This window comes from Melitaea cinxia, chromosome 18, assembly GCF_905220565.1.
Source record: "Melitaea cinxia chromosome 18, ilMelCinx1.1, whole genome shotgun sequence".
Classification (NCBI taxonomy): Eukaryota; Metazoa; Arthropoda; class Insecta; order Lepidoptera; family Nymphalidae; genus Melitaea; species Melitaea cinxia.
The window spans coordinates 6310241-6382329 of record NC_059411.1 but is presented as its reverse complement, the minus strand read 5'-3'; the positions used below and the strand labels follow the sequence as shown (position 1 = coordinate 6382329).

The 72089-nt window shown below is 34.4% G+C and overlaps 4 protein-coding genes and 1 long non-coding RNA gene across 5 annotated transcripts; 1 reads left to right on the top strand and 4 right to left on the bottom strand.

Annotated features, from left to right (window-relative positions):
- Positions 1-4976: 4976 nt before the first annotated feature.
- On the bottom strand, positions 4977-13004 carry LOC123662164. Its single transcript, XR_006744444.1, has 3 exons — positions 12869-13004; positions 6148-6153; positions 4977-4987 (listed from the first exon to the last, which is right to left on the bottom strand). It is a non-coding gene; the product is annotated as an uncharacterized LOC123662164 (long non-coding RNA).
- LOC123662162 (lipopolysaccharide-induced tumor necrosis factor-alpha factor homolog) lies at positions 7873-9697 on the top strand. The gene is made up of 2 exons (XM_045597046.1): positions 7873-8439; positions 8514-9697. The coding sequence occupies exons 1-2, from the start codon at positions 8030-8032 to the stop codon at positions 8626-8628; spliced, it is 525 nt and encodes a 174-aa protein (XP_045453002.1). The 5' UTR covers positions 7873-8029; the 3' UTR covers positions 8629-9697.
- Positions 12224-12861, bottom strand: LOC123662163 (NTF2-related export protein). The gene has a single exon (XM_045597047.1). It carries the CDS (start codon positions 12690-12692, stop codon positions 12276-12278), a length of 417 nt encoding a protein of 138 aa, XP_045453003.1. The 5' UTR covers positions 12693-12861; the 3' UTR covers positions 12224-12275.
- Positions 13005-20242: 7238 nt separating the features above from the next.
- On the bottom strand, positions 20243-22192 carry LOC123662480. Its single transcript, XM_045597321.1, has 2 exons — positions 21860-22192; positions 20243-20585 (listed from the first exon to the last, which is right to left on the bottom strand). Exons 1-2 carry the CDS (start codon positions 22190-22192, stop codon positions 20361-20363), a joined length of 558 nt encoding a protein of 185 aa, XP_045453277.1. The 3' UTR covers positions 20243-20360.
- Positions 22193-41141: 18949 nt separating this feature from the next.
- On the bottom strand, positions 41142-70915 carry LOC123662478 (ribosome-binding protein 1). Its single transcript, XM_045597320.1, has 21 exons — positions 70843-70915; positions 69292-69510; positions 68830-69003; positions 68109-68282; positions 66604-66754; positions 66080-66328; positions 61128-61381; positions 59475-59587; positions 57304-57532; positions 56335-56415; positions 54842-55027; positions 54016-54121; positions 53370-53476; positions 52807-52938; positions 48680-48820; positions 46534-46629; positions 45620-46120; positions 45282-45398; positions 41766-41861; positions 41504-41566; positions 41142-41188 (listed from the first exon to the last, which is right to left on the bottom strand). The coding sequence occupies exons 1-21, from the start codon at positions 70846-70848 to the stop codon at positions 41168-41170; spliced, it is 3216 nt and encodes a 1071-aa protein (XP_045453276.1). The 5' UTR covers positions 70849-70915; the 3' UTR covers positions 41142-41167.
- Between the last annotated feature and the right edge of the window lie 1174 nt (positions 70916-72089).

Genomic DNA, 72089 nt, shown 5'->3' with positions numbered 1-72089 from the left:
ACTCTCAAAAATTCTCAATAGCTTTTTACTGGGTATACCGATTTTGATAATTTTTAATTTAATCGAAAGCTGACGTTTATCATGTGGTCACATATAAATTTTATCGAGATCTGATAACTACTTTTTGAGTAATCTTTCATAACGCGTAGTTACTTGACTATTTTTTTCGTCGATCTACGTTGTATTACTCGTCGATGTAATTGAAGTCGGTTTTTTTTTCGTTTGCAAGCAAACACAATTATTATGTTATAAAATAAATATAAATAATATATACTTATACATATTTCATAAATTTTAATACATTAAATTTTTTCGTTATATTTTGTTTCGTCAATCGTCATTCATTACCTTATGTTTAGTCAATAATATTTGGCTTATAACTTTCTGACCTAGTGTGGTGTTAATAATTTTTAGCAATGGTGTTAAAATTTTGGTTATATTTAAATTAAATACGATTATTTGAATACTTAAAAACTCATGTTGTATTATAAATTCACTAAGGAAACTTAAAGAATTTAGGTTGGTTACCAATTTCATTACATAATTTTATTAGTAGATACCTAAATAATAAACAGTCTCCCACGTCGTTTTATGTCTGCTGGATATAACACCAATCCACTTATGAATATGCGTTGTTTATGTAAATTTCTTTATAACAAATCAAAAGTAAGTCCTAGTTAAAAAATTTCAGTATATATTTTGTTAAAACATTCGATTTTATTTTGTGCAATATACGCGCGCGTCTTGCATCAAACTTTGTACTGGCCCAAGCGACGATCGCAGTCAAGACAGTTACTTAATCACCACCCACCACTGGACCGCGGTATTATTCAACAAATATAGTAAGTAAGCTTTAAAAATGTAAACATACATTACGTGCATTAAATGAATAACTGCACTCTACTGTTGCAAGCAGCAAATATTATACTTTTCAAACACTTATAGTACTTTTATTGTACTATTTTATTTGCAATAGATAAGTACAATTGTTTTAATAGCAAACAGCATCACATGACACATAACACGCTTCCTTAGGTTAATTTTTTTAAGTGAAACTTCTTTATCGGCGTTGGAAAAAAAATTACCGTCACATTTTTCGGTTAAGCGTCACATTTTTCTGTTACGCGCCATCTTTTTTGGAACGAATTTCCTTACGGCAAGCTAGACATTAGGCTGGTTGACCGTACTGAAAAAAATGTGATACTAAAACCGTAAGAAACATATATAACGGAAGTGACGTAATATCAGTCACACGACTGTATAATATGACGTTTGTAAAACTAAAATATTACTGTAAACTTTTTTTAAATTATTTATTTATTTTATAAATAAATTATAATACTGTTACGGTTACTTGTTATATACTATATAAAAAATTTATATACTGTCGACAAAAATAAATAAAGACATATCTTTTTTTATTTCACTTAATAGTTTGAATTATTATTATTATTATTTTCTTTGATTTATTTTATTTTACGGTATTTGTTATTTTCTAAAATACTAAATATCCTAAATACTTTTATGTACTTAATAAAAGCCAATCAACAAAAAAAAAAAAAAAAAAATCAAGAACTAGAAAATATTTATAAAATTCAACATTTTTTTTTTCAAAATGTGTTCTATACTATCTGAAGGAACTTCGTTCCTACCTGGTGTCCCATGACACCACATAATCTTATCCCTACCACGGTTGATTCGAATGGAGTTTTTACTTGGTTACTAAATCTTGTGGAATGTAAACAATATATTTCATATTTCAGTTACCATAAGGGGGCGTCATTACGTGAGATGTTTTTTTAAATTTTCTGTCCCTCCCCTCTGGTGAGATGTCGTGAGATTTTAATCAAACCCCCTCCCCCATCCCCCAATCTCACGTGAGATTTTTCAAAATGTGGGTTTCTTACGTAAACGCGTTGAATTGTTATTGTAAAAAAAAAACATAAAAACATCCAACCATTGGAACCGCCCTACGTCTTTGATCCGGACACATCCCTTTAAACGGATTTTTGTATCTAATTGGTAAAATAAATTCGCCAAATTGCACCGAATGTAATTTAAAAGAAGACGTATATCACGTTATGGTAGAATGTGTTCGGAACGAAGTTGAGAGATAAGTTTTGCAAGTGGATTTGTATGAGGTTGGCAAGTGTAACTTTATTCTGGCTTACCTGCTATCTGAGGAAGCCAGAATGCTATATAAAATTGTGAAAGTAGCTCTTAAGCGTAGATAGTATTAAATATTTTTGTAAGACCTATGAGGGTAGCATCGTCAGACTGACGAAACCCTCCATAAATAATAAAGATTAAAAAAAAAACAATTTTTCTATAATATTACAAACTATCTGCCCGGACAGGCTTCGTTCTGTCAAAAGTTAATAGTAAAAACATTTTTTTTAGTATTAAAACCTTCCGTGGTCCTTTAGGAACATACAAAAATATAAATTATCCGAATTGGTCGAGCCATTCTGGAGTTATGCGCTTAGCAACATTCATTTTTATTTATATAATAGGTAGATAATAGAAGAAGATTTATATCGTCTATCAAAAGTATCGACGAAAATTAAAATTTAAAATGGTATTTAATCAATGTCAGAATATACTTACGAGTACATTCTTTAAAATAAGTTCGTGTGCATTACTATGTAAATTACTTGAGAGAACGTGATAAAAAGGTCATTCTTTTTGATAGACATGGTCAATAAAAAAATATTTTTAGCTTGATAGCTGCTATTTGTGCTAAGGTACCAAAATATTTCAGCTAGTACTTATATACAATTGTCTTTCTAGTGAAGATATTTGGGACTTCCAGTCGTCACTGAGAGTGCACGTCAATTCGGCCTGCTGGAATACTCATTAAGCGCAACGACACATCATCCGACATTGCATTAGTCCTAAGCGCTTATCTAATACTATTAAACGAGCATTTCTTGTATGTATACAACGCCTTAGCCTGTAATATCCCACTACTGGGCATAGGCCTCTTTCCCCATGTAGGAGAAGGATCAGAGCTTAATCCACCACGCTGCTCCAATGCGGGTTGGCGGATATATTCCCTACTATGAGTAACGATCTGTTATATCCCATTTTATAACGTAGTAAAAGCTTCATAAGCATTTATATTATACACAGTATTTTTCCTTTACTTTAATCATTACTCAGCAATTGTATTATTTTAAAACAGTCAGTTAGACTCAGAGCCCCGAGTAGATCGGACATCAATTAAAGTTCGGAAGTCAATTATCCAACATTGTGTCCAATCTTTTTTAAATAAAGCAGAAGAACGTTTTTTATTTCTTGGCTCAAATTCTGACCTAAACCTTCGATCACGTAAAGACAATCGGCTGAAGATGTTTGTTTCGCAATCGCAAGTGTACAGAAACTCTTTTACGATTAAAGCTGCGAAACTATGGAATAGCCTACCTGGAAATGTTCGTCATTCTGATTCGTTATCAATTTTTAAGAATCGCTTATACAAACATTACCTATCGCTTTAAATGTTTTTATTTTTTATTTTTATATTATTTTGTGATATGCATTTGTGTACTTATGTTGTATGTGTATGTATTTATGTATGTTTATGTATGTATGTATGTATTTTGTGTATGTTGTAAGTATTTAATATGTGTACCTATATTCTTACGTATGGTTTACGTAAATTTATTTATTCTCATGACTTTGTGTGTTTATCTTATTCTTCTGTAAGTGTATGTATGTATTTTTTTTAATGTATTTTTAATTCTATTTATATTTATCTACTTTTGCACAATCCCGCACTTTGTTATTAATAATCTCCTTTTACCTGGGGTTGTCTGGAAGAGATTGCTTAAAGCAATAAGACCGCCTTTGCATGCTGTCATTGTAACTACTTTTTGTTTAATTTTATTTCTGTTCTGTTGTTTTTTTTTCTTCTTTTTTTACTATGTAAAAGTGTTTGATTATATGTATGCAAGAAGTAATAAATAAAAATAATAATAATAAAATAAAGCGTGCTATCAGGTGTACATGATAACAACCGGGACCGACGGCTTAACGTGCTCTCCGAGGCACGGTGGGGAGACCCACAAGGACTATACAAACACCCAGACCACGGCAAACACCCACCTACTATTAAACGAGCAATTCTTGTATGTATATAATATATAATCTGAATCTAGAAAACGGCTTCAACGATTTTCATGAAATTTAGTATGCCGGGGATTTCGGGGGCGATAAATCGATGTAGCTAGGATTCATTTTTAGGAAATGTCGTTTTATACCTACCTGTTTTTAGGCAATGAAAAAATGGCTAAAATATCGTTAGAATACGAAGATAAATTTCGCAAACGTCAATGAAGTTGCAATAGCTCACGTGGGCAATCTATTGGTCGGGATCGACCGAGAAGCCCACAGGTTCAAATTCTCATGTCTCCAGATCGATTATTTTGTTCCTTTTTTTTTCTCATTGCACTCATGATTTTTTATTTAAATAACAAGTTCATATTTTTTATTATTATGACGGTAAATTCATATTTTATCAATATGTAATTCCTATTTAAATATGATTTCCAAAAAACACGATTTACTAAAAATACCGAGCTAAGTTCGGTCACCCAGGTACCGAAATTGTAAACAGAAAGCTATTTAATGACATATTTAACTAACTTTTAAATAAATGAAGTCGAAAATAATGTGTCAATAAATAATGTAAAAATTCAAAAAGGTACACGTATTAAGCAAGTGCTCTTTATTGCTAGTCTATTCAAAGGCGTCACTTGTTATATCTTTTAAAATAAAATTTTATTTTTTTATTCAGTCCACTTGGTTTATCTTTTCTTGTACTTCTGTCTTTAGCACGATAGTTTACGTTCGACGTAAATCAACATTTTGATATTCGCCAAAATTAAGTGTCCTTACTATAAATGCGCCTGCGTAGTGCTAATAGCCACTAATGCTTATTACACACAACCAATAAAATTGGTTATTTCATATAATAAATATATGACATCTTAAATAAAGACTCGATTGAGAAGGGATGCTGCTACTATTTTTCAGTATGCTTCAGCCTGTAATATCCCACTGCTGGGCATAGGCCTCAGTTGAAAACGTTGAAAAGTGTTCAAAAAAAGAAAAAATGAGTGGTATGAGGTACCTCAATCTGAACATCTGTATTTGTAATACAGATGTTTGCCTTGGTCTGGGTGCTTATACTCGTAAAAAGAAAATGGAAGGTGTTGTGCTGCGGAAAGTGCTACGAGAAAAGTTAAATCTAAAAAATCTCAAAATATTTCTGAATTACATTAACTCGCGCTTACTATTAATAAAAAGATATAAATAATAATCTACTATTTTCCTCATCGTCGTCGGTAAATTGTATGCAAAAGTGTTGATTGAGAGGGTTGTGAATGAAACAGACGATAAAGTATAGGATACACAAGCAGGATTTAGAAAGGGAATGGGATGTACGGATCAGGTCTTTTCTTTGCGGTGCATAGCCGAAAAGTGTTTGGAAAAAACAAAAAAGTCTATTGCGCGTTCGTGGATTTGCAAAAGGCCTATGATAGAGTGATGAGGAATGAATTGTGGTCAGCATTGTCTGTGAACGGTATGGTAACTGATATGAGTGGAGCCTTTGTAAGAAAGGGAATGAAGATGTATGTAAAGAAGACGAAAGTGATGGTGTTTGAAAGAGATGAGGCAGTGACAGACTGCAATATCGTGATTGGAGATGAACAAATTGAGCAGGTGAATGAGTTTGTGTATCGGGGTTCAAGTTTACAAGAGATAGAAAGTGTGAGAGTGATATTGAAAGAAGAGTGAATGCAGGAAACAGGGTGAATGGAGCTTTGCACTCCTTTATGAGCAGTCGGGAGGTGTCTAACAAGGCTCGTTTGGCTGTGCATGAGGGGGTGTTGGTTCCGACACTCATGTACGGAAGTGAAAATTGGGTATGGCAGAAGAAACATGAAAGCAGAATAAATGTGCTTGAGATGAGATCGTTAAGAAGTATGATAGGAGGATAAGGAAACGTTGTGGTCTGAAAGAAGATGTAGTGACAAAAATTGAGAAAGGTGTGCTCAAATGGCTTGGTCATGTCGAGATGAGTGAAGAACGATTGACGAAAAAAGTGTATAAGGCGAGTGTGGATGGAAGGGTTGGAAGGGGTACGCGGGCCTAGGCGGACGTTTCGAAACCAAATAAGGGACGTTTTGAAAAAAGGCCAGGTCAAGAGTACCCTAAACCGAAGAGCATGTATGATGGGAATAATGAAAGTGGACGAAGCAAAAGAAGTATGTAAGGATCGCAGCAAGTGGAAAGAAGTGGTCTCTGCCTACCCCTACGGGAAAGAGGCGTTATTATATATATGTATGTATGTATGTACTATTTTAGAACACAAAGAAACATTCTAAACATACGTTTAACTTAAATAATTTAATTTTTCAATATTCAACATGTTTTCTTTGTAATTTATACCATTTTAATAAATAATATCTTTCATAATAATTTGTTAATTATTTTTTTCATCAAGTATATTTATCGTGAGACTAAAATTAATAGGCAGCAATAGCAATTTTTTGACACATTTTAACTAGTACAATTTTAAGGCAATTTGTTGTTACTTACTTTGTTTATTTAAAAACTTTTTTCCAGCATATATCTTTTTTTTCACCGAATAAAATGGTACGGTCTCTTATAATTTTGATATTTCATGAATACCACATGTTTTTAGCTTTGCAGATTATCTCTTGACCTTTTCTATATTGTTGGGTTTACAGCACTTGAAAAAGTTCTATGAATTTCCTAAAACTTTTATTAAATTCCACGTTTCTCAGAAGATTTTTTTCCAGAACTGTCAATAACACGAAAACTTCCCGCGTAAGGATTTAAGCAAGTACTTCTTATAAATGGTGAGCCCACCGGCAAAAATTCTGTCAGCTTTTTTATATATATATAACTAGTTCGGCAAACAAGCGAACGGCTCACCTGATGGTAAGCGACTACCATAGCTTATAGACGCCTGCAACACCAGAAGCAAGCGCGTTGCCGACCCTATCCCCAATCCCCCTCAGGAGCTCTGGTTACCTTACTCACCAACAGGAACACTTGCTTGAAAATAGTATTATTTAGCTGTGATCTTCTGTTAGGTCTAGGTAGTACCACAGTCGGGCTGCTTCATATTTTGAGCAAGAAATTGCCTGCTGTGCCCCACTTCAGTTAAAAATCCCCTAAATTGAGACCATTCGTTCAACATTACATTCGGACTCCTTGTATACTTTGTGATTATTATGAAACTTAACGTTAAAAAATGTTTGCGTTACCTAATTACCGTTAAAAATTTTAACAATATAAACTATCGAAAGTAATAATGTTTGCTCGCAAACGAAAAAAAAACCGACTGCATTTGCATAGACAAGGAATACAACGCAAGTTTACGAAAAAAATTAACAAACGCACTAGTCGTCACTACGATATTCAAGGCTTCATCTCGATTTCTCTGGGATTCCATCATTAGATCCTGGTTTCCTTATCATGGTACCACTCTTGGGATATCGCCTTTTCAACAAAAAAAGAATTATCAAAATCGGTTCATAAACGACGAAGTTATCCCTGAACGTACATAATATTTCCTCCTTCTTTTTTGAAGTCGGCTAAAAATTAACGCTGTTTACCGGTATTTTAAAATGGTAATTGGTAACGTTACCAAGCCCTTGCAGAGACCTTCTGTGTTAGTAAATAGATAGCAATCTCTAATAGGCAAATACCTTAAATATTTTTTTAATAAATCGAGTAACTTTGTATTTGACAAATGAACTCGATTTATAATTTTTTTTTTCGTAGTCCTGAATGAATGAGTACTGAATTCTCTAATAAAAGACTGGGTACATCACTACATTTGACATTTAATTGTGTTTAGTTGTCCCATGATCCAAACGTAATTTACATCGTAATTTATAATTTTATATTATTCGTCGAACACACATTGAACCTTATACCTCAACGAAAGTGTTGTTTTATGGTTATTTTTGTGTAAAGCGATAATAAGTAAATTATGGCTACCAATTTTCCTCCAAATACTTCAAACGTGCAATCTAGTGCTCCAAACGATCTTCCACCGCCTTATTCTGCTGTCGTAGGTAATCCTCAATATGGATTTGTTGCGCCTTCGAATGAACCTTTTCCTGCTGCTGGTGGAGCTTATCCTCAACCAAAACAATTTACTCCAGTAGGAGTTTATCCCCATCCAACGGTTATTACCTCTGCTCAGCCTCAAACAGGAAATGTTCCTCCTCCGCCTCCTGGTTTGTCTGTCCCGATCGGTGTAGTGATGCCTCCGGCAGTCGGTAGTGAACCAATGACTGTAACATGCTATAACTGTGGGAAAGTTGTAACTACAAGGGTGACTTACACAACCGCTTGGCACACTCACCTTGTTGCTGGATCAATTTGTGTAACTACAATGTAAGTATATATGATGTCTTTTTATGTTTTAATATGTATCTTTGCAAAAGTGGAATAACATTGTGTTTTTGCAGGGTTTGTTCATTGTGCTGCCTTGGTCTCATACCTTACTGCTTTGATTCATTCAAGGATGCAGAACACTACTGTCCTAACTGCAATACTTTTATTGGCAAAAGTAACAAATGTTAGTGAGTCTAAATATGTAGAACATATGATATGGGTATATTCCTCAGTGTTCGAGATTGCAACTGTAATAACATTATATGCATTTGCACAGTATTTGTTTACTTTATAATATTTAATATGTATTTTTAAATACAAAATGAAATTTAAAAAACACTGAGGGATTCAAATTTTCCAGTTACCTTTTTGAACTACTGAACACTTGCTGTAAATATAAAAAGGAAAATATTTATTGTACAAAGGGTTTTAGAAACATTAAATGTCATACATTTTAAATAATATATTTGGCACATGTCAATTACTGCCATGCTGTTATTGGTGCCATTTTTCATAATGCTGCAATTAATAGTAGTACAATCATCAAGTTTTGTGCCTAAAAAAAATTATAATGATGTATATTTATTTATGTTATAAAAATATTTCAAGTAGTAGCGGTTGTAGATATTTGGTTTCTAATGTGCTTTTATATTTAATTTAAAGTTAAGATAGTTGAATAAGATGCTATTTTTGTACTGTGCAAAAATGTAGTTTTTGTACTAGCAGATATGTAATTTAAAATGAATTTATCTTATTTGTCTTCCTTTTTAGTTTTGAAAATACCAAAACTTAAAAACTGTAACAATATCCTAATTTCTTTTAAAACAAAAACTGCATGTAATGATTTTTTTATTTCTTATAAAATAAACTGTGATATTGTTCCATAAACTTTGTACAATACTAACAAAATATTTTTACTAAATTTTACATATGGTTATATTTATTTGTTCTTCAAAACCACTTTTTTATTACATTTCGGTGATGATGTTTAGTTTTAGCTAGTGACTGTGTAGAAAAAATTAAATCCGTTACATACTAATAAACCGTATGTGGTTGAATTTTCTTTAATCTGCATTTCTACTACAAAAAAATAATTGACCAAACTTAAGACAAGTCACTATGTAATGATTCAAAACAATAGGTATAATTGACCTATTGCTTTATTTTCATTTTGTCATATTTACTGTGTCATGATCCATATATGTTAATTTTTTGATAAATTTGTATCTTATAGGAAAAATATAAATGTTGCAATAAATTTTTAAATATTTTATTATTAGTCATTGTATAAATTGTAGTTGTTCTTTTTTTGTTTGTATACCTTAAAAATATGCTTTGTAATTGTATAAAATATTACAATAAACATAAGTAAATAATCACATTATTATTATTATAATACTAGCTGAGCCCATAAATGTTGTTTTGCCATATATGTTTTTAACCTCCTTAACCCCATCCCCCCCTTATAACTTAGAGGTATGAAAAATAGACGTTGGCCGATTCTCAGACCTACCCGATATGCACACAAAATTTTATAAAAAATCGGTCCGTCCGTTTTGGAAGAGTATTTTAACTAACATTGTGAAGCGAGAATTTTATATATAAGATATACCTTATTATAAATATTATTATATAATTTTATTTCAAACCACCGGACAGACTTCGTTCTTTCAAAAGTTAATAGTAATTTTATTTTTTATTTTTTTGGTATTTAAATCTTCCGTCGGCCTTAAGGAACATACAAAAAATAAATTAGCTGAATCAGTCGAGCCATTCTCGAGTTATGCGCTTAGCAATAGTCATTTTTATTTATATAGATACAATTTATTGATAATGATTAGAATACAAAACTTTTCCACAAATCTCTAAACCCTTTCTGTACCTTATAAATTTATAATGTTTCATTATTTATCAATCTCTGTACTAAATAGTGAAATGGCCAAACGAATACGTTAAAAAAAAGTTTCTACATAATATTTATTAGTCAGTATTGATAAGATAATGTAAATCGGTCTCTGATAAGCATTGTTGTTTGAAGTACTGATCTATATGTCGGTTTTGTGAAAAAGAGTAATTTATTGTAAAGAAAAAGAAACAGTATTTGTGACGTAAATAGTATTTATCTCTAAGTGTACATATGTCAGCATCACGAACTGCACCTCAGGAATTTGAAATGGAACCAGTGAGTCATTCTCACATTCCTCCACCACCACCCTACACGGTGACAGATCCAACGCAATCTGCAGTAACTACTGAGCCCGTTCCTGTTGTACACCGAACAATTATAGTACAGCAGATATTTAGAGACAAGCCAGTAATAGTCACTTGTCCAAGTTGCCACAAAAGAAATCCAACTACAATTAAATACATTAACTCTCAAAAGACACATTTAATAGCAGGATTCATTTTTGGTCTAACAATGTAAGTATTCAAGATAATAATTTGTTTATTACATATTTTTATAAAAAGTAATCTTTAATCTGGGGTGGCAAACAAGCTCACAGTTGGGACTAGTGGTAAGCGTATACTGCAGCTTATGAATGCCTGCAACACCAGGAACACTGCAAATGCGTTGCTGACTACCACCCCTTCCCCAGGAGCTCTGGCTACCTCGCTCACCACAGGAATATAACACTTCTTGATAGCAGTAATATGTGGCTGTGGTCTTCTGTAAGTTTGAGGTACTTCCCCAATCAGGCTGGTCTAAATTTTGAGTAAAATATTTTCTGCTGTATACTACCTCGATAAAAATTATTTTTTGTAAGACCTGTTATGCATTATAGATATTTTGTTTCAGGTGGTGTTTACTCTGCTGTCTTGGTGCAATTCCTTACATGATGAACTCGCTAAAAACAGCTGACCACTACTGTTCTAATTGTAATTATTATTTAGGTAGTTATTCAAAACTTTAATGAAGATTACTAATAATTTAAACAGTTTTTAATCGACTTCAAAAAAAGGAGGAGGTTACTCAATTCGACCATATGTATATATATATATATATATGTGTATTTGGGGATAACTCCGTCGTTTATGAACCGATTTTGATAATTCTTTTTTTGTTGGGAAGAAGACATCCCTAGTTTGGTACCATGATAAGGAAACCAGGATTTGATGATGGGATCCCAGAGAAACCGAGGGAAACTTTCGAAAATCCGCATATCTTTTTACTGGGTGTACCGATTTTAATAATGTTTAATTTAATCGAAAGCCGATGTTTATCATGTGGTCACATTTAAATTTCATCGAGATCTGATTACAACTTTTGGAGTAATCTTTGATAATGCGTATTTACTTCACTATTTTTTCGTCTACCTACTTTGTATTACTTCTCGATATAATTGAAGTCGGTTTTTCTTCATTTGCCTGCAAACACAATTATAATAATTCAACTTTACATATAATATATATATATATATATATATTATATGTAAAGTTGATACATATAATATATGTTGTTACATATAATATATATATATATATATATATATTTAGTTTTATAATAAATAAATCTTATTATTATTATGAATATTACTAGTTGCATCCAATGGTAGTCTGGAAAAAGATTGCTATAAAACAATAGGACCACCAATTGTAATATGTTTACATATCTTTATATTTGTGTTTTTTTTTTCCTAAAAAGTGGTGTACAATTGAGTGTTAAACAATAAGAAGTATATCCTATATGTATATGCATGACAAATATTACAAGTACTTAAATGTGTCATTGGTTTAATAAACAATCATGTAGATATAAATAAATGATGTCAAATAAACAAAATAAAAAAATATATAATATCTTTATTTCTTCAAAGTTGAAAATAATGCTTATAGGTCTAGTTACTATGAGGGACTTGTAATCTAAAACAGTCCGATGCTATTTTCCATTTGCCCTCAACGGCAACAATTAGGAATGTTTGTTGAAATGGTTTCTTAACATCATCATTCTGGTACGTAACGTCTCCACAAGCTTGTATCAGATATGTTAATTTGTTTGAGACTAAATTCTCGGATATCGGCTGTGCATCTAATGTTTTTAATACGTGATTGCTGCCTGGCAAATCCATTAGAAACTTCTGAATTTTATCATTTCCATTTATACCGTTTCCATTCCATACCAACAGTCCTGTGTCCAAGTATAATTTTGAGGTTAAATGTCTACTGTTGTCTACTTGTTTGTAGAAAACTCTTGTAAATTCTTCTGCAGTTTCGCACGCATTGTCAACATTCTTTAAAGTAACCTCACTTGCCATTTTTAAATAGTTATTCTTGAGCTAATCTGGCTAACTGCAATAAACACTTTATTTTTGTCACTGCTTGTAAAAGCTTGCTGTGTTGCTGCTGAAAAAACATTCAAATAATTTACAATACTCTATTTTTTGTCATATCCCCACCATGAAGAAAGTAAATAAATACCAGATGTCCAGACAGTGTTGCCGTTTTAGCCATTTTATGGCTAGATCTAGCGGATTTTCAACGGTTTTAGCCAAAAAACAATCCATTTTAGCCACCAAAATAAATCTAGCTACTTCTGGCTGCTTTTTAGATTGTTACTACATACATATTTTTATTACTATAAAGTCTACCGACTAATACATACCACCATACGGTACCAATACTACCAAACTAAAATACATAGCTAATTTTAGGCAACACCAATAATGTCAAAATGTCAAACGGAGCGCAATAATGTTAATGTTTACGCATACGCAATACGCATTTTTTTAAATTAAAGCGTGTGAAACCGCGGGGCACAGCTAGTATATTATAGTTAGTAATTCAAAGTAAAGTAAAGTCGTCGTAGTTTTTTTAGGTGTATTTCAAAACTAATTCGTTCCAATTAAGCATGAGCACAATTTAGTATTGTGCTCCACTGAGTCACATTATGCTCTGTAATTGGAAAACGCACACTTTAGCCACTTCTAGCGGAATTTCGAAAGTGATTTATTTACAAAACTGGCAACTTTTTTCTTTGATGTAGCCACAAACTAGATTGTCCTAACGGCAACACTGTGTCCAGATCAATTGATTGATTGGTCTTTCAGTTCTTTGCGTGGCTTTTAGTTGTGTCAGTTTGACATATCATTTCGCCAATGTCACGTGGGATGGAGAACACACGAAGCCTGAAGGAGATTGTTCGGTGGATTTGAGAATACAAGTTTAAATATTTATATATAATTCTTTGACGATTAGCAGGAAAGTGGACATAGGGTGCCAATCAAACCACCAATTGCAAATTCATGCGACGTTTCGATCCTTTATTGGACCATCATCAGGCATCTACAAAATACAAAACATTGAAGAAAGCTGTACCCAATTAATCCACAACAACAACAAAACAAAAGAACCACATCATCAGTACCTTCACATACAGTAGTCAATAGACATCTCCCTGTCAAAGCTCCTTCACTATGTAAGATTCTAAACCCAAATACATTATATATTATTTTTAAGTTATGTTTTAAACTGTAATCTATAAATTTTGAAAATTTAAACTAAAACATTTGAATTTAATAGGTAACAATATGCACAATTTTAAGTTATTAAGTTTTTGATTTTTTAAACCATATATAATATATATATATATATATATATATATATATATATATATATATATTCCGTTCTTTTGGAAGAGTCTTATTTGGTAAACAAACCGCTGTCAATCGTAGTTCACGTTTTTTACGCATTTATCACTCACTTTTACAACACATTCGCTTAAGGACATTTGTAAAACTCCATTTACTATTTATTTCACTTAAAAACAAATATCAATTTATCATTTTAAACCATTTTTAAACACATAAAAACTACTAAAATACGAATTCCGAGAGTACAGATAACTAATATTTTCGAATATGACATTTCAATATCTTTCTTTAATAGGCAAATAGGGATGTGGTCAGAATATTTTTAGAGGTAAATGAGTATAAGTGAACAAAGAACAACACGGAGGGGAGTAGCCATTTACAGGCGTTCCCCTCTGTCTAGGTATAAGGCCAAATGGCCATATGCGTACAATAAAAGTAGTTGCAGCCGCACTGATCACTAGACTAAATCTAGTTGCGCGATTAAATCAACGTCCTCCAAAAAATGCCAAATTGTTCTGTTTTTTGCTGCAAAAAGAGATCTGCCACGTCAAATTTACTAAAACATGGCGTTACCTTTCATACGTAAGTATTTTTTTAATCACATTATTACTTGTATACTTCTTTTAAACCTTTTTTAAACTTAAAAATTACAAATATTATCGGTCGTGTTGACTCGATTTGTTTACCAACACAGGCCGCTCGCCCTCATACAATATGCGGATCGGTCGAGCGACTGATCGGAGTCTATTTCCGAGAAGTCGTTACTGGTTTGTTTGTAGATAGTTATCGATAAAAACGGCAAAGGCAAAAGAGGAGACAGACATTTTTGAGATTTTAATTTATTTAAAATATTATGTTGCTAGCTTTTTTTAATAAACATAGTTATATAATAAAATTGCATTAAATTAAATATAAAACACGAGTTGAAAGCTCAATTGAAGTTGAGTCAAAAAACGAGAGTTATGAGTCTTAACACATTTTACTGGAATTACTTAATGTGAACCTCGACCATAATGTTTTATATAAAAATTTGGCAGGTTTTCTAAAAATCCAAAATTAAGGGATACATAGAAAAAAATTGTGATAAGACTAACCTGGACGCCCACAAAAAATAGTGTAATTTGTTCAGATCATATCAATACCACTAGCTTTCAAGTGTTGGTGAACAATAGAAGGATTAGTCGAGGGCACCAAACCAACACTAACGCCACACTGTTTTTGTCCCGTAAGTTTTTTTTGTCTCATGTAGAAGGTAATCACGATATGGTTCACCTTAGTCATAGTAGTGAAATGAAGCTTAGATTTATCAACTTTGAAAATTAACAATGTTAAATCCACCCTTTCAGAGTCATCAACAAATCATTCAATCTAGCAGATGACAGGCTATCATCTTATGATGCCATTAGTACTACGCTCCCTATTCCTGATTCGTTGACATCACCGTGTACATCATCAACTCCTCAAAATGTGGGTTAACTTTAAATCGTTTATTGTACACTGGCATTGTTTGGCACAACAACGTTGCACCAAACGTATTGTAGCATAATTATAATAGTTAGACATATGCTGTCGCCTGTAGCGACACTTATTAACCGACTTCCAAAAAGGGAGGAGGTTCTCAATTCGACTGTATTTTTTTATGTATGTTACTTCAGAACTTTTGACTGGGTGGACCGATTCTGATGATTTTTAATTTAACAGAAAGCTGATGTTTATCATGTGGTCGCGTTCAAATTTCATCGAGATATAATAACAACTTTTTGAGTAACCTTTGATAACGCGTATATATTACGTATCAATGTATTACTTGTCGATGTAATTAAAGTCAGTTTTTTTTTCATTTGCGAGCAAATACAATTATTGTAGATAATGATGTGTTCTACAAAGTCTTACTACATTACATATTTCTATTATCATTAGTTTTTGCAGCGCACGCAATGTATGGAATTTTTTAGGTTATTTTTTTATCCCTTGGGTTACATTATTGGAGTTTTAGTAAGGATCCCTAATATTTTTGAAAACATAGTATAACCTATGTCGCTCAGGGATAGTGTAGCTTTTCAACGGTGAAATAATTATTTGAATCGGTCCAGTAGTTTCGGAGCCAATTCAATACTAACAAACAAACAATCAAATCTTTACTCTTTAAAATCGTTTATTTTACATGTCGTTTGATTTCTAGTATAATAAATATTAACTCTATTTTTATAATAACATCTTACCTTTGTATCACTTTAAAAACCTTATTTCCCTAACGGAGTACTCGAATTTATCGATAATGCATATCGACAGTTGTTACAACCACGGCTGTAAGCAACTTGTCAGTGTAGTTGCGGCGTGTCATTATACTGTAATGACACAGAATGTATCTATGTGTGTGTGAAAAATGTAAGTGTGTTTTTAATTTAGTATGTGTGAGTTTCGTAGTGACAGACAATTATTTTTGTGTGGGAATTAAATAAAGTAAGCATGTGTGTAATTTCTCCCCGCAAAAAATGACAGACAGTGTTGTATCGGTAACAAACGCAATGGCTACTCCCCTCCGTGTTGCTCTATGTTCAGCAGGGATACCTGCTAAAAAGTACTTATCGAGTAAAAGTATCGAACGCAAAGTATCGAATGCAAAGTATCGAGCACAAAAGTATGGGTATCGAATGGAAATGTACTCGATACCACAAAGTATCGATACTTTTTTCGTGTTCCTAATATTCTAATTGTATATATATATATATTTAATATATAAAATTTTTGTGTCATGGTGTTAAACATTGAACTCCTCCGAAACGGCTCGACAGATTTCAAAACCTAATAATATATTGAATATTTTTGCTAAGAATTAGTAGAGGTTACAGAATTACGAAAAAAAAAAAAAAAAAAAAAAAAATATATATATATATATATATATATATATATATATATATAAATCGAGCATCGAGCATAAAAGGCAACAAATTTATATTTCGTTTATGTGAAATGGTCGGTAAAAAAGACGCCTGTTGGGGCCAGTGCCCTGTGCCGTAATGGTTAGGGAAAACTGGTGCCCGATGCTGGTTAATGAAGTGGACTGTATTTTTTTTTGTATCGTATATTGTTGCTTAAAATATAAAAATATATAAAACTATGGACGGCTTGGCGTCGCGGATAAAGAAAATATTAATGTTGACGGCTCGGCGTCGCGGATGACAATTTAATTCGTCGGCGCTGCGCTCGCATCGTCGCCGGCACTCCCCGCCCCTTGCGTCGCGCGCGCCCCACGCGATCATCAGGCGCGCGCGTACTCAAACATACTCCCCGCGTTGAAGAGTCGTCTTCAATATTTACAGTCGGCGGGGGGGGGGGGCATATATCATGTTGAAGACTCGTCTGATTGCGACCTTCCTGGTGCGAATGTCTGCCACCCTTGCAACTCCATCTTCACCCGGAAGCACTTGAAGAATTCGCCCCAGCAACCACAAACTTCTTCTATACTATTCAGTCAAATTCTTCCTATTTTTATACACTTATTAAATGCACATTAAGAATATGGCTTTCATAATTTTACAAGGATTATACATACAGTTATAAAATCGGACAGAATTATATTCCGTTAATAATTTTCTTATATGCATAAATCAAACGTGAACTTCTGTACGACGATAAAAATCTAAAAATATTAGAAAAGTTTTTATAAAAATAAAACAATTTATCAAAACCAGTCTTTCTATCCAAATTTAGTAATCTTTTCTAAAAATCCAAATTTAAGGGATACATGGAAAAAATGTAATAACAGATTAACCTGGATGCCCACAAAAAATAGTGTAATTTGTTCAGATCATATCAATACCATTAGCTTTCAAGTGTTGGTGAACAATAGAAGGATTAGTCGAGGGCACCAAACCAACACTAACGCCACACTGTTTTTGTCCCGTAAGTTTTTTTTGTCTCATGTAGAAGGTCATCACGATATGGTTCACCTTAGTCATAGTAGTGAAATGAAGCTTAGATTTATCAACTTTGAAAATTAACAATGTTAAATCCACCCTTTCAGAGTCATCAACAAATCATTCAATCTAGCAGATGACAGGCTATCATCTTATGATGCCATTAGTACTACGCTCCCTATTCCTGATTCGTTGACATCACCGTGTACATCATCAACTCCTCAAAATGTGGGTTAACTTTAAATCGTTTATTGTACACTGGCATTGTTTGGCACAACAACGTTGCACCAAACGTATTGTAGCATAATTATAATAGTTAGACATATGCTGTCGCCTGTCGCGACACTTATTAACCGACTTCCAAAAAGGGAGGAGGTTCTCAATTCGACTGTATTTTTTTATGTATGTTACTTCAGAACTTTTGACTGGGTGGACCGATTCTGATGATTTTTAATTTAACAGAAAGCTGATGTTTATCATGTGGTCGCGTTCAAATTTCATCGAGATATAATAACAACTTTTTGAGTAACCTTTGATAACGCGTATATATTACGTATCAATGTATTACTTGTCGATGTAATTAAAGTCAGTTTTTTTTTTTCGTTTGCGAGCAAATACAATTATTGTAGATAATGATGTGTTCTACAAAGTCTTACTACATTACATATTTCTATTATCATTAGTTTTTGCAGCGCACGCAATGTATGGAATTTTTTAGGTTATTTTTTTATCCCTTGGGTTACATTATTGGAGTTTTAGTAAGGAACCCTAATATTTTTGAAAATATAGTATAACCTATGACGCTCAAAGATAGTGCAGCTTCTCAACGGTGAAATAATTTTTTGAATCGGTCCAGTAGTTTCGGAGCCTATTCAATGCTAACAAACAAACAATCAAATCTTTACTCTTTAAAATCGTTTATTTTACATGTCGTTTGATTTCTAGTATAATAAATATTAAGTCTATTTTTATAATAACATCTTACCTTTGTATCACTTTAATCTTTAAAAACCTTATTTCCCTAACCGAGTACTCGAATTTATCGATAATGCATATCGACAGTTGTTACAACCACGGCTGTAAGCAACTTGTCAGTGTAGTTGCGGCGTGTCATTATACTGTAATGACACAGAATGTATCTATGTGTGTGTGAAAAATGTAAGTGTGTTTTTAATTTAGTATGTGTGAGTTTCGTAGTGACAGACGATTATTTTTGTGTGGGAATTAAATAAAGTAAGCATGTGTGTAATTTCTCCCCGCAAAAAATGACAGACAGTGTTGTATCGGTAACAAACGCAATGGCTACTCCCCTCCGTGTTGCTCTATGTTCAGCAGGGATACCTGCTAAAAAGTACTTATCGAGTAAAAGTATCGAACGCAAAGTATCGAATGCAAAGTATCGAGTACAAAAGTATGGGTATCGAATGGAAATGTACTCGATACCACAAAGTATCGATACTTTTTTCGTGTTCCTAATATTCTAATTGTATATATATATATTTAATATATAAAATTTTTGTGTCATGGTGTTAAACATTGAACTCCTCCGAAACGGCTCGACCGATTTTAATAAAATTTTGTGGGCATATCGGGTAGGCCTGAGAATCGGCTAACATCTATTTTTCATACCGCTAAGTTATAAGGAGGGGGGGTTTAAGTGGGTTAATAAGATATATGGCAAAGCAACGTTTGCGGGGTCAGCTAGTAAAATATGTAAATATTACAATGTATATTCTATTTTTTTGGAATAGTCCTAAATAGTAAACAAATATGGCGTACTTCCGACCACAGACAATAGAGTAATATTGTAAGTATAGTAAAGTGACACAAAGAGCAAATGATTGAACAATATTAATAAGCCATAGACGAATATAAAATTCATTTTATGATCAAATATTAACGCTAACATATCGCTAAAATGATTTCAAAACCTAATAATATATTGAATATTTTTGCTAAGAATTAGTAGAGGTTACAGAATTACGAAAATATATATATATATATATATATATATATATATATAAATCGAGCATCGAGCATAAAAGGCAACAAATTTATATTTCGTTTATGTGAAATGGTCGGTAAAAAAGACGCCTGTTGGGGCCAGTGCCCTGTGCCGTAATGGTTAGGGAAAACTGGTGCCCGATGCTGGTTAATGAAGTGGACTGTATTTTTTTTTTTGTATCGTATATTGTTGCTTAAAATATAAAAATATATAAAATTATGGACGGCTTGGCGTCGCGGATAAAGAAAATATTAATGTTGACGGCTCGGCGTCGCGGATGACAATTTAATTCGTCAGCGCTGCGCTCGCATCGTCGCCGGCACTCCCCGCCCCTTGCGTCGCGCGCGCCCCACGCGATCATCAGGCGCGCGCGTACTCAAACATACTCCCCGCGTTGAAGAGTCGTCTTCAATATTTACAGTCGGCGGGGGGGGCATATATCATGTTGAAGACTCGTCTGATTGCGACCTTCCCGGTGCGAATGTCTGCCACCCTTGCAACTCCATCTTCACCCGGAAGCACTTGAAGAATTCGCCCCAGCAACCACATGATTGGTTTCCTGGACTTGTCCTTTATCACAGCCAAGGCACCCTCCTTCAACGTCTCCTGCGATTGCATCCACTTTGTTTTCTGCTGAAGTAAAGTAGCATATTCATTAGAGAACCGATTTCAAAAGTGTTGCTTCAGTAGTTGGATTCTGTTGAACTTGCAAGAGATGAGATTTTGGTGACAGTGATCACAGACTGCGGTGCGAATAAGAGAGATCGTCCAATAAGGAGATGAGCTGGTGTTAAAGGACAAAGATCAGAAGGATCGTTGGGCAAAGGTGTAAGGGGACGTGAATTTAATGTTACCTCTAATTGATTTAATAAACCATTCATTTCTTCGTAGTCCAGAAACGTTAAACTCAAAACATAGAATAGGCTGGAATAAACGTAAACCTTATACCTTCTTCAGTCGTGTCTGCCGGTGAGAGCCGCTTAAGAAGTACTGATAAGGCATTAAATGCATCTTGTAACAAATCTAATCTATACATAAACTTAAGCTACTTTAAAATAAATTAAAAGCTTCCTTCGTCAGGTCCAAAACATGCTATAAATGCAGAGTCCCTGTTGCTAAACATACAAACTCACAGACGTAAGATTTTATATGTTTGCAGTCTTTTGCAGGTACTGTCATTACTGGCTGGTATAATAAAAAAAGGGAAATAATACGTTGTTATTTTGAAAATATTATAAATCTAGAAATTAAGTTACAGAATATATAGTTTTATTAAACGAAAAATATAACACTGACTATCGTATAAAGAAGACAACAAGCAGGTCTGTTCTTAGCCTTCGTGAACCGATATCTGCGGGATAGTCCTTGGAAAGGATACCACACGATTTGGAATTTGAGAAACTTTCTTATATTTTGATATAAACTATAGTCTAAAAATAAAAATCTGCGTAGAGTTAGAAGAAAAGAATACCCTAAAGTCGTGGGTGATTCCTAAGTATTTTGATTATATATGAAATACAGAACGACGAGGGTATCTGTATGTTATTTAAATTAACACAAGTAGAAGGAAGACATTTAATGACGTTAGATAAAATTATGTAATTGTTGCCTTCCTTATAGTCACTAGCATCAGACTCCATTATAAGAGAGCGTGACTGTGAACTATTAAGGGGCTGATTACTGATATCAGACATTTGAATTTTAATTGGAGTAGTATTAAGTAGGCCTGCAGTACCATCTAGCTCATGTAATTCATTTAAATGTTCACTAGTGATATCCGAATGCACTGAAGTATTCATCGTATGCCCAGAACCAAGCCAGTACTGATATTCATCATTAACATCTGGCAAGTCTATGTTAGGAAGTTCAACAACCTTACGCTTGTGTGAATGTGCATAAGAGCAAACCGGAACCGAAGTGTCCCGCGAAGGAAGTGAAAGACTCTGGATCAAGGCACGACCGGCAGACACGAAAGAGTAGTACTGGCAATCAAAGGCCTCGCGTCCCTGAGCCTCGTCCTCAAGCATATCCGAACACTCGTCCAGCTCACTCTGTAAAGCATCGAAATCATCGTATAAACCTTCAATTTTATCTAAACGCAATTGAAGTTCGATCTGTGTTTGTAAATCATTAATTAGTTTACTGTGTGTAAGCGATTTCACAAAAATACCAAAGCTAATAAGCTTTCGCTTAATTATAACTTGTTGTCCAATCAAATGTTTTATTTGTTTATTACTCATTGTTAACTTTGATTAAAATATTAAATATTATTCTCAGTTATTATAATTTATTAACAATGAGTTATTAATTTGCAAGAATTATTTTAAAGATTGTTTTTATTAGCAAAAAGCAAGCAATGTTTAAAGTTTTAGTACAAAGTAGAAACAAATTTAAACTTCAATTCATTAAAATTTTAAAGCAATTTGAGTTAAAAATCCTTATGAAAAAGTAAAGCAACTAACTACTAGTATATGCAATTGCTATTGAAAATAGCTAGGCGCCTAATATTGCAACTACGATGGTACAATTTTATTTTTGAAATACCGACCTGTAAATAAAAAATTATAAATTAGCAAATTTGTTAAAAAATCAATTTGAATGCGAGCTACAACTAATGAAAATGATGATCTAAGCTATTATTTAATGAATAGTAATGCTAATGATTGTAAAAAGCTGGCGATTAATTTATTTACGTAGGTAGATGCTAAATTTATAAAAAGTTAAAATATAAAAATATTTACGTAAAATATTATGATTTAATCTTATATCTATAGAATTTTATTGGATGAATACTCTGGTTACTGATTATGATGATCTAACGAATCCAAGACTACGAAATAATGAGATGAGAGAAAATTACAAAATGGTATGAAATGAATCGAAAATGAAATGATGATTGATGAATGATAGGATGACACTAGGATATGGAACGATCTCACGTGTATCCTTGATGTATGATGATCGCAGCTTCTGTCGTTTCCAAGACCTGATGTATTCCTGCTGACTAATGAATTGCTTCTTGTCCGGGAATGTCAGCTATGAGTGCAGCAATGTTCACTCCGGCGAAACAACTTGAACAGAAACAATGCAAGGCGGTGACTTTCGCTCGACCTTTGACGTAGCCCTTTCGATGTTTTATGCGGCTCGATGAACCATATGTTGGGGCCAGTGCCCTGTGCCGTAATGGTTAGGGAAAACTGGTGCCCGATGCTGGTTAATGAAGTGGACTGTATTTTTTTTTTTGTATCGTATATTGTTGCTTAAAATATAAAAATATATAAAACTATGGACGGCTTGGCGTCGCGGATAAAGAAAATATTAATGTTGACGGCTCGGCGTCGCGGATGACAATTTAATTCGTCGGCGCTTCGCTCGCATCGTCGCCGGCACTCCCCGCCCCTTGCGTCGCGCGCGCCCCATGCGATCATCAGGCGCGCGCGTACTCAAACAACGCCAAAAATAAAATTGACAACAAAATAGGGCCGCCTGTGTCTAAAAAAAAAAGTCGACCCTATTAATATTATTGTCACATTATTTGTATTTACTATGAATAAAAAACCTGGCGCCGGCGGCACGCTCTCTCTAACATCTACAAAAAAGGACTAATAAATAACATTGTACTCCACGAAGCTCTCATTGGGTAATCCTAAGTCTCATCCTAAAGTTTCAAATTTTTTTCCTGGGAACTACAGTAAACGTTTATGCCGTTGCTATGTGGTATACTTTAATATTATATGGGATAGCGTTAAAAATGTTTAGGATGAAATTGATATTCAGAAATATTTATAATATAAAATAAAACCTTTACAATGAACACTTTACCATAAATGATTGACATTTGCAATATTTTGTAAGCATTTTTTGCGCTCAACATAAAAAAAAAACCAAAAAAAAAAACAATTAATAACAAAATACAAATTAATAACAAATTGCTTTACGGTTATATTATTTAACAAGTTATAATTCGTGAAAATTTAAAATATAGTTAAAGAACATTGCCTATTTTATCGCTCATGCTGCTCATTCACTTACATAGAGCAACACGGAGGGGAGTAGCCATTGCGTTTGTTACCGATACAACACTGTCTGTCATTTTTTGCGGGGGGAAATAACACACATGCTTACTTTATTTAATTCCCACACAAAAATAATCGTCTATCACTACGAAACTCACACATACTAAATTAAAAACACACTTACATTTTTCACACACACATAGATACATTCTGTGTCATTACAGTATAATGACACGCCGCAACTACACTGACAAGTTGCTTACAGCCGTGGTTGTAACAACTGTCGATATGCATTATCGATAAATTCAAGTACTCCGTTAGGGAAATAAGGTTTTTAAAGTGATACAAAGGTAAGATGTTATTATAAAAATAGAGTTAATATTTATTATACTAGAAATCAAACGACATGTAAAATAAACGATTTTAAAGAGTAAAGATTTGATTGTTTGTTTGTTAGTATTGAATTGGCTCCGAAACTACTGGACCGATTCAAATAATTATTTCACCGTTGAAAAGCTACACTATCCCTGAGCGACATAGGTTATACTATATTTTCAAAAATATTAGGGATCCTTACTAAAACTCCAATAATGTAACCCAAGGGATAAAAAAATAACCTAAAAAATTCCATACATTGCGTGCGCTGCAAAAACTAATGATAATAGAAATATGTAATGTAGTAAGACTTTGTAGAACACATCATTATCTACAATAATTGTATTTGCTCGCAAATGAAAAAAAAACTGACTTTAATTACATCGACAAGTAATACATTGATACGTAATATATACGCGTTATCAAAGGTTACTCAAAAAGTTGTTATTATATCTCGATGAAATTTGAACGCGACCACATGATAAACATCAGCTTTCTGTTAAATTAAAAATCATCAGAATCGGTCCACCCAGTCAAAAGTTCTGAAGTAACATACATAAAAAAATACAGTCGAATTGAGAACCTCCTCCCTTTTTGGAAGTCGGTTAATAAGTGTCGCTACAGGCGACAGCATATGTCTAACTATTATAATTATGCTACAATACGTTTGGTGCAACGTTGTTGTGCCAAACAATGCCAGTCTACAATAAACGATTTAAAGTTAACCCACATTTTGAGGAGTTGATGATGTACACGGTGATGTCAACGAATCAGGAATAGGGAGCGTAGTACTAATGGCATCATAAGATGATAGCCTGTCATCTGCTAGATTGAATGATTTGTTGATGACTCTGAAAGGGTGGATTTAACATTGTTAATTTTCAAAGTTGATAAATCTAAGCTTCATTTCACTACTATGACTAAGGTGAACCATATCGTGATTACCTTCTACATGAGACAAAAAAAAACTTACGGGACAAAAACAGTGTGGCGTTAGTGTTGGTTTGGTGCCCTCGACTAATCCTTCTATTGTTCACCAACACTTGAAAGCTAGTGGTATTGATATGATCTGAACAAATTACACTATTTTTTGTGGGCATCCAGGTTAATCTGTTATTACATTTTTTCCATGTATCCCTTAAATTTGGATTTTTAGAAAAGATTACTAAATTTGGATAGAAAGACTGGTTTTGATAAATTGTTTTATTTTTATAAAAACTTTTCTAATATTTTTAGATTTTTATCGTCGTACAGAAGTTCACGTTTGATTTATGCATATAAGAAAATTATTAACGGAATATAATTCTGTCCGATTTTATAACTGTATGTATAATCCTTGTAAAATTATGAAAGCCATATTCTTAATGTGCATTTAATAAGTGTATAAAAATAGGAAGAATTTGATTGAATAGTATAGAAGAAGTTTATAATAAGACTGCCATGTTACAGTGATCTCAGAAAGTGCCAATAATAGATTAAGTCGTTGATGGTAATCGTAGATACAGAAGAAGTTGATAATAAGACTGCCATGGATGTTAGTGATATCAGAGAGTGCCAATAATAGATTGTCGTTGATTTTGTAATCGTAAAATTTATACGATCTAATTATGTTAAAGTTTAATAAATACTAGTTTAATACATACACAATAATTATTGTTTTATTTATGGGTACATTATTTGCAAATTTAATATTATAATATACGATTAGTTTAATATCCATATATTAACAACTGTAAGTTAACCTTGCACTCGGTGCCGTATGAATAATGCCGTAAATGAGTTTAATATTAAAAATACGAGGCATTAACAGACATACGTAGATATAAACTACGATATGATAGACTTACATAAATATAAAAAACATATATGTATATATATATATACAATATATAAGTAAATATTTTAGTATACAATATATAAAACACACTCATATAAATATATACATATTAAGTAAACTACAAATCACGACAGTTATGACTTAATGAGCGACGTACAATGCTTTTAAGGCGTTATGATTTTTTTTCTTTTTATGTAACTAACTAATAATAACTAGTTCGGCAAACAAGCGTACGGCTCACCTTATCGGTAGCTTATAGACGCCTGCAACAGCAGAAGCATCGCAAAAGTTTGCCGACCCTATCCCAGGAGCTCTGGTCATCTTACTCACCAACAGGAACGCAACACTGCTTGAAAACAGTATCATTCAGCTGTGATCTTCTGTAAGCTCGAGGTACCCCAGACGGGCTGCTCCATTTGAGCAGAAAATTTCCTGCTGTGCCCTACCTCAGTTTTAAAGCTTGTACTACAGACGAAAACTTAACTTTTGTTTTGTGTACATATATATATGTGTATTTTGTGTACATATGTATATACATATTTATAAATTATTTGAAATACTTTCAAACAATTTAAATGTACTAATCTTTATGACATCCAGACCGCAAACAAAATATATTTGTACAAATAAAAATGAGACAAATATAATAAAAATAATAAGTAGGTATATAAAAAAAGCAATATGTAGAATAGTCTTGATCAGTGGACTCACGTCGACTTTTGGAAATTTTAAGACTAGTTATTAAGGTTTCTAGGATTCTAGAGTTGCAGTGAAGTACCGATGCATGTTTATACAAAAAAAAAAAATGGAATAACAAAAGCACGGGCATAATAAGCCTGTGGATATATCACTTAAATAAATAAAAAAATGAGAAGTCTTGAAAAAATATTTGCAAATAATATTGCATAAATTACGTCCGCATGGAATAGTGGCATAAATAGCGGTAGTGTATAACTGAATCGCAATTGCAAGTTTCGGGCATAAAAATAAAAGTAATTTTGATGAAATCACAAGTTTCTTGTTTAACGTTAGGTACATAAACGTAAAACACCAAGGTAACAAACAAACAAACAAACCCTTGATTTACGTTAGCTAAGATATGTATTTATACATCTATCTTAATAATAATAATAATATATATAAAAGCGAAAGGTCACTCACTCATCACGAAATCTCCGAAACTATAATACCTACAAACTTGAAATTTGGCAGGTAGGTTCCTTATAAGACGTAGGCATCCGCTAAGAACGGATTTTACGAAACTCGACCCCTAGGGGGGTAAAACGGGGGTTGAAAGTTTGTATGAAAGTCCTATGTTTTTGAAGCAAGAGACTTGAAATTTAAAATTTAAGCTCTATAGATGGTGAAAAGGTTTCCAAATAATGTATCTTTAGAAATCAACCCCTTTTTGGGGTTAAAACGGGGGATCGTAGGTTGACTCACTGATCACGAAATCTCCGAACCTATAATACATACAAACTTGAAATTTGGCAGGTAGGCTCCTTATAAGACGTAGGCATCCGCTAATAACAGATTTTACGAAACTCGACCCTTAAGGGGGTAAAACGGGGGTTGGAAGTTTGTATGAAAGTCCTATGTTTTTGAAGCAAGAGACTTGAAATTTAAAATTTAAGCTCTATAGATAGTGAAAAGGTTTTCAAATAATGTATCTTTAGAAATCAACCTCTTTTTGGGGTTAAAACGGGGGATCGTAGGTTGACTCACTGATCACGAAATCTCCGAAAATATAATACCTACAAACTTGAAATTTGGCAGGTAGGCTCCTTATAAGACGTAGGCATTCGCTAAGAACAGATTTTACGAAACTCGACCCTTAAGGGGGTAAAGCGGGGATTGGAAGTTTGTATGAAAGTCCTATGTTTTAGAAGTAAAAGACTTGAAGTTTAAAATGTAAGCTCTATAGATGGTGGAAAGGTGTCCAAATAATGTATCTTTAGAAATCAACTCCTTTTTGGGGTTAAAACGGGGGATCGTAGTTTGACTCACTGATCACGAAATCTCCGACACTATAACACCTACAAACTTGAAATTTAGCAGGTAGGCACTTTATAGGGCGAAAACTATCGCTAAGAATGGATTTTACGAAACTCGACCCCTAAGGGGGTAAAACGGGGGTTGGAAGTTTGTATGAAAGTCCTATGTTTCTGAAGTAAGAGACTTGAAATTTAAAATGTAAGCTTTACAGATGGTGGAAAGGTGTCCAAATAATGTATCTGTAGAAATAAACTCCTTTTTGGGGTTAAAACGGGGGATCGTAGTTTGACTCACTGATTACGAAATCTCCGACACTATAACACCTACAAACTTGAAATTTAGCAGGTAGGCTCTTTATAGGGCGAAAACTACCGCTAAGAATGGATTTTACGAAACTCGAACCCTAAGGGAGTAAAACGAGGGTTGGAAGTTTGTATGAAAGGCCTATGTTTTTGAAGTAAGAGACTTGAAATTTAAAACGTATGCTCTATAGATAGCGAGAACGTGTTCAAATAATGTATCTTTAGAAATTAACTCCATTTTGGGGTTAAAACGGGGGATGGTAGGTTAACTCACTCATCACGAAATCTCCGAAACTATAACAGCTACAAACTTAAAAATTGGCAGGTAGGTTTCTTATAGGGCGTAAACATTCACTAAGAACGAATTTTATTAAACTCGACCCCTAAGGGGATAAAACGGGGGTTGGAAGTTTGTATGAAAGTCCTATGTTTTTGAAGTAAAAGACTTAAAATTTAAAATGTATGCTCTATAGACAATGAAGAGGTGTCCAAATAATGCATCGTAGTCTATATATATATAAAAGAGAAAGTTCACTTATCATGAGAACTCAATAACCACTGGATGGTCCATCCATCCAGGATGGACAAAGATGAAATTTGGCAGGGAGGTAGATTATAGTTAGTAGACGTCCGCTAAGAACGGATTTTGTGATATTCCACCGCTAAGGGGGTTTAATTGGGGTTAGTAGTTTGTATGAAACATATACAGCAGCTATAAGTTCGCCTGATAGGTTATTTATACTGCAGCCTGAAAATAAAACTAAAAATGTGGTTTATAGAGAGGTGTTATAAAAATAACTATTAAATTATACTAAATTGCACCTTTTAAAAAGTTACTCAGTGTGATAAGCACTTCAAATGACTGAAATAAAAAAATAATTTGCGTTAAACATCTTAATAGTAATGCATATCTTCATAACCACGCTAACGTAGTCGCGGGCAACAGTTAGTGTATTATAAAACAAAGTCCCCAAAAGTGTATGTGATCGATTCCCTCAAAATCTACTGAACGGATTTTCATGCGGTTTCACCAATGGGGAGAGGGCTTCAAGAGGAAGGTTTACGGAACGGCTAAGCCGATTTTGACGAGAGTTTCACTGGAAATTTACCGGGAAAACGTTGTGACACACTGATTTACACGCGGGCGAAGCCGCGGGCACAGCTAGTAATATATATAAATGCGAAAGGTCACTCATCACGAAATCTTCGAAACTATAACACCTACAAACTTGAAATTTGGCAGGTAGGCTTCTTATAAAGTGTAGACATCCGCTAAGAACGGATTTTACGAAACTCGATCCCTAAGGGGGTGAAACGGGGATTGGAAGTTTGTATGAAAGTCCTATGTTTTTGAAGTAAGAGACTTAAAGTTTAAAGTGTATGCTCTATTGATGGTGAGAAGGTGCCCAAGTAATGTATCTTTAGAAATAAACTCCCTTTTGGGGTTAAAACGGGGGATGGTAGGTTGACTCACTCATCACGAAATCTCCGAAACTATAACACCTAAAAACTTGAAATTTGGCAGATAGGTTCCTTATAGAGCGTAGACATCCATTAAGAACGAATTTTATGAAACTCGACCCCTAAGAGGATGAAACGGGCGTTAGAAATTTGTATGAAAGTCCTATGTTTTTGAAGTAAGAGACTTGAAATTTAAAATGTATACTCTATAGATAGTGAGGAGGTGTCCAAATAATGCATCGTAATCTATATACCTATATAAAAGAGAAAGGTCACTGACTCACTCATCACGAGAACTCAAAAACTGCTGGATGGTTCATTCATCCAGGATGGACAAAGTTGAAATTCGGCAGGGAGGTAGATTATAATTAGTAGACGTCCGCTAAGAACGGATTTTGCGATATTCCACCGCTAAAGGGGTTTAATTGGGGTTGATAGTTTGTATGAAACATATACAGCAAGGTCGGTTTAAAGCAAAATAACCGCGTTGCAACCTTATGTGTTCAAGAAACATTTATATTGATCACTTATAAGTAGTACAAAAATATATATTTTTTACAATATCTAAACCTTTACGTTGCTAGGATACTTTTTATTTATCCCTGTCGTCACGGAGTCACGGAAGAGAGTGTGTTACGCTATTCCGTGGCATATATAGTTACGTAGAACCATATTAAAAACTAAATTGCATGCAGTATATTTTAAACATATTTACACTACAATACTATATTATTACTACATTATTTCATACCACAATTCAACGAACGAATTCAACGAACCATTTTGTTAAACGCGACGCGCGCTTCACGCGGACGTAGTCGCGGGCAACAGTTAGTGTATTATAAAACAAAGTCCCCAAAAGTGTATATGATCGATTCCCTCAAAATCTACGGAACGGATTTTCATGCGGTTTCACCAATGAAGAGAGGGCTTCAAGAAGAAAGCTTACGAAACGGATAAGCCGATTATGATTAGAGTTTCACTGGAAGTTTGCCGAGAAAACTTTGTGTCACACTGATTTCAACGCGGGCGAAGCCGCGGGCACAGCTAGTACTTATATAAAATTGTCTTTTTAGTTGAGATATTTGGGACTTCCAGTCGTCACTGAGAGTGCACGTCAATTTGGCCTGCCGGAATACCCATTAAGCGCAACGACACATCATTCGACATTGCATTAGTCCTAAGCGCTTATCTAATACTATTAAACGAGCCATTCTTGTATGTATATAATATATAATCTGAATCTCGGAAACGGCTTCAACGATTTTCATGAAATTTAGTATGTCGGGGATTTCGGGGGCGATAAATCGATGTAGCTAGGATTCATTTTTAGGAAATGTCGTTTTATACCTGTTTTTAGGCAATGAAAAAATGGCTACAATACCGTTAGAATACGAAGATAAATTTCGCAAATGTCAATAAAGTTGTAATAGCTTACGTGGGCAATCGACCGAGGTGCCCACGGTTCAAATCCTCATATCTCCAGATCGATTATTTTTTTCTTTTTTTTTTAAATTGCACTCATGATTTTTTATTAAAAAAACACGATTACTAAAAATACCGAGCTAAGTTCGGTCACCCAGGTACCGAAATTGTAAACAGAAAGATATTTAATGACATATTTAACTAACTTTTAAGTAGATGAAGTCGAAAATAATGTGTCAATAAATAATGTCAAAATTCAAAAAGGTACACGTATTAAGCAAGTGCTCTTTATTGCTAGTCTATTTTCAAAGGAGTCACTTGTTATGTCTTCTCTATAATATAAAAATGAGTCGCTGAATGTGTTGCTAAGCGCAAAACTCGAGAACGGTTGGACCGATTTCGCTAATTCTTTTTTTAAAATATTCCTTGAAGTACGAGGATGGTTCTTACGGAGAAAAATTCTAAAAAAAAAAAAAAATTTTATTTTCCTGAAAAAGTCTAAAAACAACACTTTTCTATACTCCCATACAAAAGATTTGTGATAATACTTAAAAGTCAATTTGAACTTTAATACCATACGATAAAGTTTGTGTTAGGCGATACGAAGTTCGCCGGGTCAGCTAGTTTATAATAGAATTTTAATTTTTTTATTCAGTCCACCTGATTTATCTTTTCTTTTACTTCTGTCTTTAGCGCGATAGTTTACGTTCGACGTAAATCAACATTTTGGTATTCGCCAAAATTAAGTGTCCTTACTATAAATGCGCCTACGTAGAGCTAATAGCCACTAATGCTTATTACACACAACCAATAAAATTAGTTATTTCATATAATAAATATATGATATCTCAAATAAAGACTCGATTGAGAAGGGATGCTGCTACTATTTTTTAGTACGCTTCAGCCTGTAATATCCCACTGCTGGGCACAGGCCTCAGTTGAAAACGTTGAAAAGTGTTCAAAAAAAGAAAAAATGAGTGGTATGAGGTACCTCAATCTGAACATCTGTATTTGTAATACAGATGTTTGCCTTGGTCTGGGTGCTTATACTCGTAAAAAGAAAATGGAAGGTGTTGTGCTGCGGAAAGTGCTACGATAAAAGTTAAATCTAAAAAATCTCAAAATATTTCTGAATTACATTAACTCGCGCTTACTATTAATAAAAAAATATAAATAATAATCTACTGTTTTCCTCATCGTCGTCGGTAAATTGTATGCAAAAGTGTTGATTGAGAGGGTTGTGAATGAAACAGACGATAAAGTATAGGATACACAAGCAGGATTTAGAAAGGGAATGGGATGTACGGATCAGGTCTTTTCTTTGCGGTGCATAGCCGAAAAGTGTTTGGAAAAAACAAAAAAGTCTATTGCGCGTTCGTGGATTTGCAAAAGGCCTATGATAGAGTGATGAGGAATGAATTGTGGTCAGCATTGTCTATGAATGATGTGAGCAGTGTCCTCATACGAGCATTGCAATTTCTTTATAGCGATTCTAGTGCTTGTGTGAGGATAAATGGAGCATACACTGAATGGTTTAATATCGAAAAAGGTGTTAGACAGGGATGTGTAGGGACACCGTGGCTGTTTAATCTATTCATGGACAATTGTTTGACAGATTTAAAAGAGAATGAAAATGGGTTGAGAATAAATGAGTTACCCGTCAAATGTCTTCTCTATGCTGATGATCAAGTATTACTTGCGTCTTCGCCCGAGGAGTTGCAGGAGATGGTAACTGATATGAGTGGAGCCTTCGTAAGAAAGGGAATGAAGATGAATGTAAAGAAAGCGAAAGTGATGGTGTTTGAAAGAGATGGGGCAGTGACAGACTGCAATATCGTGATTGGAGATGAACAAATTGAACAGGTGCATGAGTTTGCGTATCTGGGTTCAAAGTTTACAAGAGATGCAAAGTGTGAGAGTGATATTGAAAGAAGAGTGAATGCAGGAAACAGGGTGAATGGAGCTTTGCACTCCTTTATGAGCAGTCGGGAGGAGTCTTACAAGGCTCGTTTGGCTGTGCATGAGGGGGTGTTGGTTCCGACACTCATGTACGGAAGTGAAAATTGGGTATGGCAGAAGAAACATGAAAGCAGAATAAATGTGTTTGAGATGAGATCGTTAAGAAGTATGATAGGAGTTAAACTGAGTGACAGGATAAGAAATAGTGAGATAAGGAAACGTTGTGGTCTGAAAGAAGATGTAGTGACAGAAATTGAGAAAGGTGTGCTCAAATGGTTTGGTCATGTCGAGATGAGTGAAGAACGATTGACGAAAAAAGTGTATAAGGCGAGTGTGGATGGAAGGGTTGGAAGGGGTACGCGGGCCTCGGTGGACGTTTCGAAACCAAATAAGGGACGTTTTGAAAAAAGGCCAGGTCAAGAGTACCCTAAACCGAAGAGCATGTATGATGGGAATAATGAAAGTGGACGAAGCAAAAGAAGTATATAAGGATCGCAGCAAGTGGAAAGAAGTGGTCTCTACCTACCCCTACGGGAAAGAGTCGTGATTATATGTATGTATGTATGTATGTACTATTTTAGAACACAAAGAAACATTCTAAACATACGTTTAACTTAAATAATTTAATTTTTCAATATTCAACATGTTTTCTTTGTAATTTATACCATTTTAATAAATAATATCTTTCATAATAACTTGTTAATTATTTTTTTCATAAAGTATATTTATCGTGAGACTAAAATTAATAGGCAGCAATAGCAATTTTTTGACACATTTTAACTAGTACAATTTTAAGGCAATTTGTTATTACTTACTTTGTTTATTTAAAAAAAAATTTCCAGCATAAATCTATTTTTTTTTCATTGAATAAAATGGTATGGTCTCTCGTAATGTTTATATAATTATTCATGAATACCACATATTTTTAGTTTTTCAGATTATCTCTTGACCTTTTCTATATTGTTGGGTTTACAGTAGGTACTTGAAAAATTTCTAAGAATTTCCTAAAACTTTTATTAAATTCCACGTTTCTCAGAAGATTTTTTTCCAGAACTGTCAATAGCACGAAAACTTCCCGCGTAAGGATTTAAACAAGTACTTGTTGCTGCTAGCTGTTGTAGATATTTGGTTTCTAATGTGCTTTTATATTTAATTTAAAGTTAAGATAGTTGAATAAGATGCTATTTTTGTACTGTGCAAAAATGTAGTTTTTGTACTAGCAGATATGTAATTTCAAATGTATTTATCTTATTTGTCTTCCTTTTTAATTTTGAAAATACCAAAACTTAAAAACTGTAACAATATCCTAATTTCTTTTAAAACAAAAACTCCATGTAATGATTTTTTTATTTCTTATAAAATAAACTGTGATATTGTTCCATAAACTTTGTACAATACTAACAAAATATTTTTACTAAATTTTACATATGGTTATATTTATTTGTTCTTCAAAACCACTTTTTTATTAGATTTCGGTAATGATGTTTAGTTTTAGTTAGTGACTGTGTAGAAAAAATTAAATCCGTTACATGCTAATAAACCATATGTGGTTGAATTTTTTTCAATCTGAATTTCTACTGCAATAAAAATAATTGACCAAAGTTAAGACAAGTATCACTATGTAATGATTCAAAACAATAGGTATAATTGACCTATTGCTTTTTTTTTCATTTTGTCATATTTACTGTGTCATGTCATCCATATATGTTAATTTTTTGATAAATTTGTATCTTATAGGAAAAATATAAATGTTGCAATAAATTTATGTTATGTTTCATTATTTATCAATCTCTGTACTAGATAGTGAAATGACCAAACGAATACGTGAAAAAAAGTTTCTACATAATATTATTAGTCAGTATTGATAAGATAATGTAAATCGATCTCTGATAAGCATTCTTGTTTGAAGTACTGATCTATATGTCGTTTTTGTGAAAAAGAGTAATTTATCGAAAAGAAAAAAAAAAATTGTAGGTATTTGTGACGTAAATAGTATTTATCTCAAAGTGTAAATATGTCAGCATCACGAACTGCACCTCAGGAATTTGAAATGGAACCAGTGAGTCATTCTCACATTCCTCCACCACCACCCTACAAGATGACAGATCCAACGCAATCTGCAGTAACTACTGAGCCCGTTCCTGTTGTGCACCGAACAATTAAAGTACAGCAGATATTTAGAGACAAGCCAGTAATAGTCACTTGTCCAAGTTGCCACGAAAGAAATCCAACTACAATTAAGTACATTAACTCTCAAAAGACACATTTAATAGCAGGATTCATTTTTGGTCTAACAATGTAAGTATTCAAGATAATAATTTGTTTATTATATATTTTTATAAAAAGTAATCTTTAAGTTATTTATTTTATATCTCTGGGGTGGCAAACAAGCTCACAGTAAGCGTATACTATAGATTATGAATGCCTGCAACACCAGGAACACTGCAAGTGCGTTGCTGACTACCACCCCCTCTGGCTACCTCACTCACCACAGGAATATAACACTTCTTGATAGCAGTAATATGTGGCTGTGATCTTCTGTAAGCTTGAGGTACTTCCCCAACCAGGCTGGTCTAAATTTTGAGTAAAATATTGTCTGGGCTATAATGTACAATACAGGTTGATTTTTTTATCGGAGGTTAAATTTTTGTTATTTCTGACTCTACCTTAATTCCGGTGCTGCGGTAAGTGTACTCATGCTCCGTACTGCGACTATCACGCGTTATTTTCGAACAAATTTACGTAAAAACGATCTTTACTGGAAGATCAAAATACGATACGAACTGACCTTTAACGACTGACAAATAGACACTTTTAAACAAAATAACGCGTCAGACATAATATTCTAATAAAATTAGTAATATTGCGTGCTAGAATATAGGTATAGAAATTCGATAAATACCCAAAACCGAATCGGAGCAACCTACTGTCCACGTGGTCTTGGTCTGCCCTACCCCTATAGTTTTTTTTAAGCTGGAGGCGCGGAGGGAGGGTAGCCTTCGCCCGCCGTGCGAAAGCGTGCAAACGAATGCGTAGAGGATGCGGAACGGAGCATGAGCGAGCGTGCTTTCGCCAAAAAGGGCGGAAGGGCTGTACTTCTCGCAGCGCCGGAGCCAAGCGTTACTCTCTTAAAGGTGGTAGGTTAATTTTAACCTCGAAACTTCAACCACGATGTTTACACGAAAATAGTTGTCCGGGGGGATGAAAAACCCACACTCCCTCCCACCCAGCACCCCCCCCTTTCCCCCCAAACCCATAAATTTCTCGCCGGGATTGTATATATTTACCATTTTCTGTTGTATCCTACCTCGATAGAAATTACTTTTTGTAAGACCTGTTATACATTAAAAATATTTTGTTTCAGGTGGTGTTTACTCTGCTGTCTTGGTGCAATTCCTTACATGATGAACTCGCTAAAAATAGCTGAGCACTACTGTTCTAATTGTAATCATTATTTAGGTAGTTATTCAAAACTTTAATGAGGATTACTAAAAATTTAAACAATTTTAATAATTCAACTTTACATATTCATATTTAGTTTTATAATAAATAAATCTTATTATTATTATTAATATTACTAATTGCATCCAATGGGTTTTATAAAACAATAGGACCACCAATTGTAATATGTTTACATATCTATAATATTTGTGTATTTTTTTTCCTAAAAAGTTGTGTACAATTGTTCAACAATAAGAAGTATATCATATATTATTTAATTATATATAATTGAAATATTTGTCATGCATATATGTATATGCATGACAAATATTACAAGTACTTAAATGTGTCATTGATTTGACAAACAATCAAGATATAAATATATGATGTCAAATAAACAAAAAAAAAAAATATGTAATAATATCTTTATTTCTTCCTAGTTGAAGTGCCCTACCTCAGTTTTAAAGCTTGTACTACAGACAAAAACTTAACTTTTGTTTTGTGTACATAAATTATATACATATTTATAAATTATTTGAAATACTTTCAAACAATTTAAATGTACTAATCTTTCATTTGTACATAAATTAAACTCGTGTATTCTACACGAGAACACTCATATGACTATCGTTAGAATAATGATATCAATTATCATCAGTGGATCCTTTGTCTTGTCTAATTACAATAATAAGAGACCAACTGTTACCTCTTGGTTCATAATAAAAAAAATGAAACAAAACCAGCAAACTAACATGTATCGTAATATAAGCAGTATTAACAAAATACTGTTGGATTAATTATAAAAATATAAGTTGACTAATCTGAATCTGTAATGTTGTTACCTTCGTTTGTGCCCCGAGATAAACTTATAAGATAAGAACTACTCATATAGCGAATGATAATTTCCAAGATATATCGAAACAAGGCATAAAAAACAAACAAAATAATCATAGAAATATTTTATTTGATAATGTCTTTATCTAGTATATGAATTTTCATATAAATTGGCTCATACAATTAAGTTAATTATAACTACAATAATTACGATTTCAGGACATTTGACACGATATTACTATTTTATACATACATTTTAGGTGTTGGTGTAAGAGTGTAACATTTTAAAAAATACTTAACTGTTAGCACACAAGATAACTAGATACGAAAACGAGTCGGTATTAGAGGTTCACACTGTTTCACCAACATTTAAAGCATACACTAAAGTCATCAAAGTTGTATCCATACTATCCAACAAATTAATTTTTTTTAGTAATAACTTAATTGTTAACATGCATTTTATTTCGTTATTACTAGAAATTAAACAGTCAGCTTATCAAATATAAATCTTATTCTAAGGCACTGACAGAAATTATTATGCACTAGTACAAAAGTTATAAATAATATACCTATACATTGTAAATAACATTCCCTTAATAAATAAAAATGCACACACAATTTTGTAATCGGTACCGCAAATTAACTCCAATATTATTATTATTTTTTCAATAATTATAACATATTGCTCTAAAAAAAGTAATGGGAGTAATTAAAATAAAATAATTCAACTAAATAACTACATTTTGATTTGTCGTATAATATTTTGATTAAATGATCACAATAAATGTTTGAAACGCGATTTAAAGACCCCAAGCAGATAAAAAACTAACCCATTACATACAAAGGTAAAAAACTATACAAGTGTATTTCTGTCATTAATAATAATCACCAACTTATAGAAATAGTTGATAAACCCACAAATTTTGTGTTTATTTTTTGCGCAATTACATAATTTAAATTCGTTTAAATAGATAATTGTAAAAATTAATATAAAAGTTGTAAATCAGAACTATCTTTAAATCACGAGTCGCACTACTAATATATAAAATCGCCACTGAATAAAATCACAGTCACGTTAATGAAACATTCAACAAATTGATACTTCACGATCAGACTGTTGAAGTTACTTAACGTGTATACGATTCTATATCTAACACGGTCCATCTTAACTCAAATGCCGAATATTTACTTCCACTAGAAATTTTAATTTTGTCATAAAATTCCTTATTTTTCTTTACACTCGTTATAACAAATACTTGACCTTAAAAATAAAATAATTTGCACTGTGTTACAACAATGCAAATGACAATGTTATAATCAAGATTAAATCATTAACTAAAAACAATATAATCCTATTTGAGTAAATGATGATAAATTATAGTTAATAATTTATGAAAAACATTGCAAATTTAACTTCAAATTTCATTAACTATATTCTATTTTTTTGAAAGAGTCTTATTTAGTAAACAAATATGGCGTACTTCCGACCACAGACAATAGAGTAATATTGAAAGCTTAGTAAAGTGACACAAAGAGCAAATGAATGAACAATATTAATAAGCCATAGACGAAAGTAAAATTCATTATATGTTCAAATATTTAACGATACCATATTGGTAAAATTATTGCAAAAGCTGATAATATATTGAATATTTTTGCTAAGAATTAGTAGAGGTACAGAATTATGAAAAAAATAAATTAATATAAATCGAGTATCTTTATAAAAGACAAAAAATCTATATTTCGTTTATGTAAAATGATCAGTAAAAAAGACTTCACAGATAAAATTTACAACACAATAAGGTCTGTGTCTAGAAAAAAAGTCAACCCTATTAACATTATTGTCACATTATTTGTAATTAACATGAATAAAAAAACCTTGCGTCGGCGGCACAGTCTATAACATCTAAACAAAAGGATTGATAACATTGTTTCTCACGTAGCTCCCATTGGGTAATCCTAAATCTCATACTAAAATCCCACAAAATTTTCCTGTGAACTACAGTAAACTTTTATGCCATTGCTATGTGGTATACTTTAATATTATATGGATAGCGTTAAAAATGTTCAGGGTGAAATTGATATTCAGAAATATTCATAATATAAAATAAAACCTTTACAATGAACACTTTACCATTAAAGATTGACATTTGCAATATTTTGTTAGCATTTTTTATGCTCAACATAAATAAATAAAAAAAGACAATATCTAGAAGATAATAACAAAATCGCTTTACGGTAACATTGTTTTATAACTTATTAACAAATTATGATTCGTGAAAATTTAAAATATAAGTAAAAAAACACGGCCTATTTAGTCGCTCATGCTGTTCATTCTCTTATACTCATTCACCTCTAAAAACACTGACCACATCCCTATTTGCGTCATGAAAAGAAGATATTAAAATGTCATATTCGAAAATATTAATTATCTGTACGCTCGAAATCCGTATTTTAATAATTTTTATGTGTTTAAAATGATAAACTGATATTTATTTTTAGTGAAATAAATAGTAAAATGATAAATTGATATTTATTTTTAGTGAAATAAATAGTAAAATGATAAATTGATATTTATTTTTAGTGAAATAAATAGTAAAATGATAAATTGATATTTATTTTTAGTGAAATAAATAGTAAAATGATAAATTGATATTTATTTTTAGTGAAATAAATAGTAAAATGATAAATTGATATTTATTTTTAGTGAAATAAATAGTAAATGGAGTTTTACAAATGTCCGTAAGCTAATGAGTGATAAATGCGGAAAAAACGTGAATTACGATTGACAGGGGTTTGTTAACCAAATAAGACTCTTCCAAAAAAACGGAATATACTTTACTCATTTTGTATTTATTATTGCAACAGGATGAATCACATCAAATTATTCATTCTGTATACTATGTGAGATTTTGTATATTGTTTTTAAAATCCTTAAAATTGGTTTATTTCGAGGACATTTTTAATTAAGTTAAAAAAAAAAAAACTACTTGTAACTATTTACTGTACTGATACTTTTACAATAAATGTTGATCACTGTTCGGCAAAAGCAAAGTTAAAACTTAAAATAAAACAGTAAATAAAATCGGATTTTCGGTGACTATAGAGATAATTAATTCATAAATTTTTAAGTCAGTTTCAAAATATGACGTCTAAAATTTTTTTTATACACCTAGTTCATTAACCGACCTGTTAAAAAATTTATATTCTACAAAAAATAAAGTGCCTTTATACAAAATACTTCAGTATCGCTAGGGCTGCCATCCATCCGAATTTTCCTGGATTTGTCATGGATATCCGGGAAAGTTTGATCATAGCCAAATCGCATGGCATTAAACTAAAATTTTGTTTATCAACAGTAGTTTTAGAAAGTCGCTCGGAAAACACTAAATTAGCCAAATGTTTGGCTGCGATAATTTAGGGTATGGTAGCCCTAGGTATCTCACCTATGTTAGTTGGTATTTATTATCCAATTACCTTATAGTATAAGCGGCAGTGAAGGCGAGTGCTGTCGATGCCGTGTGACGAGTTGCGCTTCAAAACAGATTTGTACATTATATTTTCTGTATGTTATTTCTCTTCCAATCCAACCTGTGGTAAATAAAGTATTTATAACAAGGTGCCTCAAAAGTACTTTTCAGGCAAGGGAAGGGTTTTCGAGACACCCTAGACTTTGTATATCCAGAAATCAAGTGACTCACTACAGCTTTTAGAAATACTAAAATAGCTTTGACATTTTTACTTTAATTTGTACAATGGTATAACAATTATTAATATTATTTCTACATTGATGAGATAAATGTTATATAATGTTACATGATTAATACCATTCGATTTTAATGATTGAAAATATAATTAAAAACAATACATATCTTTTAAATCTCATAAATAACAATGTTTACTCACCTGTATTGGTCCATTGTGTACTTCAGAGTCGTGTTTGTCAGATAATCCAGCCATCAATTTTTCCTACAAATTAATAATTATAATTCATGACTCGAGCGTCAACAATAAGATTTAAAAAATGTCACGATAATACATATTTTCGATACAATGACAAATAACTGTGTAAGTCAAATAATCATATTGTAAATTATAATATTATAGTGTCAAACAATTCAATTGTCGATACAAAGTCAAATAATTATATTTTATATGTATATCTCACCTCTGTTAACCTTTCCGTGTCTGCAAAGCTATTGCTACTGTTTTTCGTTTGCACTTTCTGTAATTCCGCCTGTAGCGAATCAATTTTATTCTGCATCTGAAAACAAATAAGAATGAATATAACATATTTGTATGATAAAACATATTTTTTTTTTTTAATATTAGATATCATAAATAATATTGTAAGAATCCTTCGTAGAGAAGAACATTTCGTAAACCGTCACCTATGTTTTAATCAGCCATATATTTATAGTCTATCTGCGTTAAGAAAACAGTGACTCATGACTGCAACTGACAGGCAAAGATGTAATCACGGTTTACGGTTTAGTGAAAATTGAACAATTACTAAAAAAAATTTATGGTATACTTTTTTTTTTCAATATTAAAATCACGTGATTACTTTTAAATTTGATCAGAAACGTCAGAATTTTATTAATATTTATAGTTAAAGAAATCCGTTCTTCAGTTTTTCCACATCGTTTATGTCTATCGTGTTTTGCACGTAGTCCCAGTGTTTCTTCTTTTTTATGAATAGGTAAAAAAAATAAAATTGAGAAAGGCTCTTCCTTGCTGTCTGAAGGTTCAACGGTCAATATGAGCTCGGCATTCTAATTTACTTTGAATTCGCCAAGGGGCGTGCTTAAGCTGAATGAAAACGATGAGTCACTATTTTCTGAACGACAATATAAAATATTATATCAAAATTGTAACCAGAAAACCGACAGGTTGGATGGAGGAACAAACAACAACGTCACAATTCATAAGGCTCCATTAGGAAAATTATTTTGCATATAATGAAATTCACGAAGAAACGACATAGACACTCAACGTTGATACTAATTTTTGTACATTATACCTCTTTTACGATGGTAGGCAACGATTTTTCAATGCAGGAGTATGCAAACGCCAGAGGTTCCTAAATGAAAAAGTATTTTTTCGGTATTAATTTCACTGAGTGCACTCATTTTGTTTCCAATAGCATTTATTAGCGTGTTTCGTTAATTTATATAAGTCGCATCAAAAAGGTCACGTCATCAGTGACACCTGCACTTAGATTTATTTTCGAGTGCATGTTTTTATTTGGTGAATCTCTCAAGATATGCATTTAAATTATATAGGATAAAGAATAAAATCAATGATTAATACAGTATTACTCGTGTGAGTAGTTCCTACAGACCTGCGCCAGCGTGCGCGTGCGCAGCGCGTCGAGCTCGCGCTGCTTGTCGGCGAGCTGCTGCGCCCAGCGCTGCTCCTCGCGCGACACGTTCTGCTGCAGCGGGCTCAGCACTCCCTCCCGAGTAGTTCCTATAGTTGGTAGTAGGTAGCGACCGACCTGCGCCAGCGTGCGCGTGCGCAGCGCGTCGAGCTCGCGCTGCTTGTCGGCGAGCTGCTGCGCCCAGCGCTGCTCCTCGCGCGACACGTTCTGCTGCAGCGGGCTCAGCACTCCCTCCCGAGTAGTTCCTATAGTTGGTAGTAGGTAGCGACCGACCTGCGCCAGCGTGCGCGTGCGCAGCGCGTCGAGCTCGCGCTGCTTGTCGGCGAGCTGCTGCGCCCAGCGCTGCTCCTCGCGCGACACGTTCTGCTGCAGCGGGCTCAGCACTCCCTCCCGAGTAGTTCCTATAGTTGGTAGTAGGTAGCGACCGACCTGCGCCAGCGTGCGCGTGCGCAGCGCGTCGAGCTCGCGCTGCTTGTCGGCGAGCTGCTGCGCCCAGCGCTGCTCCTCGCGCGACACGTTCTGCTGCAGCGGGCTCAGCACTCCCTCCCGAGTAGTTCCTATAGTTGGTAGTAGGTAGCGACCGACCTGCGCCAGCGTGCGCGTGCGCAGCGCGTCGAGCTCGCGCTGCTTGTCGGCGAGCTGCTGCGCCCAGCGCTGCTCCTCGCGCGACACGTTCTGCTGCAGCGGGCTCAGCACTCCCTCCCGAGTAGTTCCTATAGTTGGTAGTAGGTAGCGACCGACCTGCGCCAGCGTGCGCGTGCGCAGCGCGTCGAGCTCGCGCTGCTTGTCGGCGAGCTGCTGCGCCCAGCGCTGCTCCTCGCGCGACACGTTCTGCTGCAGCGGGCTCAGCACTCCCTCCCGAGTAGTTCCTATAGTTGGTAGTAGGTAGCGACCGACCTGCGCCAGCGTGCGCGTGCGCAGCGCGTCGAGCTCGCGCTGCTTGTCGGCGAGCTGCTGCGCCCAGCGCTGCTCCTCGCGCGACACGTTCTGCTGCAGCGGGCTCAGCACTCCCTCCCGAGTAGTTCCTATAGTTGGTAGTAGGTAGCGACCGACCTGCGCCAGCGTGCGCGTGCGCAGCGCGTCGAGCTCGCGCTGCTTGTCGGCGAGCTGCTGCGCCCAGCGCTGCTCCTCGCGCGACACGTTCTGCTGCAGCGGGCTCAGCACTCCCTCCCGAGTAGTTCCTATAGTTGGTAGTAGGTAGCGACCGACCTGCGCCAGCGTGCGCGTGCGCAGCGCGTCGAGCTCGCGCTGCTTGTCGGCGAGCTGCTGCGCCCAGCGCTGCTCCTCGCGCGACACGTTCTGCTGCAGCGGGCTCAGCACTCCCTCCCGAGTAGTTCCTATAGTTGGTAGTAGGTAGCGACCGACCTGCGCCAGCGTGCGCGTGCGCAGCGCGTCGAGCTCGCGCTGCTTGTCGGCGAGCTGCTGCGCCCAGCGCTGCTCCTCGCGCGACACGTTCTGCTGCAGCGGGCTCAGCACTCCCTCCCGAGTAGTTCCTATAGTTGGTAGTAGGTAGCGACCGACCTGCGCCAGCGTGCGCGTGCGCAGCGCGTCGAGCTCGCGCTGCTTGTCGGCGAGCTGCTGCGCCCAGCGCTGCTCCTCGCGCGACACGTTCTGCTGCAGCGGGCTCAGCACTCCCTCCCGAGTAGTTCCTATAGTTGGTAGTAGGTAGCGACCGACCTGCGCCAGCGTGCGCGTGCGCAGCGCGTCGAGCTCGCGCTGCTTGTCGGCGAGCTGCTGCGCCCAGCGCTGCTCCTCGCGCGACACGTTCTGCTGCAGCGGGCTCAGCACTCCCTCCCGAGTAGTTCCTATAGTTGGTAGTAGGTAGCGACCGACCTGCGCCAGCGTGCGCGTGCGCAGCGCGTCGAGCTCGCGCTGCTTGTCGGCGAGCTGCTGCGCCCAGCGCTGCTCCTCGCGCGACACGTTCTGCTGCAGCGGGCTCAGCACTCCCTCCCGAGTAGTTCCTATAGTTGGTAGTAGGTAGCGACCGACCTGCGCCAGCGTGCGCGTGCGCAGCGCGTCGAGCTCGCGCTGCTTGTCGGCGAGCTGCTGCGCCCAGCGCTGCTCCTCGCGCGACACGTTCTGCTGCAGCGGGCTCAGCACTCCCTCCCGAGTAGTTCCTATAGTTGGTAGTAGGTAGCGACCGACCTGCGCCAGCGTGCGCGTGCGCAGCGCGTCGAGCTCGCGCTGCTTGTCGGCGAGCTGCTGCGCCCAGCGCTGCTCCTCGCGCGACACGTTCTGCTGCAGCGGGCTCAGCACTCCCTCCCGAGTAGTTCCTATAGTTGGTAGTAGGTAGCGACCGACCTGCGCCAGCGTGCGCGTGCGCAGCGCGTCGAGCTCGCGCTGCTTGTCGGCGAGCTGCTGCGCCCAGCGCTGCTCCTCGCGCGATACGTTCTGCTGCAGCCGGCTCAGCACTCCCTCCTGAGGCCAACAGTGATCATTCGTATTTGACACTAAGGCAACAAAATTTCGAAAACATATTTTTCCGGAATCGACGTTACAAAATGGTGCTTCCCAACCTTAATTGTTAAATTTATCATTTAAAACTATTTTAAAATGTATACATTAACATAAAAGATTTTGAGTAATAGTAAAAAATTACGCAATTTTCTACTCATGCATATTAAAGTTAACAAACTTACGGTATCATCAATAATTTTCTTGTATTTGTTGACAAGGCTTTGTAATTGTTCATTTTGTGCTTCTAAATGTTTGACTCGGGAGTCGTCAGTCACTGGTAGTGTTTCACATTCTAGTTGTTTCTTAGTAGCTACTTCTTCCGATAACTTCTGTCGCAACTGGTCTTCGAGACTACTCTTCGCTAAGTCTTTCTCCCTTATCTGTTGTTGCAATTTATTTTCAATCTCTTTAGCTACTAAATCTTTTTCTTTTTGCAATGTCTTTTGGAAATCTATTTCGAGTTGTTTCCTCTCCTTTTCTTTTTCTAACAATTTCGACGACAGTTCTTTTTCAATTTGTTTCTTCTCAGCTTCCCTTGTTTCCAGTTCTTTTTTGAGTGTCTCCGCGAATATATGTAGCCATTCCTTTCCTGCTTTAGATGTAGGAGCAATCGTTGGACATACGGATCGGAGGACATTTGCTACTTCAATGAAATGTTGCGCTTCTGCTTTAGTTACAGCTTCCTGTTGAATAATATATTATAATATAATAATTTTTTTAGCATTAAGAATAATGTTAGTAATTGCTATTCTATTTATAATAATGGAAGATAAACTAATTACTTTTTAAATATCGCAAAATAAATAGTAAGAAATTTATTTGAAGCTATCGGTCTATATAATATAATTACAATACATTTAAATTTACAAATACATATTAAAGCGAAGCCGGCCAAAGATTTAATATATACAATGCTAATGATTTAAAACTCTTATAAAACTGTAAACAAACATAATAGCCATCAAATTACCGTATTTTGATAGTGTATAGTCATGGTAAAAATTAATAATTTCTAATTTTTAATTATTTTTAATATTAAGTGTCGTTTGTCAACAGTTAATCATGTATTGCTTTGTAACCGAGTAGTTAGACTTACGTCTCGGGCCGGCATCGCGGGCGTCGTTTTCGTTGCGAGAGCCTTTTCGGCGGTTTGTAACGCCTCCATTACTTTCCAGTTTTTAGTTCGCAACTCCTGGCACGAGTCAAAATATGTTAGGTATTGAAATTATTTTACTAAATAAAAATAGCTGTAAGTTTATAATATTAGGGCTGGTTATTAATCTGTCGATAGAAAGTTTGTCGGTATCGACAATTTTATATATTACTAGCTGATTCGGCAAACGTTGTATTGCCGCTAAACGCTATTTAAAAATAGGGGTTGGTAGAGGGTTAAAAATTTAGGATTGTATGTATTTTTTAATGTTGTATCATAAAAAAATACATTACAGCCTATACAGTCCACTGCTGGACATAGGCCTCCACAAGTTTACGCCAAAAATAACGTGAACTCATGTGTTTTGCCCATAGTCACCACGCTGGGCAGGCGGGTTGGTGACCGCAGTACTGGCTTTGTCGCACCGAAGACGCTGCTGCCCGTCTTCGGCCTGTGTATTTCAAAGCCAGCAGTTGGATGGTTATCCCGCCACCGGTCGGCTTTTTAAGTTCCAAGGTGGTAGTGAAACTGTGATATCCCTTAGTCGCCTCTTACGACACCCACAGGAAGAGAGGGGGTGGCTAAATTCTTTAGTACCGTAGCCACACAGTACATAAAATAATAAAAAATAAATAATTTATCTAAAAATTATAAAAAAAAATTTTTGAGGTCGACTACCCGTAACAATTAGGGGGATGAAAAATAGATGTTGTTCGATTCTCAGAGCTACCCAATATGCACACAAAATTTCATGAGAATCGGTCAAGCCGTTTCGGAGGAGTTTAACTACAAACACCGCGACACGAGAATTTTATATATTAGATATATTTTTTAAAACTTTATTTTAACCATTACACATATATTTAAGTTATTTAGTTTTTAGTTATTAAGTATACACAAGCCTTATCAGTTTTAGCTCTTCCAGTCAACCTTTTATAAACAAAACATACATATTATTAAAAACTTTTAAGGAAAAAAATACTGGTCACATTGTACCCTTTATTATTTAACATTTTGCGACGGCTTTTTTTGCGATAGTAAATGTTTTTCAATTAAAAAAAATGTTAATAATTTATATGGAGAATACAAAAATATTACATGCTAGACATATTTCTAGTAGGCAATTTTTTTTAGGATAGTAAAGTTACTTTATTTACCTTATCATTAATTTCGTTTATTGTAATCTCCAGAAAATATATTATAACAACTTATTGATTATTAAAAACCTTGTTTTAAAATATAACTAATAATGTCTAAATCACTATAATAGCACTAAAAAAGGTCCAGGTTAATGTTCTGTTCACTAAACACCGAGCCGTGCCCGAACGTGTCGCGAGGTGTGACTGTTTGCCACGTGATATGTTTAAAAATTAAATAAAAATGTGCTGTTTGCACAGATGTGACTGTTATAACACAAAATTAAAAACTTTACTGAAATTATTAATTTTTCGAGGGACCGAAAAAATATCGTACGGAACTGTTTGTACACGTACAATAATAGGAGGAGTTAAGATGCGAAATTACTTTACAGCACGAGTGCTGCTTTTAAACTGGTTTATTCATGTGAATACACATTAAATACACAATATATATGAAACGCTGTGTAGAGAAAATAACATTAAAATATATATTGAATATATATATATATATATATATAAATTGAATGTACAGAGTATGTATGTATATACTCTGTACAACTTTAGATAACAACTTCTGTAGAATATACCGATTACTAAGATATTTGACTGTAGCGTAATGCGTTAAAGGGCTAGTTGATTATACGGCTTTACTTGCTTTGATTTCTGATAAATTGTCAGAATATTAAAAATAGTTATTATCCACATAGTATAATCTATAATCTTAATGTTTTATTTTGAACTGGCTAACTTTGAAACGAACTGTTAGCCAGTTCGTTTTGGTAGGCCAGTATTCGAATTCATAGACATAGATCGCGATTAGCTTATTCAAGCAAAAGACAATTCTCAAGAACCCTTTCTACCTTTTTGAAAAATTAAGAGGTCTGTGCCCAATAATGGAAGATTTCCAATCTGTTACAGTTCCATAGATAAGTTTGCTTTTTTTAACTTACATTATTCTTCTCTCTATACTGAGCCAGTTGTTCCTGTAGACTGACCAGTTGTTGCTTCTGCTCTGCACTGCTTTTTTGCGCCGAAGCAAGTTCGTTGCGAAGCGACTCAACAAAACTTTCTACTTTAGCTAGTTCTGCAACCTGGAAATAATATTTAATAATAATTATACAATTTTGTAGAAGGGATCCTTCTCCTACATGGAGAAAGAAGCCTATGCCCAACAGTGGGATGTAACAGCTGAATGGTACACGATATTATTGAAATCAGCTTTAAAGCACGAATTTATGTTTTATTTTTAATTTTATTATTTTTGAATATCATATCAAAAATTGACCGTTCCAGCAGGGATCGAACCTGCGTCTCCGACTGACCCTGTCGGCGCTCTAGCCAATTAAGCTATGGAACGATGTACTCGCTAGATCGTAACTTTTGATATGATGATTTTATTTTCGGTTTAAGCGAACCATATATACTACCTCCACCAGTGAAAATAGAAACTTTGAATAAATATCTTGAGATAACGTTATTAATCATGTAGAGGATATAGTTATTCTGGGAGACTTTAATATGAGCTTCATAAATTGGAATTGTAATGATAATTTTTTATATACTACTCCGTCGAATTATGCTTCTATATTGGGTTATGCTTTGGTTGACTTCTTGTCTATTAATAGGTTTCACCAATATAATTGTATTAAAAGTTGTAACGATAAGGTTCTAGACCTAGTATTAAGTAATTTATCGAGCATTTCAGTACGCAACTCTCCAGATATGCTTAGTAAACTAGATCCGTTTCATCCAAGTTTGTTAATAGTTATTAGTGATACTCACGTGCCCTGTCTTCGGTCGAAATGTTGTTCAAGGTATGAGTGACTATTTTAAAGCCAATTATGAATCCATTATTAATGACTTAAAAAGCATTGGTTGGTTTGAAAAGTTTTGTGCCTGTAATGATGTTAACGCCATGGTTGCAATGTTTTATACTTCTTTGTCTAGTGTTATACAAAAATTTGTACCGACACGTAAACCACGCAATGCCAGGTATCCCGTATGGTTTAATAGAAATTTGATTAGATTATTGGTGGAAAAAGATAAAATTCGTGCAAAACTCAATAAGTACAAAAATCCTAGAGATAAATTAGAATTTAAAATGCTTCGGAAGCGCTGTCATAAGCTATTTAATAACTGTTACACTGAATATATAGACAGGACTCGGACTAATCTTCATATAAAACCTAAAGTTTTCTGGAGTTTTTTCAAAAATAAGAAGGATGCTGAATTGTCTATACCTGCATCAATGACATTGAATAACGTAACAGCTAACTCTGGTTCCGAGATCGCAAATCTCTTTGCCGTTCATTTTTCGTCCGTTTTCACACATAAACAATAATGCTTCTCCAACTAGGTTTTCTAATCCTAACATTCCATACATAGGTAAAATAAAGTTTACCGAAAATGAAGTATTATAATTGTGTTTGCTCGCAAACGAAAAAAAACCGACTTCAATTACATCGACGAGTAGTACACGTACACAACGTAGATGGACGAAAAAATAGTCAAGTAACTGCGCGTTATCAAAGATTACTCAAAAAGTAGTTATCAGATCTCAATAAAATTTATATGTGACCACATGACAAACATCAGCTTTCGATTAAATTAAAAATTATTAAAATCGGTACACCCAGTAAAAAGTTATTGCGGATTTTCAAAAAGTTCTCTCGATTTCTCTGGGATTCCGTCATCAGATCCTGGTTTCCTTATTATGGTACTAAACTAGGGATATCTTCTTTCCAACAAAAAAAGAATTATCAAAATCGGTACACCCAGTAAAAAGTTATTGCGGATTTTCAAGAATTTCCATCAATTTCTCTGGGATCCCATCATCAGATCCTGGTTTTCTTATCATGGTACTAACCTTGGGATATCTACTTTCGAACAAAAAAAGAATTATCAAAATCGGTACATCCAGTAGAAAGTTATGTGGTATAATACAACGTAGGTCGACGAAAAAAGCGTCAAGTAAAAACGCATTATTAGATATAGCTCGAAAAGTAGTTGTTAGATCTCAAATAAATTTAAATGGGACCAAGTGGCACACACCACCTTTCGATTAAAAGAAAATTTGTCGAAATCGCTCCACCCGGTCAAAAGTTCAGATGTAACATACATAAAAAAAAAAAAAATACAGTCGAATTGAGAACCTCCTACTTTTTTGGAAGTCGGTTAAAAAGTAATAAAATCTCTGGATATACAAAAAGGTGCTGGTCCGGATAATCTTCCTCCTCTTTTCGTCAAGCGGTGTGGTTCAGCTATTGTTTTTCCACTAACCCTTATTTTCAATCGATCGTTAAGGGAGAGAGGTTTCCCTGAAGAGTGAAAAAAGGCGAGAGTTGTTCCCGTACACAAAAAAGGTGATCGCATGGATGTACAAAACTATCGTCCAATATCGATTCTCTCGTGCTTTGCAAAACTATTCGAAAAGATATTATATCCGGTAATATCGAACCATTTTGAACGTTTTCTTACAGGTGCACAGCATGGTTTTAGGAGGGGTCTTTCTGTTCAATCCAATTTATCAGTATTTATCTCTGATTTGTCGCGCGCGATTGATGGTGGACAGGAGGTTGATGCAATTTATATTGACTTCAGCAGTGCTTTTGACAAAGTCGATCATGTTTTGCTAATCCACAAGCTGGGTCAGTATGGGATTGAGAATGCTTTATTGAAATGGTTGGAGTCGTATTTAAACAAGCGGCCCCAATGTTATCAATGGCTTTGAATCTGGTACGTATTTGGCAAATTCCGGTGCACCACAAGGATCACATTTGGGACCACTCTTATTTCTGGTGTTTATTAACGATATTACGAGTAAAATAAAACATTGCAAAATTTCTTTGTTCGCTGAAGATTTAAAATTTATTTAACAATAAATAGTAATGTAGATGCTAGGTTAGTTCAGGAAGATCTTAATGCAATTTCCACATTGTGCCATACCAATAACACAACTCTCAATGTTAACAAATGTTTCTTTATCAAATACACAAGGAAAAAAAAAACACTTGTTTCAAGCTACTTAATTGGTAATAAATCACTTCAGGAAGTGGAGGAAATTAGAGATTTGGGAGTCATTATTGATAAGAAATTGACATTTAGATCCCACATTGACAAAGTGGTTACGAAAGCGGCTCGTTTGCTAGGGTTTATTAGACGTAATACCAACGGCTTCTCTTGGTCTACAAAAATTGTTTTGTACAATGCCTTGGTTCGCTGCCTTCTCGAATATGTTAGTGTTATTTGGAACCCCACCTATATTATGCACTCACAGCTCGTAGAAAGTTTACAACGTACTTTTAAGAGGTATCTTGCTTTTTCTGCCAGTGGCATCTCACACAGACAGCCATACAATCAATGATTGGCTTGTTTGGGATGATGAGCCTTCGGGACAGGTGCGCACTTCTCGAGCTATGCTTTTTATATAAAATTCTGCATCATGATGTACATTGTGGCAACTTGGCTGAGCGTATATCTCTTTCAGTCCCACGTAGGTACCCAAGAAAAAATCAACAACATCTCAAATCAACAACATCTTTTATATACCAAGATCAAAAACTCATATGGGACATCAGGCGCCCGTGGTTAAACTGTGTTTGAATTATAACAAAATTGCAAAAGATTTACCAGGCATTGACATATTTGGTGATGATTATAGTGCATTTAAAAGGAAACTTATTGCTCATTTTCACAAATAATATAGTTTTTTTTTTTCTTTTTTAATATTCTCTTTTGTAAACATTTTTTATATTCTCGTTTGTAATTCTTTTTTTTTTTAAGTAATTAATAGTTTTATTTTATGTTATGCAAGCTGAATAAGAAAAAAATTGAATGTTATGCATGCTAGTTATTGATATATGTATTAAGGACCTTACTGTATACCTAATGTGCTTATTATAACAATATAAAAATATGTATATTGTTAGTATGCTTAAATAAATAAATTAGTACATGACAAATTCTTGTACCTTTTTTATTTAACTTATATTATTATTGTTTTTTAGAAGAGAGAAATCCCAGATTATATTTGACTGAGAATTATTTCGAATCGAAAAACTTTTAAAATTTAATTTACCTTTTCTTCATCGTTATTGCTGTTAATAGACAATCCATTTTGCGCGGGAATTGCTTTCAATTGCTTCAGTTCTGCTAACTCGGACTCGCGGACAGCTAGTTGTTCTTGTAATGATGCGATTTCTTTTGATAACTGAAATATTTTTCTTAACATTAGAAACTATCTGAAATGACTAACTACAATATTTTAAAGGTTTCCAATTATTGCGTAAACAATATTCAACTTTTAGACTATTACTAATTATTATTAAGTTATTAACTATTAAAGTAATAAATATCATTAATATATTAATTATATGATATTTTAATGTACTAGTACTTTATTAAGTTTTGTAGTAATAAGTGACGTAAGGATGTAATGGGAGAACTGTTTCCGTGCGTTCGGAAAGCTGTACTGAATAGTGATGTCTAACAATATGAAAATTGTTGTACAAAGAAATTAGGATTCAAGAAGCTTTATTTATCTAACTGTTTATCTACTGTCAAGTTTTGTACAAAACAAAGAATTAAAAGTCAAGGTTTTTACAAAAACAAAAGGCATAAAAAAGAAAGTAGAACCCTCACCTCTTGTTTTTCCTTCTCCATTTCTTCCTTGATTTTCTCTAAATTACTTTCAGCAGTCTGTGCTCGGGTTGTAAGACGCTGGACTTCGTTTTGTAGTTCAGTGATACCTAAATATGTTATTTTGAGTTTAAGAATATAAAAAGGAACAAAAACTAATAGAGTGAATATTTAATTTCGTGTGGCATTTGTTAAAATCAAACAATGAGAATATTATTCAAGGATTGCTGATTTCTAACGAATCATTCTCCAACGTGGAAAGGATTATACCCAGCAGTGGAATGTTGCTGAAGTGGAATGTTGCTGAATTTATATTTGTTTATATTTATTTATAGTAATAGTAATAAAACTACAACAAATGACGCCGTCTGTCCACCGACTACAGTAGTAGTTAATGAGCCTTTTCCTCCACGAAGGAGGGCTATGGCAAGTGGTGGGATGTCATAGATTGAATCAAATAACAGCATTATAGAAGATCACAGCAAAATAATACTGCTTTTAAGCCGTGTTGTGTGCCAGCGGCGAGTAAGGTGATCAGAGCTCCTGAGGGGTATCGGGGTAGGGTCGGCAAGGCGCTCGCAATGCTTCTGTGCAGGCGTCTACAAGCTACGGTAATAGACGGAGTGGGAGGAAGGAGGCGGGGCGGTACCCGGGCGGCGCGCCTGCAGCGCCCGCAGCTCCTGCTGCGCCAGCTGCTCGGCGTGCACGGCGCACTGCCGCTGCTGCTCCAGCTCGGCGTAGGCGCGGTTGGCCTCCTGCCGGACACGTTTATACACCGTTACTTTTACTACTCACACTCCGTTCGTGTCGGCAAAATACTATCTTAGCATTGATCAGTCATAGATCGAGTAAAAAAAGTAGATAATGCGCGGCCTTTGTTGTTAGTGAAGCCACAAAACTCGGCTCCTTCAAGTAAACACACGCGCTCACGCACACATATGCATCAAACTACGCTCATTTTCGTTAGTATCTCACGGGGCCTCGTACAGTAACTTTGCCTACAAAATGCCTTCTGCCTGCCTCTTATGTAATTAAATGGTGCAAAAACACTACCAAAGTGAATAAAAAGTCTGAAGAAATATCGTTTCACACGTAAGTACATACAAAACTTCATATTTCTTGTTATTCCAAAATAATATTGAGGTTATTCGGAACTTATAATTTCCATGTCCCGAAATGACGAACCGAGGGAGTGTTACCAGTAATTTTTTTTTCCATTAGCCCAAATTGTAGGCAATCATAGAAAAATAATTAAGTAGAAAATGGACAGCATTATTGTTTTTTTTTATCGTGTGATTTTTATGTTTTTCCTAAATTGAAGTCAGTTAAATATGAATTTTTAACTCGTTTGTTTCTGTTTAAATTTGTGAATTGTGCGTGGTGTGCAATAAGAGTATTTTCTCGCGTGGACGCGTCATTGCACTTGAGCGTAGCGCACAGACTGTGAGCGGCACAAGGCCGGCCGCGCGGCGCACCTGCAGCTGCTGCGCGAGCTCGGCGCCGTGCTGCTGCGCCAGCGCCGCGTCGCAGCGCGCCTGCCCCGCCTCCAGCGCGCGCGCGCCCAGCTCCGCCTGCAGCGCGCCCAGCTGCGCCACTAGCGCCGCCTCCGACTGCACGTGCACTTCGTTACTACCACGCCCTCTCGTTCCCCTTATCCGACTCTCCCCGTAACCCGGTACCGATGTAGCTCGGGTACGGGGGAGATGCCGACTGCCCGCACGTGCACTTCGTTACTATCACGCCCTCTCGTTCCCCTTATGCGGCTCTCCCCGTAACCCGGTACCGATGCAGCCCGGGTACGGGGGGATGGCCGGTGAAAGGACGTGAAGTCATGGTAAGGGGCGTGAGTTTTTTTCTTTTTAACAAAAATAAATGTCTTGCCGAGTTCCCTAGTTTTCATCAATTAAAAAAAACCCACCTACGCTATTAAATTATATACTATTCTATTAGTAGTGTGTAGTTATATTGAGACGGTGGTTTTGTTTCGAAAATAAATCTTTGCATTCCGATTTTGAGCAACGCGACACCCGGTTAGTTTTAATACAGAAACTAATTGTCGAGTTTTGCGTAAAAAATGCGATTACTTACTACTAAAGTTTGAGCCCTTAATACGATATATATATTTTTTTATAATCATGAATGATATTTTCACAGTATCGTTAAAAAATAATTGTGGTTGCAGGCAAACGAAGAAAAACCGACTTCAATTATATCGACAAGTAATAAATACAACGTAGGTAGACGACAATTGTGTTTGCTTGCAAACGGAAAAAAAACCGACTTCAATTACATCGACAGTAATACAACGTAGATCGACGAAAAAATAGTCAAGTAACTACGCGTTATCAAAGATTACTCAAAAAGTAGTTATCAGATCTCAATAAAATTTATATGTGACCACATGACAAACATCAGCTATCGATTAAATTAAAAATTATTAAAATCGGTACTCCCAGTAAAAAGTTATTGCGGATTTTCAAGAGTTTCCCTCGATTTCTCTGAGATCCTATCATCAGATCCTGGTTGTCTTATCATGGTACTAAACTAGGGATATCTTCTTTCCAACAAAAAAAGAATTATTAAAATCGGTACACCCAGTAAAAAGTTATGCGGATTTTCGAGAGTTTTCCTCGATTTCTCTGGGATTCTATCATCGGACCCTGGTTTCCTTATCATGGTACCAAACTAGAGATATCTCCTTTCCAACAAAAAAAGAATTATCAAAATCGGTTCATAAACGACGGAGTTATCCCCGAACATATATACCTATATATACGGTCGAAATGAGTAACCTCCTCCTTTTTTGAAGTCGGTTAAAAATAGTCATCTTTTCGGCCCAGTCTTCTACTATATATAGTAAATTTTAATTATTATTATTCATAAATTTACTTTTATATAACAATGAAAATCTTGATTGTAATCGCGTTTTTAATTGGGAAAATGGAAATGTATATTGCAAAAATCTCACCTCTGATAATCTCTGAATGTGCATCTCCATTTGAACGCGTTGCGCTTGAGCTTCGCTTTCTTCGTTTAGCTTAGCTTGAAGCTGTAAAATAATATTTATAACTTATACTATAGTACTACGTCAGTGTGGAAATTTGAATTGTTAATGTATATAAAAAAAGTGCGTGAGCTAGATCCAACACGTGACTGGAGTTTACTCCTTAATTACGATTACCTTGACATTTAAAAATTAATATGTTTAATTAAATGAATGAATTGAAATGATAAAACTCAAAAATCAAAACTTATTGATTGGTCGGCATTGTAAATTCCAATGCCTGTATACTACCTATATCTTGCTACAGCAAAAAACGCTGTAGTGTTATTCTCGGTATAATTCTTAGCGTTTGAACACGATTTCACTTCCCATATTTTTTTCATACCACATGTATCACTTGTCAAAGAGTAGATTCCTTCAATTGATGTAGCAGACTGCAGGAAAGATCCTACTCAAAGCATGGATCAGCCCGACTGGGGAGGCACCTCGGTCTTAGAGAATATCACTGCGAGCAGTGTCGTGTTCCCCTGATAAGTAAAATAGTCAGCTACTGGGGGGGATTGGGGGTAGAGTGGACAATGCTTACAATGCTTCCGGTGTCGCAAGTGACTATAGGCTACGATGGTTGCTTGGTGTCAGGCGAGCTATACGTTTGTTTGCCGACCCGGTTGTATAAAAAAAAAAACGAGTAATACTTAATACGCACCGCAAAAATTTGGAATACCCTTCTGGCTTCCGTTTTTCCAACGAACTATAACTTGGGTATCTTTAAATCAAGAGTGAATAGGCATCTTCTAGGCAAGCGCGCACCACCTTAGGCTGCATCTTCACTTGCCTTCAGGTGAGATCGCAGTCAAGCGCTAGTCTATATATTTAAAAAAAAAAAAAAACGAGTGTGCCTTAGACCACACGACTGAAGACTTCTTTTGTTACCCCTACAGTAACACACGACGCGTAACTCTCCCCCCCCCCCCACCAAGCCCCCTCCAGGCGCGTGGCGGGGCTCACCACGAGCTTGTCCTGCGCCAGCGCGTGGTTGTCGTCCAGCAGGCGCTGCAGGCGCGCGGCCAGCGTGTGCTGCTCGGCGCGCGCCGCCGCCGCCGCCTGCTCCGCCGCGGCCCGCGCCGCGCCGGCGCGCGCGCGCTCCGCGTTCAGGCTCGCCCTGCCGACCGCGGCGTACGATCAATACGCGTACTTATAATGTGACGGGTCGCCGTCTGTGCATTTAAGATATATGAGAAAATATATTATTGGGATCTTTATCAACGCAGTGAGCACCCAAAATAATGATTGTCAGAATTTCTGTCTGTTTGTCTGTGCGTTTGTGCACGCTAGAAACGGCTAATCCAATTTAGATTTGATGTTTACTTATATATTTTGGAGAGCTTAGCTTAACATTTAGTGTTTGTTTCATGTATTGACATGGTACATAAATAAAAAAGTTATGCCAATTTAAAGAATCACGTTGTGTAAAGTCACTATTCCACGCGAACGAAGTTCCGGGCACAACTAGTACATAATAAATACGGGACTATATAGCGCGACGCTCCTCTGGTTAGAGAATTAAGCTCCCTGCTGGCAAAGTTTTACAACTTTAAGAAGTAAGAAGTAAGCTTTTACCCTCGGGAACCTTTCTTTTTGATTTTTACCAATTCGACTAGCCCGTTAGCACAGATTGTAGTAGCCCTGCTTTCTGCCCGCGGATTGTGGGGTCGACTCCCGCCGCGAATCTGGGTGTAATATTTGTATTTATATATGTATTATTCTCTAAAAAAATTGCTCTAACAGTCGGCTGGTACCTATAACACAAGAATTAAGTTGCTTAGCTTGGGATCAGACTGCCGTGTGTGAATGTTATTAGATATTTTAACTTAACCTTATCGTAGTGATCTTTAGTGAGCTAACGTTCACTACAATACATATAGACCATGATCCTTTCATTGTAAATTATAACCGTGCTTACGCTCAGTGGACGACTTATGCAGTGCTAACTTACCTTCCTAATTTATTTACCTACTTTATTAAATAATTAACGCTGTCTGGGCGCAAAATCATTAGGTGACTTATCAGATATACCTATGTATTTACCTTGCATATGTACTGGATCATTGTCATTATCACGCGAGGGTATAAAATATTCCTTACGCCGGATTTTAGACCAATAGGAACTTAGCTAGCTCTGTACTCTGTCATTGTCTGAGTGTGTCTAGTAACTACGTACGCATTTACCTTAGTGTATGTTGCGTATTTTAAAACTAAATTTTAAAACGAAATTATTGCAAGTTTAAAATTTGAATCTGTATCTCTGTACCCACTTGCTAGCCGACGAGAATATTAAATTGAATTACCGCCTCACACTCAACATTTCGCAGTAGGATTTTCTCCTGTGTCTGGGGTCCGGAATCACGCATTACATACACAAGCACAAACGCCCTGACCACGGCAAACATCGGTATGGCCAATACAAACGTTTGCCACGTGCGGGGCTTGCGAGTCCTGTGCGTCAACGACGTCTATAGGCGACAAAAAACCCGGAACACAAAAATATTAAATAAAATTATTAAAATAATATTTCTGGTATTTTAATTCAACATTTCTCAAAACAGAATATCCCAGCAACATTTGAGTATAAAAAAACAAGTCTTTTAGAGCTACACGTACTGAGAAACATTGAAATAAAAACATGCATTCTTATTCCAAATAAATGATATGTCCTGTAATGTGACGCAAGAGGTATAAATAAATAATAAATAAATAAATATTTACAACACACACGGTCATTTCTTCCTAAAGTAAGCAACTTAATGCTTGTGTTATACGAGTAGGTAACAGCCGACTGGTATAGCTACATTTTTTTTTTTTTTGATTAACTTACATATAAATAATACATATATAAATAAATATATATTACACCCAGACTCAAAGTAGGAATCGAACCCACAAACCTCTAAGCAGAAAGCAGGGTCACTACAAACTGTGGCAACGGGCTAGTTAGAATATACATATAATGACTAACAATAGATTATATAATACATTCTTATATCAAACGTACGGAAAATATGTTTGTCATTATCAATATGTCATTTTAAATTAATTACACTCACCTGAGCTCCTTCAATTTAGCGTGCAGTGCTTGAGAAGCTTCTATTTCGTCTGCAAGCGCCTTTTCCTTGTCAGCTAATTGTTTCTTTAACTTCTGCATGGGATCGTTGGGACCCTATAATTAAATATTATATTGATGTCGGAATGTTCTACTTGTAATTTTTATGTAACCTGTCTTCATGTACTAGTATCGTTATGTGTTTCTCTGTGAGAGTTTTCTTTGCTAAGTTACGTTTTATCTTATTGTATTTATATTTGTTTTAATTTCATGAGTAAAATATAAAATGTAGTATTTTTGAAGTAAATTTTAAAATGGACACTATTTTATTAATAATTAAGTATTTAATTAAAATATCAATTTGATGGCAAAGAAATATTATTATTAATATTATAACTTTTATTGTTTAATAAATAACAATTAAAAATAGTATTACAAATAAGTCGTAAAGCCGAAAAACTAAGTTCAAAAAATTATAACAAAGGCTATAAAAATACCTAAGTTACTTTTAATTATTTTATTTTTAATTTAATTTTTTTGTGAACTTTATATTTATATGAAAACGTGTAACAAATAGTAACTGCAAAAATAACAGTTCTTAGTAAAACCTCATTACGAATTATCATATCAGTGTTGTTTCAGATCGTTAATTTCTGAATAAACATTATGGTCTAAGTAAACTTCATATTGCTTTGTAATACAATGTCGTCACTATATAAACTAACTTTTATATCAAAAGATGTTTACACAAATGCCTTAGTTTAAAAGATACGGTATCTACAACAATTTTTTTTAAATATACAATTAATATACATCCACGGGCTTTTGAAATCCATGTCCTTTTTTATTTACAAAACATGCTATTTTTTTAAATCAAGGTAGGCGTTATTCAGCAACATCATTGTATTGGAGGTATCAGTATTGGTATTTATCTATATTCATTATAACATTAACTTAAAGATGTTTGAAAATGCAATCGCTTTCATACATGACATTCCATTCAAAGTCACCTTAGTTCATTCAATCCTAATAAAGTTGTTATATAGTTAATATACTTTAGACTGGTTCAGAACAACTAACCGATGTGATCTGAAACGTATTTCTAGTAAACTCATACGATTTTTGAGCTTAAATTAATTATATCTATATAGCATTATTATTGAATTGACCATTAAAAAAACATACTTCAAAATAAAAACTGTAGCCTTAGGCGGTCAAACACGCCTTTTGTTTCGACTTTGCCATAATGTTCATTCAGTAAATAGATTACGATATATAAGATATGGCAATTGTTTCATATATTAATTTAGCGTTCTTTGAGGGCACCGCACCCTCACATATGTGCGGTTACCCTAACCTATAGACGCCTACAATATCAGAAGTATCACAAGCGCGATGCCGACCTTAACCCCGGTCTTCCCTAAGGTGGTCTGGCCATCTTACTCAACACATAGACACAAAACTACTTAAAAGCAGCATTATTTCCCTAACCCATTTAGATTTGACCTTCTGTAAGGTTGAGATAAATAATCCTGCTGTGCTCCACCACAGTCGGGCGTTCGTGCAGCGGGGTGCTTGTTGTGCACTACGCAGTGACAATCGCATTTCGTTTCGACTATTGCTATAATATTTCTGCAATAAACAGACAACCAAACGCAGATTTTTCATTTATTAACTTAGTGTCATTTGGCGTGTCCCAGTAGGATATTCGATCGAGTCGGGTATGGGGTGTTAGCGGGGGAGGTTTGGTGTGTGAATTAGAGTGCGAAACCTCGGTCCACTCGGAGTGCTGCGGCAGCGGGTCGTGGTGCTTGTCGAGCAGCGCGTCGGTGAGCACCTGGATGTCGGTGCGCGACAGCGCCGCCTCGCGCAGCACGCGCAGCAGCTCGCTCACCGCCACGCCGCCGTCCGCTGCCACACGCACCACGCATCATTTTACCGCGTTTACAACACTCGTATACATTTTACACGCTTGCCCCTAACGTGTCTAGATTTAGAATAGGAAAACCTTCGAAATTTTACTCCTTAAGAAAATAACGTTAACAAAATTTGATTATTTATCTTTTTCCAACCAGGAACTGTTTATTAATTTACTTGTTGTCACTCGAGATTTTACTTGCGAAATAAGTTACGATTCCTTTGCCGAAATAAAAAGTAGCAGACATGTTATTCTAGATCCACAGTAGGTATGTAACAATCCTAAATAGTGAAATTATAAAATTCTAGCGACCCGCCCCGGCTTCGCGCGTTTTCAAAAATTATCAGAGTTACTCTACTATGTTATGCATGTATTATATATATATAAACCTTCCTCTGGAATCGCTCTATTTACTGTAGAAAACTGCATCAAAATCCGATCATTCATCATCATCATCATTACAGCCTATCACAGTCCACTGCTGGACATAGGCCTCCATAAGTTTACGCCAAAAATAGCGTGAACTCATGTGTTTTGCCCATAGTCACCACGCTGGGCAGGCGGGTTGGTGACCGCAGTGCTGGCTTTATCGCACCGAAGACGCTGCTGCCCGTCTTCGGCCTGTGTATTTCAAAGCTAGCAGTTGGATGGTTATCCCGCCACCGGTCGGCTTTTTAAGTTCCAATGTGGTAGTGGAACTGTGTTATCCCTTAGTCGCCTCTTACGACACCCACGGGAAGAGAGGGGGTGGCTAAATTCTTTAGTACCGTAGCCACACAGTACAAAATCCGATGCGTAGTTCTAAAGATCTAAGCATACAGACGGCGGGAAGCGACTTTGTTTACTACTATAATGACTGTGCAAAAATAGTCTAAATTATAATGACTGTACAAAAATAGTCTAAATACATTTTGAAGAAGTATAAAATATTATTAAGATAATACAAATTTAGTTTTATAACGAATAACAATTTAAGTAAGGTAAAAGCACTAATGCTGGACTCATTAAGAACAAATCAAACTTCATTGTCAAAAATCAAATGTATTTAAAAAAAAAATACACTTACAATTTATTTTACTGTTGAGAGTAACATTTCGAAATTATCTTTTTCATATAAAATATTTTAGGACTGTCGTATTTTTAACTAAAAATTAGATTTTTCCTAGGTTTGTCGTAGATACTAAAAGATGACACCATCAAAAATCAAATCCACCAAAAATAGACATCAATTGGCACTAATAGTAGACATGACTATAACATCACTGTAATATACGTTTTATCAAAACAAATCAACAAAAAATATTTTGAAATGTAAACCGAGCACAGCTTGTGCTTTAAAATTATTAATTAAGTAAAAAATTATAATCAAATCAAATAACATAAAAAAATATTCTCAGAAAATCAATATTTAGCCTTGTTAAGAGTATCTAATCAGTTTTCGACATTTAAGTACTTTAAACTAAATATTCAAAACTTAAAAATAAATAAGTTATATCACATCAAGTCACCCATTAACATTTAAGGGAAAATTATACTCTAATTCTCTCTATATAAATAACTCAATCCTATCCCCTGCAACAATCATTTTTGGCGCATTGAGAACTTCTACTGTTTGAGATTCACTTACAATACTATAATATCTTTCACATTTTCTTTAAATACAGTTTCTTTTCATCACAGCTTACCATTGCCATAACGTCAATCTCTTTGCCCGATATTTTTTGGACAACGCAAAGAAACTTATAAAACTTCTTTTTATCAGAAAAGTTAATAAATTTCATAAACACCAGAAGAGATCTTATTTTCGCTATGGTAATTTTCTTCATCAGTATCTTCATCTTCTTGTCCATCTCACGATCGTCAGTAAGATCATCTATCTCCAGATTCTATCCATTCTTCTTCAGTAGTTGAGACACTATAGATATCAGTCTTATTAGTTTTCTTTTTCACAATCTTTTGACTTTTCTTAGCTAATTTCTAAGCAGCCTTAAGTTTTCTTTCTTCTTCATTCTTCTGTTTTTTCATCTTTCTTTCTTCTAATCTCTTTTTTTATTTCTTCCATTTCACTCTTTTTTCTTTCCTTATTTTCATAATATTATTGCAATTACTTCGACGACACCACAGAGGATATTTTTTCTTTCTTCCTTTTTTTAGAATGATCTTTAGGTGTTGGCTCTTTTAAAGGGAGTGGTCACCCATATTATGCGAAGGATTTTGTGGAAATTGTGACATGGAAGGCATAATCAGGGATCTGCACTGATACTGTCAGTATTATTTTCTGTTATTTTAACTGATCTACCATTCTTAAAGGGGGTTTTAATCTTAAGTTCATCAACTATTTTCTTAACGCAATCTTGTAAAATATATTTTCCCATTAGGAACCCTTGTTTAACCATAGCTTTTGTCCATGTTACGAGTATTCTTTCTATATCTTCAGTCACATAGCAGCTTCTTTCCTTTCCCTTAACTTTGTTAAGTAGAGTTACCCACGGAACACCAAATTTCTCCGCCGCAATAGCTATCGGAACACCCTGTCTGCATTCTTCTATGGCTGCTTCTATATCGGCTTCGGAGTATCTAAACATCTGCCCATTTACTGGCGGCATCGTGCTTGAACCTTAATCTGACATTAATGGATACTAATAGTTGACATCTAGTATACCCTAATAGTTGACACTGTCATCTTTTAGTTAGGCTAGTGTAAAACAAACGAAACTCAGACATGAACCTTATTTTTACATCGTAAAGGCTAAATTTGCATTAAAATAAGCTAACAAATTCAGTTCGATGTAACCCTAGTAGAAGACACATGTGTCATCTATTAGGTTTGGATTGATTTCTGGTACTAATAGTAAACACTACACAAAATTTATTCAAAAACAAACCAAAATAACAAGGTAATGGTCCTTATAAGTCAATAAGTTCATATATTTATAATATCGAAATCAACAATAGCCAATAATAATATACATAAGACAAAATCATACCTGTTCAAAAGTAGCTTACACTAACAAAAACGCTAAGAATTACGCGTCTAATGTCAACTTGCTCACATTGTTTTTTGTCAACTCATGCCATTTTGAAATTTGCTTCTGAAAATGTACGCAAGCTTTTGAGCATGTATCATCGATGGCACTAGGTGTCTTTAACAGCAGGAGCAAGTTATATAAATTATTAGTTTTCTTAGTACAAAAGATTTTTTCGAAAATGTCATCTTTTAGTTCAATGTCGAGCATTAGTGCTTTTACCTTAATTATTTTTATTTCGGGGCATTCCACTTTCACGAGACGAATAGCTAATATCGATTAAGCATAATACGGAAACCCTCATTAACATCTGTGGTTTATGTTTGTATTGTTTATACAAAACAGGTTTACAGTATGTCGGACTTTCAAACTCGTATAACAAAAAACATTCGATGTTGAAAGTACTTGAATATAACCGTATAAAAGCTATTGTCATATGTTTTATCTAATTCTTGTTTCCAGCAAAACTTATAAAAAAACTGTAATAGGCTCAGTTTTGTACGTGACAATATTTTGAAAAATCGATGTTGAAGCCGAAACTGGATTTATTTTTATCCCTGTCAGTTTGCATCTTCACCTGTATATCGAAACCACTGACTGAATTAGGGTATACTTTGACAGGGTTTAAGTTATCAGCTACTTAATGCTACCAACAAGGATATTTTTATCCCAAATTTCAGTAAAGATCTCTTGGAAAAAGGGTTGAAGGTTATTATAACTTAGCAACATCAAAAGATATCTTATATTCGATTTTCGTTTGAAATCTCAAGATTAATTCCTGAGATAAACCTTATCATCTTTGTTATAATACACTTTAAATATGTTGCTTTAAAAAACATTAAAGTAAAAGAGTTTTATATATTGTTAATACTGTTTATTCTTGTTAAGCCCGCCGTCATATTCAAGAAATAATTTTGAACACGATATGATCGGAATTGATCGGATCTTTAACAAAACGGATCTTTTGTTTTAAGAAACACAATGGTATAAACTTTAAAAACGTCAGAATTAATACGTATATACAGAAGGCAAATAATGACCTAGCTCTAAATGCTTTTCACACAAACGATATAATTACTTTGTTTCTATTTACATATTTTTTCATCTCAGTTAAAACAAAGATGCTCTTTTTAAAAATGTTTTCATTTCCGGGTTCCATTGTATACCTGATAATCTCTTACTATATGATATTTGATTTTAGTTGATCTTTTGCTTTTCTGTCAGCAGTATTAGATTTTAAAAATTATATAATTTTAATTTATATTTAGTACTTGAAAATATCTCATGAAATGAAAGTTCTATTTTAAAATGTGCGTCCATAAATTATACTCGTGAATTTTAATTTTCACTTTTTTTTACAATGTATGTTTTCATGTTAAGAACTAAACAAAGTTTGTACTATTTAGAATTGCATAATTCAATATTATATTGGAAATCAAATTTATTTTCTCTTATTTTTACACTGAGAATTAGCAGTTTGAGTCACATTTTTGAATAATATTATTATAGCTACAAGAATGTATAGATGAAAAATATTTAAATGTAGTATATGTTTGTTAAATTTCTTCTACGGAATTTTCTTTTCAGTGCAATCTTTATTTATACTGGTGGCAACACAATCATTATTTTATCTCTCTAATTTAACTAAATAAAGGCTTAACTCACCGATGAGAGAGAGCATGTTCGGTTCAGGCTTTTTCTTCTTGCCCTTCGCTGGCGGTGAAGGTGCGGGTGCAGGTGTGGGTGCAGATGCAGAAGCAGGTGTTGGTCTAGGTTCAGGTGCAGGTGCAGGTGCAGCTGGAAGAGCGTTACGTAGCAATTTGTCTGTTGTGAGCTCGCTCGGTTGCGGCGCGTTCAACGGTGGCACCACTTCATCTACAGCATCATTAATTGGCCTCTTTTCTTGCTTTTTAACTGCAATTTTATTATAATTTATATATATTTTTAATGTGAATTGGAATTGGTTTTATGTCTTGAAATTCGTAATTGTAATATTAATTATAAAATAATCGTGTAATTTGATCAAAAGACATAATTACAACTACAAATATGCAATTATATTTTATATAATTTTTATTTTGGTGCAGTTTTCGACCTGTCAGGTAATCCCGTTCTACGTACTTACTAAGCGAAAATTCCCCTGGACCTAGCATATAACTAGTACATATAATAAATCATAAAGAACTAACCCTTGCGCTGTTCAAGTGGCGCTTCAGCGTTGATCCGCAACTCCTCTTTCACTGTCTCCGGCACATTCTGTTTCGGAGGAGCTTTGCCGCTCTTAGTTTGTTTCGCAGATTTCTGTTCTTTTTTCTCTACCTCTTCTTTCTTCTCCGCTACCTATATTTAGTATATATACACATAACTTATAATTTTTTAAGATCAAAAAAAAAACAAACAATTTTCTTTGTCTCAGTAGAGGATTAACCAATCAAAATATTACAAATAATAAAAATACCCATTTAAAACCAAAATCAACTGTTTTTATGTAAAACAATAAAAGAAAACACACAAGTCATGCCAAAAAGAACGTAAAACACTGCATAAAAATATCCCAGTAGTAACAAATATGATTAAGAAATTTACATACAGATATAAATACAGTTTATATATTTTCAGATCCAAGACCAAAAAGGCAACCCAAGCAACATAACACGGCGCATATATATTACAATTACGCAAATAAAATAACAAATGAACAATACATATATAAATTATTAATACCAATCGAATATGCACCAAGTATACTCAAAAAATAGATATCATTAATGTAAGATTTATTATTTTTTATACCAAAATTTGTCGCGCGTCAAAAAAATCATCTAGAGGAATTAAATTTTTAACACGACGACCAAAAAAATAAATAAAATAACTAACTATAATTCAATTAAAGGATGTTAATATCAAAAATTATATATGTTACAAATTCACCCAAAAAATTTGAGTCATTTAAAAATTTACATTTACTATTAGAAAGTATAATTGTATATAAACAATCATAATCAAATAATTTTTAAGCTCCATTAAAACATTAAGAAATTTTACTAAACAAGCTCTATCCACAATAAGAAATTTTACTAAACAAGGACTTTAAAAGTACACAGAACACTTTTTGTACAAAAACAGGAAACAAAAAACATTAAAAAGCACTTTGCATTTTACCACTTTATTCTATGATAGTGACAAAAAATAATATGTTTAAAAAAAAAATTCTTTATGTTCACCCCTTATTACTACTTTTTTACTTTAATAATAAATAATATTTTATTAACAAATAAAAAAGGAAATGAAAAAGGAAAGGTTAATTTTTATATAAGAGTTCTATTCCAATAAGCTTCAAGTTAAAGAGTTAGTTATTTTGTTCACAATCATGCTGATGATTGCACATTTGTTTTAAATTACATTTTGTGCAAATTCTGGAGCATTAGTCTGTTATTTATTGACCTTTTTAACGACATAACACACCTCAGATACAAAATATATGAAGAGATAATTTGTTCTGAATAAATATGATGTAGATATTCTCAGTACTTAATGTATATTTATGGTTAATTTATCAAATTTAATGTTATTGAATTATTATAATGTAGCTTAACATGATTTCTGTTATGTTAAGAACTATTTTAATATTAGTGTCAAAATGACTAATTTAGATTGAATTGATATGTCATATCACTGATGTCAACGAACTCACTTTTTCTAATGAAGCGTGCAATAATTCTAAGTCGTCCTTGGGGTGCATTTCCTCAAAGTGGTTAGAAACCTCTGCGACCGGCGTCGCCGTCGTGCTTGGATCGCTAACACAGCTCGGATCCTCTTTGTTTAACAATATCGGCTTTACTTTAGGATCCTTGCCGCGTTTGCGAATCTGTACACACATTAATTCTACAATAGAAGTACCCTCCTAGGTTTCAGTAGCTCTCTAATTTTAATTCTTAACCACACACAATTTTAGATTTTTTTACTAATATACAATAAACAAAAATACAGCAAAGTACATAAACTACAGTTAGTTATACAGATGATATCAATCATGCTTAAACATTGATAGTTCATATCTGCATTTTAAGCGTATGCTTAATACAAATATATTGAATATTGAACCAAACCAACCAGTTATATGTACAATATAACAATCATTACTTATAAGTATAGTATGTAAACCAGTTTAAACATATTGTTAATACCAGAAAATATAAGGTTATCTTATCATAGCCAGATGGATATTGCAAGCATATATAATGAGTTTTTCCAGCTATACATGCAAAGAACTTAGCCCAATGTCACATAATTTATTAATAATATAATTATAGGTTTATTTAATATATTATTAATTATATTAAGAAGCTGCAAACTGTAGACTAAGAACAAATAATTTATTAGTATCAATGATAAATCATTCTGCAAAAACATACCTTGATGTGAGGTGGTGTGTCATTTTGAACTTCAACTACGATAGGAGGGCTAAACTCTACATGATGTTTGGCGGGAACCGAGTCATCTTCCACTCCACTCTCAGCTGGGGCCTCGCTTTCTGGCTCACTACCTGTTGCCACTGTGGCATTTTCTTTCTTTTCTTTCTTTGCCAACTGCAAATATATGACACTATTAATTAATTAAGTCATTAAAGCATATGAATCAATTATGAAATAAAACATTTTAATCAAACATTACTTATTTCAAGAACCTCAGTACCCAGTAGATATCAGTTCAATTTAAAATAATTCATGTGGAGCTGTAAATAATTAATTTATTTCTAATATTTAGTACTTTGGGATATTATGTATAATAAACCAATGATTTGTGTACTAGTAATAGATAAGATTTTATTATATGTTTTATAATTTTATAAAATAAATTCTAAAATAGAATTTTACCTTCTTATTAGCTTTCTTATTGGTCTTTTTTGATTTATTCTTGTTTTCAGCCAAAGCAAGCAGTTCATTTGTTGCTCGTCTTTGTTGAGCTATCGCTTCCTCATAGCTTGTTCCCGATGCTGAGAACAATCCCATCAGCAGGAGGACTGCAGCACCAGCTACCCCCAGTCCGCATAGCACAAGCACTGCTTGCAGTTCCATTACACTTCCTGCAAGCACCTACCTAGTATAACCAAAATTTTTGTTAGTTTCGTTTAACACTATCCTCTCATCATCCTATTCATTAACTTCACAATTTAAAAAGTATGCAATTAACTTTAAAAAAAAAATAACAAAAAACTCAATTCTTAGATATTTGATTAATTTTTTTTATCAACTATCCAATCCAAATTTCATTAAAATTTAATTATTATCACATTGTATAACTTACATTTCATTTGTGATTTTTGAAAATAGCAGTAAGTGCCAAATATAGTCTATTTAGGGTAGTCTAAATAAATTAAATGATAAATAAGATAATAAAAATTCTATTATAGTTCTTTTTCTTTCTTTTTTTTTTATTATTTCAACATAGCATTAGCTTAAACTTGGTAAAATTTTTAAATTTCTATAGAATGAAATTCCGTATTTACCTAGGATTAAGTAGGAAAAGCTCGAAAATACTGATTTATATTGTACATATAAGTAATTCTTATCCTTTTTCAGTTGTTAGTTAGTGATATGCAAAACCGTTTCCCTGTTTTGCCTAAACTTTTTGATGTAGTTATCAGGACCAAAAATACTGATAATAAATATGTAAATGATAATTTAAAAATGCCGACGCGTGAATTGTATGTTTAAACTATATTTGCGTTTTTTTTTTACGTTTAGATTATAATAAATAGCAACGTTAATATTTAGAAAAAATTAATAAAATATATTCATGCCTTAAAAAGATTAAAAAATTGCTTATTTATTAAATTTTAATTGCAAATAAAAATAAATAAATCTGAAAGGTCGCGCATCAGTTTATTGAAATTACACGTAATATCATTGTTGGCTGTTGTTATACGTAATTGCTTACCAAAATGATAAGAATTTCTGCAGTTACTTTGTTGCAAAACGTTGAGTTAAATAGAAAATTCAGGGTAACATCTCGCTCAATATGAAATACAGGGGGCTGACCATGGGCTGACACGTAAGCAATGACACATGTCAAAGGTTATTGACAGAAGACTCGAAGTTTCATTAATTTCAATATTAAGCGTATTTTAATAAAGAATGGCATAATATGTAATAAAAATATGGTACTGTGTTTAAATATAACTATTAAACGATATAATTAATGAAAAGAATGTCATAAAGTTCAAGTATTCTCTCAATCTTGGTTCATTTTATAAATTAATAGCGGAAAATCTTACCTTTAATGTAACTTGATTATATGAATTGAAGATTTCGTTAGAATTAATGCTATTTATATTTTCATGCGTGTTAATTAAACTTAAGAATTTTTTTACAAAATAAACAGGAAAAAAGATAACTATTGCAATTACTAAAATACCGACTACTGACCGACATCGAAGAACCGATTTATAGAACGGGAACGACAGCGACAGTGAGTATATCAATGTTGCCGAATTTAAATTTTTATAATCTTTATTTATACAAAATATTATACATATTTACAATTCAAAACTTAAGAACTAAATATTTACAGATAGTTTTGGTATAAATCATGTCCGCGTGGAATTGTGCCAAGAATGCTGGCAGCATTTCCCCGTTAAATCGCTATGCCGATTCTTTGGGCAAAAAATGCACCAGCCCTCTTGTCACCAGTGGAGGCAATAAGGCGAGGTGTTATTTAAATAAACGCCAATACCGAATTATAAATATAAAGCAATCGGAATATCGAATGCGGATCCTATAAATGTTGTTACGAAATTTTGTAAATGTAATCTGCTTTTACTTTTGTACTTTCATCAATTTCGTAGTAAACTAGTATTGAAAACACTACATTACTTTTTTATTAGAATAATAAAATTGATTTCAAAGAACATTTGAAGGGCCAAAACCAAACTTGTCAAGCGAATCATTTAAAATAAATTTTAATGTGTGTATTTTTATTTTAGTGTAAAAAACAAATAAGAAAATTATATAAATTCAAATACCAAATAAATCACTTTTATTCATAGAGCAACACGGAGGGGAGTAGCCATTGCGTTTGTTACCAATACAAAACTGTCTGTCATTTTTTGCGGGGGGAAATTACACACATGCACACTTTATCTAATTTCCACACAAAAATAATCGTCTGTCACTACGAAACTCACCATACTAAATTAAAATCACACTTACATTTTTCACACACACACATAGATAGATTCTGTGTCATTACAGTATAATGACACGCCGCAACTACACTGACAAGTTGCTTACAGCCGTGGTTGTAACAACTGTCGATATGCATTATCGAAATAAGGTTTTTAAAGTGATACAAAGGTAAGATGTTATTATAAAAATAGACTTCATTTATTATATACTACAAATCAAACATCTTCATGTAAAATAAACGATTATAAAGAGTAAAGATTTGATTGTTTGTTTGTTAGCATTGAATAGGCTCCGAAACTACCGGACCGATTCAAAAAATTGTTTCACCGTTGAGAAGCTACACTATCCTTGAGCGACATAGGTTATACTATATTTTCAAAAATATTAGGGATCCTTACTAAAACTCCAATAATGTAAACCAAGGGATAAAAAAATTACCAAAAAAATTCCTTACATTGCGTACGCTGCAAAAACTAATGATAATAGAA

Bases quoted from the DNA above. Each gene is read 5' to 3' on its own strand.
- LOC123662162 (XM_045597046.1), top strand. From the start codon at position 8,030: ATGGCTACCAATTTTCCTCCAAATACTTCAAACGTGCAATCTAGTGCT. The intron at 8,440-8,513 runs GTAAGTATATAT...GTGTTTTTGCAG, and splicing joins TCAATTTGTGTAACTACAAT to GGTTTGTTCATTGTGCTGCC.
- LOC123662163 (XM_045597047.1), bottom strand. From the start codon at position 12,692: ATGGCAAGTGAGGTTACTTTAAAGAATGTTGACAATGCGTGCGAAACT.
- LOC123662480 (XM_045597321.1), bottom strand. From the start codon at position 22,192: ATGAGTAATAAACAAATAAAACATTTGATTGGACAACAAGTTATAATT. The intron at 20,586-21,859 runs GTTTGCTCTTAT...ACTTTACTTCAG, and splicing joins CGCGGGACACTTCGGTTCCG to CAGAAAACAAAGTGGATGCA.
- LOC123662478 (XM_045597320.1), bottom strand. The intron at 68,283-68,829 runs GTATGTTTTTGC...ATGTGTGTACAG, and splicing joins ACACACCACCTCACATCAAG to ATTCGCAAACGCGGCAAGGA. The intron at 46,630-48,679 runs GTAAGTTAAAAA...GACTCGTGCCAG, and splicing joins AGTATAGAGAGAAGAATAAT to GAGTTGCGAACTAAAAACTG.